The sequence below is a fragment of the Bubalus bubalis genome, chromosome 12 (genome assembly GCF_019923935.1).
Source record: "Bubalus bubalis isolate 160015118507 breed Murrah chromosome 12, NDDB_SH_1, whole genome shotgun sequence".
NCBI lineage: Eukaryota > Metazoa > Chordata > Mammalia > Artiodactyla > Bovidae > Bubalus > Bubalus bubalis.
In genome coordinates this window covers 88,215,519-88,287,607 of record NC_059168.1, presented here as the reverse complement: position 1 = coordinate 88,287,607, position 72,089 = coordinate 88,215,519, and the positions used below count along the sequence as shown (strand labels likewise).

At 45.7% G+C, this 72,089-nt stretch overlaps 1 long non-coding RNA gene across 1 annotated transcript; it reads right to left on the bottom strand.

Moving 5' to 3' along the window:
- Positions 1–42,133: 42,133 nt before the first annotated feature.
- On the bottom strand, positions 42,134–53,826 carry LOC112578126. The gene is made up of 4 exons (XR_006543594.2): positions 53,281–53,826; positions 46,623–47,382; positions 43,096–43,211; positions 42,134–42,878 (listed from the first exon to the last, which is right to left on the bottom strand). It is a non-coding gene; the product is annotated as an uncharacterized LOC112578126 (long non-coding RNA).
- Between the last annotated feature and the right edge of the window lie 18,263 nt (positions 53,827–72,089).

The following is a 72,089-nucleotide window of genomic DNA, read 5'->3' as shown; positions in this document are numbered from 1 at the left end:
AGCAACTGAACAACAACCACCATCAGCTACCACACATCAGCTACTTACACACTGTATTTCTGGAGTTCAGCAGTTAATCTGACACAACTTCTTATGGTTTCTTTTAAAAGAAAGGAAATACCGGAATAGCTGGCTGCAAAAATGGACCTCAAGTGCCCATTAAAGGATGTCTGTTAAGCCAGAGCAAAGTCTTCTCTAAAGGGCAAGAAGTCTGTCTTCAGCACACCCTGCCTCCAGAACTTGGTCAGTAACCCAGATAGGCATAAATATGGCCACAGTTTGTGCCTATGGGTGTAAGAATGGGCAGGAGAATGTGCAACACATCAGGAAGCTGGGCTGGATAGAAACCAGCCTTGACTTTGACGCCAGCTCTGCCGAGGACATCCCCACCTGCACTGCCCTGTTTAAGTCCATGAGATAAAAAATGGAGGGTACAGTGTAAGAGCCAGACCAGAGCCCTGCAGGCAGGTGAGAGATCAGGGTGAGGGGAGTCACTCTGTCTCTGGAGGAAAGTCCAGGAGGTCAGTTCCCTGCAAATGTAGGCTGCCAGGAGCAGAGTCCGTCCCTCCAGGAGACAGCAAACCTCAGACAGTCTCTTATCCTGACGTGGCCCTGAAGCTGGGAGCGGTAGCCGGGAGATTCACTCAGAAGATCCAAAGGTCGGGGCCTCCCTAGTGACCTTCTGCCTGAAAGTCGGCCCCTTTGTTCCCCGAGGATCCAGGGCCAGGAGCAGGCAAGACCGAGGACACAGGACGGAGGCAGTGGCCAGCTCCCGGGGCCGCAGGCACCCCCTAGGGTAAGGGGATGGTGACAGTGGCAGATAGATGGACGAGGGTTCGGTTGAACCGTGCCGGCGTAAGCGTGGGAAATGAATGGGAAGTAGGCAGAATTGAAGGCAGAGAGTTGATTACGTAATTTGAATAAGAAATCCAAACAAGAAGCAAGTCAAGAGGTCTGAAATATGTGAAATGGGTTAGACATGGTGGTTGATTGGTTAGAGCACCAACCATTCAATAGAGGAGGACAGAAAGGACAAGTCCCAGGTATTGACTTGGGAGACCGACTGATAATAAAAATTTGCTTCTGCTCAACCTGAAAAGCTGAGAGATAATTGTATGAGCCTCCTTGTAAGACCCTATTTTATGTTTCTGATGATAACTTGATGTAGGGGGTATCTGAGGGCTTCCCTGGTGGTTCAGCAGTAAAGCATTCACTGGCAATGCAGGAGCCACAGAAGATGTGGGTTCAATCCCTGAGTTGGGAAGATCCCCTGGAGAAGGGAATGGCAACCCACTCCAGTATTCTTGCCTAGAGAATTCCATGGACAGAGGAGCCAGTCACAAAGCATCAGACATGACTGAAGCGACTCAGCACTCACATGCACAAGGGATAGTCACACTTTGAGGCATCTCTCTTTTAATTTCTGTATATCACATAGTATTCTCATTCAAAATACTTTCAGAAGAAAAAAAAGTGTAGGCAGGAGATGGAGAAGAGTGGTGTCTATGTGATAACCCCAAATAGGGCAGCTGTGCAAGTTCACTAGGAGAAAGACCAGCTGCCTGCCGAGGGCTGGATCCTGATCACCTCAGTGGAGAACAGCCAGCCTGCAGGACCAGGCAGGGCCATGTCACCCACAGAGCCCAGCTTATGACCTGAGCCCCAGATATCAAGAGTCAGATCTTCTCGATGTCCACTGACAGGTGTATGGATAAAGAAACTGTGGTACAGATATGTAGCAGAATATTACTCAGCCATAAAAAGGAACAAATCGGATTCAGTTGAACTGAAATGGATGAACCTAGAGCCTGCTATACAGAGTGAAGAAAGTCAGAAAGAGAAAAACAAATATTGTATATTAACATGTATGTGTGGAATCTAGAAAAACGGTACAGATGAACCTATTTGCTATTTGCAGGGCAGCAAAGGAGATGCAGACATAGAGAAGAGACATGCGGACACAGTGTGGGAAGGAGAGGGTGAGATGAATTTAGAGAATAGCATGGAAACATATACGTTACCATACACAAAATAGACAGCCAGTGGGAACTTGCTGTATGACACAGGGAGCTCAAACCAGGGCTCTGTGACAACCTAGAGGGGTGGGATGGGGTGGGAGGTGGGAGGGAGGCTCTAGAGGGAGGGGACCTGTGTATGCTTATGTCTGATTCATGTTAATGTATGGCAGAAACCAACACAATATTGTAAAGCAAATATCCTCCAATTAAAAAAAATTCAGTTCAGTTCAGTCAGTCAGTCGTGTCCAACTCTTTGTGGCCTCATGGACTGCAGCACACCAGGCCTCCCTGTCCATCACCAACTCCCAGAGTTTACTCAAACACATATCCATTGAGTCAGTGATGCCATCCAACCATCTCATCCTCTGTCATCCCCTTCTCCTCCCGCCTTCAATCCTTCCCAGCATCAGGGTCTTTTCAAATGAGTCAGCTCTTCATATCAGGTGGCCAAAGTACTGGAGTTTCAGCTTCAGCATCAATGCTTCCAATGAACACCCAGGACTGATTTCCTTTAGGATGGACTGGCTTGATCTCCTTGCAGTCCAAGGGACTGTCAAGAGTCTTCTCCAACACCACAGTTCAAAAGCATCAATTCTTCGGTGCTCAGCTTTCTTTATAGTCCAACTCTCACATCCATATATTACTACTGGAAAAACCATGGCTTTGACTAGACAGGCATTTGTTGGCAAAGTAATGTCTCTGCCTTTTAATATGCTGTCTAGGTTGGTCATAACTTTCCTTCCAAGGAGTAAGCGTCTTTTAAAAGAACTTAAGTTAATTTTTAAAAAGTCAGATCCTAATGGTGAGGGTCGGGGCTGCAGCTGACACACGCACCAGGGGCCAGAGAACCCCCCAGGCAGGGGCCTATGAGCCATTCAAGCAGCACACGTTTCTGGAGTCTCCATTAAGCTTCATCTTCCCAAACTCAGAGCCTGGATTCTAACACTGAAAGGGCAAGCCCATCCCAACCACAGAGGTGGGGGCATGGACCAAGCTTTCTCTCCCCTTCAGGATTTGAACATCCTCACTTGTCCCTGCCAAAGGCCAGAGCACACTCCTGGTCTCAGGTATCCAGGGACAAGAAAGGTCCAGTAGCTTCAGCCTTAAGTGGACACTGCACATGGTCAACAAAAAGAAAAAAGGGCTGCGGTCTGTTGTAAGCGGACCAGACTGAGCACTTGGGGAGTCACATGGGTCAGTGCTTCTCAGAGCCCGTGCTTGGGGCTCCTCTGGGGCCACAGGTGAGAGGGTTTCATACTCACAGAAGCCAGAGGCACTTTCCCCTCTAGCCTGTGTCCTTGGCTTTCCTCAAATGCATCATCAATCCTCCATGGAGTCCCTCAGTCTCTCATTTTTTTAGGTATAATTGATCTAATGCACTTTGCTGACAGGTAGCATTTCTGACTCACCCCAGCTCCAGGAGCAAGCAAGGTGTCCAGGCTCAGACACAGTGCATTGCTTGGTGCAGAGGCAATCAGAGAAGACAGAATTAAGCCTGGACATTTGCTGGAGTCTGACCTGAAAAGAGTCCGACCTTAAGCCAGATCCATAGGGATATAAGTGCAGAGGTGGGTGGTGCTGGCCTGGAGGGAAGGCTCAGGCGAAACTGGAGCCAGAACACAGAGCATAGGGTCCCTCAGTGACATCTGGCCAGCACCAGGCTCTCCAGGCCTGAGCTCCTAGCTGATTTCCATTAGTTGAGCTAATAAAGCTCTTCCCGTCCTTTCTCTTATTCCAAGCCTGCTTTGATTAGCTGTTCTGTCACTGCCCGGGAAGAACCCTGACTAACAGATCACCTTCGAAGCTCAGTTCACTGCCCCTGTCTCCTCAAGGGGCTTCCCAGGTGGCGCTAGAGGTAAAGAATCTGCAGGCCAATGCAGGAGACACAAGAGACTCAGGTTCAATCCCTGGGTGGGGAAGGTTCCCTGGAGTAGGAAATGGCAAGCCACTCCAGTATTCTTACCTGGAAAATCCCATGGACAGAGGAGCCTGGCAGGTAACAGCCTGTAGGGTAGCAAAGAATTGCACACAACTGAGTGACTGAGCACCCATCTCCACAAATCCTATCACCTGGACAGGGTGATGAGAACTCACCAGCATCACTTGTGTGGGGAAGTGCAGATGCTGCTTTGCATTTTTTCTCTAATGCCTCCTTGAATACATCCCAAGCACCCCAACCAGACAAGTGTCTGATTCCACGTTCCCCTGTGGCTCCCACAGCCTGACTTGGTGCCGAGTAATAAATGCTCAGTAAGTAGATCCTTCTGTGTTTACAGTCCAGCCTCACCTTAGATGCTCTGCCTTCTTTTCCAAAAGAATTTTTCTGTCAAACAACCCCTATTCATCCCTGCCTTTGAAAGGCTGCTGCTGCTGCTAAGTTGCTTCAGTCGTGTCCGACTCTATGCGACCCCATAGACGGCAGCCCACCAGGCTCCCCCATCCCTGGGATTCTCCAGGCAAGAACACTGGAATGGGTTGCCATTGCCTTCTCCAGCCTTTAAAAGGCAATATTCCTCCAAACTGCCCCTTTTTCTTTCACTGCATATTTTCTTGCGCACTTCCTATGTGCTGGGCATCAGTGCTGTGTTCAGGTGGCCCTGACAGCAGAGTGACAGGGCTCTTGCCTAGCTGGAGAGGGGTCAGTCTAGGTAACAGACACATGCTATGCAGTGTTAGAAAGATGAAAGCCAACGATGAAAGGAGGCGCCCCAAAGGGGAAGCCCCACCTCTGCAACTTTGGACCACCTGCCCCTTGGCTTCCCATGCAGAGCTCAAGGGTGAAGATGTGTGTACAGACAGGGATGTGTCAGAATTGCTTGTGTCAGGGAACAAACACTGAAATCCACCTCTCCTGGCCTCCAAAGAAGCCCTGCAATGTGAAATGTCTAAACGTGCAAGAAAAGGGAAGCATGCCCATCACATCATAAATAAATAAATTAGTTTGACAAATGTCCATAGGACTGTCAGCTTGCTGTTAGAGGCCACAACTCAGTTTCAACTCACACTTTCATTAGAAATCTTATAAATGCAGGGGAAAATGGCAGCATTATATCTTCTGAAGAAAACAGCTGTGACCCCAAAAGTTTATCATCTCAGCTTTCCAGTTAACCAAGTTAAAGCAATCAGTCTTGAGAGGCTCTCTGCCCTCCTGGAAATCCTAGAGCGAAGTCACTCAACACATACTTCAGGAACACCTGTACATGCCAATTTATCTTCTTGGTGATAATGATACAGGGGTGTTTGTTGCCAGAACTCTGATCTGGTGGCAGATCCAATCAGAAAGCATGTATTGCTCACTTGCTAACAACTGTGACGGAATGTATCATTTATGTAGAATGCTTCTGTGCCAACAGTATAGTTCTAATATATGTACATCCTGCATCGTTTTGTTGTGTGTTTACACTGTTTGCCTACTAAACATACACAGGACTAGGCTGCTTCTTAGGGGTCCCCCCATCCCCCATCAGGCCAGATGGCAGAGGCTGGACTGACAAGCAGCCCAACTCCCAGGGTGGACAGAGTGCTCAGGCCAGGGCTATAGGACCATTCTGTCACTCTGGCACAGCGAGTGGATTGAGAGGCAACGTGACCCAATGCAGGTCAATTAGGACAGGAACGTCAGCCTCTAGCATGCTGGAGGAGACTAGGACACTGAAATTTCTTTTCTCTGGCTTATCAGATCTGGGGGTGAAAGGCTGAAGTCACCTGGATTCACCGTGTGGAGAACATGCAGCAAAGCATGAAGCCACAGGCTGGGAGCCACAGGCAAGGTCCCCCAGGTTTCATTATCCCTTTCTCCAGTTCCAATCATGTGAGCCAAATGGTCCAACCCTAAACTTTTCAACTGCATGAATCAGTACATTTCCTTCTTTGGCTTAAGCTACAGAAGAGAATTTCTGCCTTGCAATCAAAGCATCTGCAGACTTCTCTGGAGGCACAGTGGATAAGAATCCGCCTGCTGATGCAGGGGATGATCCCTGGTCTGGGAAGATCCCACATGCCACTGAGCAGCTAAGCCCATGAGCCACAATGACTGAAGCCTGCACACCCTAGAAACTGTGCTCCTCAGCAAAAGAAATCACTGCAATGAGAAGTCCAAGCACTGCAAGGAAGAGTAGCCTCTGCTCACTGCAACTAGAGAAAGCCCAAGCATAGCAACAAAGACAAAACACAGCCAAAAATTAATTAATATATTTTTTAAAAAACATCTACATTAACAATGTGTTCAACTTGCTTGATTCTGGGATCACTGGTTAGGGCAAGAGCCCTGTATCTTCTTCTGTATCCTCCACTGGACCCAGCACAGTGCTCCCTGGAGGACCTGCTAGGTCCACACTCACAGAGAGGATGGACAGCACAGGTCATGACACTGAGGAGTCACTCACATGCTATTCACCAGGCAGGATCCACGCCTCTGCTCAAGGTGCTCCAGTAGAGGTGTCAGCAACGGGGCCAGGAGAGTCCTGATTGGAGCTGGTCCTCAGCCTGGTGCGTTCTCCCCAGCATGGGTGGGCTCTAGGGAACTAAACTCAGATAAGACTCATAAGAGAAGGATTAAAGCAGATGGCAATTTACTAATAACCATAATAGCTGCCAGTCACTGAGCAGTTACCATGAGACAGAAACTCAGCTATACATTGTCACATCTTATAGCTCATCCATATTATGAGCTTGTGCTAAGTCATTTCAGTCATGTCTGACTCTGAAATCTTATGGACTTTAGCCCTCCAGGCTCCTCTGTCCATGGGATGCTCCAGGCAAAAATGCCAGAGTAGGTTGCCATGCCCTCCTCCAGGGGATCTTCCTCACCCAGAAACTGAACCCGTGTCTCTTATGTCTCTTGCATTGGAAAGCAGATTCTTTACCACGAGCTCTACCTGGGAAGCCCATTATGAGCCCAGGAAAGAAAAAAAAAAAAAAAAAAAAAACTCCTGCATCCATCTCCGCTTTCAGGGAGGGTAGTGACAGGCAAGGACAGCTCCCCAAGCAGACACTGCCATCTGCTTATGCAGCCCGAGATTTAGGACCCGGCACATGCAAGTGCTCTTCCAAGGCCCTGAACACCCTCCTCCCGAACTGGGGATGAAGCAGCCTCTCCAGCCCCTCTCTAGAAGCAGGCAGGTCTCCCTCTCTGCCCTGGAGAGGGTTGTGGGGGTGGACAGAGGCTTCAGGCTGCAGCCCTGTGGCCACACTGGCCAGCTCACTACAGCAAGCTGGCCCCGAGTGTGCATCCAGGCCTCGGGTCTTACTGTCAATCAGGAAGGATCTGAACAGCAGCTGTCTGTCCTGCTGGCCTTTCTCTGTGCTTGGGACTATCCCAGCGCACTTTTAAGGGCCAGCTGACCACCAACAATGCTTGAGCCTGGGGACCAGGGGTGCAGGAACTTGGCTGCACTGGACCAGCTGGTAAGATGTGTGTGTGTGTGCGTGTGTGCATGTGTGTGTGTTAGTCGTTCAGTTGTGTCCAACTCTGCAACCCCATGGGCTGTATCCTGCCAGTTTCCTCTGTCCATGGAATTCTCCAGGCAAGAATACTTGAGTAGGTTGCCATTTCCTTCTCCAGCTGGTAAGATAGTCTGGTGCTAGTCCAGGCCTGGAGAGGCGAGCTGCGACTCTCCCAGGCCAGCCCTGGAAGCAGTGCGAGAGAGACGTCAACACCAGTTCGGAGTCTCCCAGTGGAAAGAGCCCTCCCTAAACTGCCAACAATCTGAGACAAGTGTCCCTCGGCCACACCAGGAGGAAGACGGCACTCTTTTTCTACTCACTCAGTAGAAATCAATTTTATAAATTGTTTGTCCTGTGAAGAGGCAGTCAAGGGATACACAACCGAACACTCGAGGGGAGAAAAGGTGTCACAGAGGTGGGTCAGGCAGCTGACTAATATAGTAGGCTATTCTGGATCTTGTCTTGACTGTGATCATCAGGATAAAAAGTGTGGCCCAGGGAGTGAAAGCCAAGATGGAGATGTCCCTGATGGTCCAGTGGTTAAGACACAGCACTCCCAACCGGAGGGGACACAAGTTCGATCCTAGTTAGGGAACTAAGATCCTGCATGCTGTGTAGTATAGCCAAAGAAATGAAAAATAAAATAAATGGCCAGGCAGTTGTTAAAACACCATTTAAAAAAAAAAAAAAAAAAGCCAAGATAAACCTCATCCCGTCCTCACTGTGGGTGAGCTGTCTGTGCATAAGAGGCAAGACCAACCACCCTGTTTTTCTGCCTACTCTCGCCCCTAAACCAGCTTTTACCTGGCTCAGGTAAACACATCACTGCACTTGTACTTTCCACACGCAGCTCTCCACTGCCAAGCCTGATGATGGTTAAACAGTGACGCTATGAAAGTTTTTAACGATTTAAAAGATTCTAAATATGAGATAATGGAGAATCACCAGATATTTGCATTCACAGTGGTACTGAAGTTTTGAAATACAAGAAGTGAATATTTATTTTAAGCAGAAAGTTTGTTCTTAAAAAAGAAAAAAATACAGCATTGAATAACTGCAAGCACTCCCCAGGGATTTCAAACTCAGTAACATATGACCTTTCTTTCTCTTTTCTTTCCCTTGCTAAAGAAATATAGTAATTATGTTGCTGCTAAATATAAACTATTCAGTATATTGTCTGGCCTCTGAAATTCAATCAGAAGTCACTAAAAGTCACCTGCTCCCCTCTGGAAGGTCTATTACGTTTCTACCTCCATAATGAGCAGACGTGTAAATGGAAAAAGAAAAAATGTGATAAGGTCACAGTTATGCAGAGTTCCTCCTCCAGGTTCTGTACTTAAGTAAATTATGGAAACGATTTTTCATCCCAGGGTCAAGATTAATGCAATAAACCCCAATCAAATATGATGTGGAGAAATCAGATATGCTGATGTTAGACAAATAAACTAAGCAAACTTTCCCTTAGCAAAGAACAAAGGGGTGAAATGGCATTGAAGGATGATTATATAACTTCTCTGTGAAACATGAATAAGATACACCCAAGCCATTCCTCCCCAAAGGCCACGAATTCACTTTCACATGTGATGATATTCACGTTGAAACATTAAAAATGCTGTTGACACTTAGCATCCTCTATAGTTTATGTAATTATGTTAAACTGTTGTACTTTCTAATCATGCTATTTTTCATTTTGATGCAATAATCACGTCAATCTACCCAAGGATCCTAACTTCACTAACTATACACAGAGAATATTCCTGAAAATTGTATCCTTAGAAGATGACATATTTAGCACCACCTGATGGTACAAAAGAGAGATGAGAAAGGGCCTTAATATTTGAATCATGCAAAAGGAAATTGTGATTTTTGTATATAAATGTATATATTTTACAACAGACAGCATTTTGAGAATTTCAGCATGTGGCATCAATTTTCTTTGATATAGAAACATTTTAAGAGATTTTCATGCAAAATCTACCTAAATTGTATTTATATAGAATATAAACTTTGACTCTATGAGTAAAACAATTCATAAATCACATCACTATTTCTTCATATCAAAACATTTTATTTGATAATCTGTTAAATTTATAAGCTCTATAAAATTATGTATTTAACAAAATCTTGAATTGCTAGGAAGTATCTGCCAAGAGAAAATTTGAAAATATTACACATGTTGCAGTAGGAAATGCTTTCCAAAATTTGAATTTCTCTGTATGTAAAACACAAATATTTTTAAAACATGATGGAGACCTCCAGTTTTAATACAGAAGAGTAAAGAAGATATTTCAACCTCCTTGCAAAATGAACTTGCAAGTTAAAAAGAAAAAAACCCAGAGGCATAAGCAACCCCAAACCATGTTGTATAAGGAATGGAGGTGAAATGCAGAGGTGGTCAAACAGGAGAGGGGACCTTGAGGCTTCAGACTGTGAACAAGGCTGAGAAGGTGAAGGGCCCAAAGAAAGTGGCAGGTCTAAGGGTCAAACCAAGCTTTTTTCTTGGGGGCGGGCAGAGGTGGGAAGTGGGACATTCCCATGAACGGAGTTTGGTATGAAACTCAAAAGGAAACCAGGATGTGGTGGGCCAGCTGGGAAACCAGTCAGGCCCACCATAGCTGCAGGAAGCAGTCTGTCCGTGAGGCAGGAAGCAGAAGAGAAACTTGGCATTCAGAGTTGCCTCTGAATATGTCAGGTGATTTTGAAAGTGAAGTCTGAAAAGAAGGCTTTTAAACCCCAAGCCCTATGTCTCTGAAGAACTCTTGCTAAATGTCCATGGTCCCGCTTCCCATTGTGACATTTTGAAATTAGCTGGACCAGAAAGAATTCACCTATTTCAAATATAAGTAATGACCAAAAAGGATCCAGCATCCAGATCAATGTTTTAAAATACTGCATAAAAAGAAAGCAAATATCCAATAAAATGAAGAAAATACTGACCAGGAAACTGTTACTCAGAAGGAGCTTACCTTGTGATCTACAGCATATCAACTTGTGTGTTAAAAAATGGAAAAAACAATCACCTTGACAAAGCATGATTTCAAAGCAGATACAAGAGTTCAGGAAATCCATAGTTTTCTAACAGCAGGAGATAAAACAAGTTAATAGAGCTCAGAAAAGATGTGGGAGAGAGAAATGAAGCATCACAGAGATGAGGCCCACGTTGACAACAGCTCTGAAAAGTAAAGAAACAACTGGAAATCTAGCAAAAGACATGACAATCAAGAGGCTGAGGAGTACAATCAAAATAAAATTAAAATAACCAAGGAATTAGAAAGGGTCAGGGAGAAAATGAAAGACAAATAAGACAAATCAAGAAACCCAACATATGGCCAATTGGTGTCCCCAGGACTGAACAAGGTTAATACATATTTTTAAATGATACATAAAAAAAAAAAAAAACCTAGAAATCAAAGGTTCTAACATGCAGGCTCAAAAGACATCCAAGGAAAAATTGTCAGAGTCAGGAGATACATTGAAGAAAGAGAGGAGTATGTATATTCTATAAAGTAATATAAAGGACACAAGCATAAAAATGTACACCTTGGAAATTATTGAAAAAAATATGTTTATGCATACCAAGATAATTAGGCCACCAAAAACACCAACAAGTAATTTCCAAAAGTAGAAATAATGAAACTAAAAGCCCTGACCACAACGAACAAGCTAAAAATTAACAATGAAACTAAAATACACACACACACACACACACACAAATCCTTACCATTTGGAAAGTTAACACTTTCCATTCATTTCCATTTCCATTTGTTAAAACTAGAAAACAGCCATAATTTTAAAAGCTTTACAGCAGAACCTATGGTTTACATTTTCAGCAGGGCTCAAAAAAATGCACAGAATTTTTCATATATGTTAATACACAGAAAAAAAAACAAAAATAGATAGATAAATCATCCAATGAAAGGTGAACGAACATGGATAAAGTCAGGAATAAAAAAGAGAAGAAATTAGTAAGCATAAAATGTGAAATAGTTAGAAAACTGAAAAATAATAGTAATGATAAATCCAAGAGCTCAAATAAGTAAATAAGTAAGTTAACAGTTAATCTGCTTAATTTTAACAAATAAGAAAACACAAACACTATATAAATGTTTTATGTATATATATGCAATTTGCTTCAGTCATGTCTGACTCTGTGTGACCCCATAGACGGCAGCCCACCAGGCTCCCCCGTCCCTGGGATTCTCCAGGCAAGAATACTGGAGTGGGTTGCCATTTCCTTCTCCAATGCATGAAAATGAAAAATGAAAGTGAAGTCGCTCAGTCGTGTCCAACTCTCAGCAACCCTATGGACTGCAGCCTACCAGGCTCCTCCGTCCACGGGATTTTCCAGGCAAGAGTACTGGAGTGGATGTAAATATATACATATATATATGAATGATTTTAGGAATCATGCAAGATCACTTCTCTATGTGGCTTTAATGATGAATTTGAGTTGAAATATTTTCTGGAATATATAAATCACTAAAATTCACATCGAAGAAATTAAGAATTCAGAGTAAAATCACTCAAGAAGAAATGGAAAAAATTATTGAAGTGCTAACATCCCCCAAAAGCAGTGACCTTAGATGATTTGGTAATAGGTACCTACCAATATTTTGCTATTATTGTTTAGTCGCTAAGTCATGTCCAACTCTTTTGACTGCATGGACTGTAGCCCGCCAGGCTCCTCTGTCCATGGGATTTCCCAGGCAAGGATACTGGAGTGGGTGGCATTTCCTTCTCCAGGGGATCTTCCTGACATAGGGATTGAACCCATGTCTCCTGCTTGGTAGGCAGATTCTTTACCTCTGAGCCAACCAGGAACCCCCATCAAACCCTTAAGAAACAGATTAACTCCAGTTCTTTCAAACTATTCTAGATCATGGAAAAAACAGTGGAGGCTGGTAATGCTTTTTTTTTCCTCCTTCAGGCTAGCAGAGCATTGAGAACAATAAGAACAAAGAGGACATGAAAAAGAGTTCTAAAAAGCAATTCAAAATTCAAAGAAAAATATACAACAACCAAGTAACATCAATCTCAAAATGCAAGAAGAGTTAAAATTCATCACTGATTTTTACAACTATCATATGAATATATGAAAAGAAAACAACTCAAATGACCATCTCCATGTATTATAAAGAAGCATTTTACATATGTTAACATCTCTTTTTAATAAATATTCTTAAATATAGTGAAGGGCTTCCCAGTGGCTCAGTGGTAAGGAATCCAATGCCAAGCAGGAGACTTGGGTTCAATCCCTGGGTTGGGAAGATCCTCTGGAGTAGGAAATGGCAACTTGCTCCAGTATTCTTGCCTGGAGAATTCCATGGACAGAGGAGGCTGCTGGGCTACAGTCCGTGGGGTCGCAAAAGAGTCAGACACTACTTAGCAACTAAAAGCAAATATAGGAAAAGGTGGATGATTTCTCAGTATGATATAAAGATACAACATCTATTGAAAGGGTGTTATTAAGTATGTGTGTTTGTGTATTTAGTTTGTGTCAATCCAAGTTAGTAATATGTTTAATGGCGGAAACTAGTAACTTCCAATTCAGTCAAGAAAAAGAAAAGAATGCCCATGACTCCAACTATCAGCCTTTTTCTGGCAGTAGTTGTCCATCCAATTGGATGAAAGAAATACAAATGAAGTATAAAAACGAAAAAGAGGAATTCAAATTTCATGACCTTTAAGCTGGAAAATAAAATAGAATCATTGAAAAGCTATCACAAACAATAATTTTGTAAGATACAAATTTTATGTAGACATCATTGCTTTTATAAGTGATGACTAGCTTGATGAGATTCTATATAGTACTTTGGGCCAAATTCATAATAAACTTCAGCTTACAGTCAAGTAAAAATAGCCAAGTCTACAGTCTTGAATAAAAATAGCAAAGTCCTGAACTACTTACCCATAGTAAGTTACCATTTGTGTCTCACTCCCTCCCAAAAATAAAGTACATGGACACATAGGCTAATATACACGTAGACTATCTCTAGAAGGTTACACAGGACCTACCGCCATCGTGTCTGAGGGAGGGAGTTTGATGACTGGGAATCGGGAATGAAAGAGAAACTCACTTTTCACCATATTCTACTCGTAGTTTTGTATGTTGTGTCACGGGCATATAACTATCCACAATATAAATAAAATCTATTTTAATCAATATGAAAAGAATGTCTTCTTACTGGCAGTGCATTTCATTTCGTGGTTAGTTCTTAAGAATTCTTATCTTTGAAGCCTTAAAAAAGCTCATAAAAATTCTGTCTCAAAACTCACATCTCATAACTGTTGAGAAAGAACAATAACTGTTCTTCTGTTTTTAACATTTAGAGTTGTTTTAAACAGAAACACAGAGTGCCGTCTATTTCTGTGTTCTTTTTGACCACAAAGCACTTTAGCATCATTATCGTGTGATGGTCTTATCCATTTTGGAGCATTTTGCCTTGTTTGGGAAAGGAGATTGGTAGTCTGCACATCACCCAGCAGCCAGGCTGCCAGGACTCAAAGCCCAGCCCTGGCATTTACCAGCAGGAGACCCTGAGCATGTCTATAACCTTCTCTTGCCTCAGATTCCCCACCCGTAAAATGAAGAACTCTCTTCTGAGAATTACATGAGTTCATTCTTGGGCTTCCCTGGTTGCTCAGACAGTAAAGAATCTGCCTGCTATGTAGGACACCCAGGTCCGAGCCCTGGGTTGGGAAGATCTCCTGGAGAAGGAAATGGCTACCCACTCCGGTATTCTTGCCTAGAGAATCCCATGGGCAGAGGAGCCTGGCAGGCTACAGTCCATGGGGTCACAAAGAGTCGGACACGCCTGAGCAGCTAACACTTTCATTCTTGTAGAACACTAACAGTGACTAGCCCACTAATGATCACTAGTGGGCTAGAAGTAATCGATTATTTTGCAGATCTGGGGACTCAGTTCAGTTGCTCTGAGAAAGCAAGTGCCTTTTTAGGCTGTGGGTGGAGGATGCGTTAGCCCAGGTGTGCCCGTAATGCTCGACTCTCTGGGCTCTGAGTCCCTATTTGTGGTTTCTTCATGTGGGAAGAAAAACCAGAAACCTGTGCTCTCCTTCTGAGCTTGGCACACAGGGAACCCACAGCTTACAAACTTCTCTTATTTTTAAAATTTTCACTCACAAAAATAAAAACCACTGCTTTCTTCCATTGGGCCCAGGAGGGAATAGATCACTTAGCAAAAGCATTCATCACCTTGGAAGAACCACCCTGATTTATACAGAAATAATGTGGCTACTACAAGCAGAGTAAACTGTCTTAGCAATTAAAAATCTCATCCTTATCTCCAAGATAACCATTGAATTACCAACTACAGTGATATTTTATCCTTACTACTACTCATTGCTCACTGTTAAAAGAAGATGCGGGCTTCCCAGGTGGCACAGTGGTTAAGAATCCACCTGCGTATGCCGGAGACTTGGGTTCGAACCTTGGGTCAGGAAGATCCCCTGGAGAAGGAAATGGCTACCCACTCCAGTATTCTTGCCTGGAGAATTCCGCGGACAGAGAAGCCTAGCAGGTTATATACTCCATGGGATCACAAAGAGGTGGACACAACTGAGCAATTATGCATTCATGCACAAAAGAAGACATAGGAATACACATTTCAGAGGCAGATTGATTCTTCCATAAACATAAACGGAGCCCCTATTCTACGCCAGGAGGTGGTGCTTATTGTTGAGCATACAGAAAATATGCCAGAGGGTATCCTTTTGAGGAATTCACAGTCCAGGGCCTTCTCTAATGTGCCAATAGCCAAGGTTTTAAGATGAACGGATTTGATTTTGTATCATATTTGTGTTTTGTAAAATGTGCCTTACCCAGATATTTTCTGTACTAACCCTGGCATCTGTCAGCATAGCTGAAACACCCTTCCCTACTTCTTTGTTTAAAGAGCCCATCTCTCAAAAGCGGGTCAAGTGTCCTGCCCTGCACACCCCCTTCATCCACCCCTTCGTCTCCTTTCTGTGGCCCCGGGCCGCTTATCACCACAGCTCCTCTCCTCTGAGAGGCCCAAGCCCTCTTCACTGTGTTCTCAGTGAGTGCAGGGCACTTTGTAAATGATTTCTGAAGCAAGTTCCAGAAACTTTCTGGCTTCCCTTTTATCCAATTCAACCTAAGTTCTCCTCTGGGATTTGACCTACATGGTCTCTGTCTCAGCTGGAGTCGACTGAGGCTACTCTCTGGTATCGTGGCCTGGTTTTCCTGCCAGCAATGACTATCTAGAAAACACGAATCACCGGTAGGTCATCTCTATCAGATGCCTGAAAGTGAAAGTGAAGGATAAGTCACTCAGTTGTGTCTGACTGTGACCCTATAGACTGTAGCCCTCCAGGCTCCTCTGTCCATGGGCTTCTCCAAGCAAGAATACTGGAGTGGGTTGCCACTCCCTTCTCCAGGGCATCTTCCCAACCCAGGGATCAAACCTGGGTCTCCTGTAGGGGAGGCGGATTCTTTACCTTTACCATCTGAGCCATGAGGAAAGCCTAGGATGCTCCAAAATGTTATTAAAAGCAGAGCATTTGTATTCAGCAAGAAGATTTTCTTTTAGAGTGAAATGGAGCACAATTTCCAAGAACATCCAAATCTACAGCCCGCGTATGCAGATTAAGTGCTTTTTCACAAACTTTACTGTCAGTGAACTCTTAGGAATTCCCTTCTGTCCTTGAAAGAATGAGCTTCAAAGTCAACCTGAAACCCCACTGTGAAAACAGATGCAAATGTGTACGAAGGAACTCGGCCCCACTGGGAAAGCCACCGCCACACCAAAATGAAGCTCTGTTATTTGTGGACTTTGAGACATGATAGTTTCGAAAGAAACAGGCAGGTGTTTCAAAAGTGCCAGTCAGGCAGCGCCAGCCTCCTCTCTGAGGTTCCTTAAGTCCTTTGTGTATCTTTCCTTCTATCTGGTTTTGGCCACTTTTCTACTTTCTCGATCATTTCAATACCAGCAGGAGGCTAGGAGAAGCTAAGAGAGATGATATCATAATCTTCCTTTATTTTTTTTTCCTGGTGGTGTTTATGATAAAAGGCTGGAGGGGAAAGAGTGTGAAATTTCAGAGCTCAAATGCGGGCTCTGATTCTCCCCTGGGTTTTGATGATTCACGCACTGGCTCTGCCCTGTTTCCACAGATATTTGTCTCAAGCCCAGAATCTCTTATTTCCCAAACAAAGTGCTAGGCATTTTGAGAAATGCAAGAGGACCAAAGTCTGAGCCCTGCTCTCTGGAGTTCATCTCTCAAAGGAAACAAGTGAAATCATTATGAATGATTTCATGATGGGAAAGAGTATCCAACCTCCAATCAGTAGAACAAATGTATCATAGAAACGCCAAGAGCTGGTTGCATGTTCTTGAGCCAGACCTTCTTTCTCATCCCCAGATACGTGGAGCTAGTGAGAATCAGCCTGGAGCCTTATCTTTACTCCTTCCTGACGCAGTGAGTGTGGAAGCAGCAACTCAGCAGGCAGCAAAGATGGTGATGATGACCATGGTGGCCGAAGGTCTGTCTCTAGTGAGGATGCTTGGAGAGCCCTGGGCATCATCAGGTCAGCTCTGGAAGGAGTGAATCCCTTGGGGGTTTCATTCTGAATCCCCTCCCTTGGGGCTCATCAAGTCACCCCCCTCTGACCCCCAACAATCACTCTCTGGTCTCTGCAGCTCCCCCCGCCAAAAAAAAAAAAAAAAAAAAAAACTCCATGGAGGTGCTTGGTCAGAGAGTGGAAACTTGGTTCGCGCTTGAAATTGCATTCTACAATATTTGTAGATTACAGCATGGTACAGGTTTTCCTCATTCCCTTTTGCATATGAATTGATCGGCTGCACTGAAACTACCGCTTAAGACAAAGGGGTTTGATTTATAGCCAGTCTCTTCCTCATGAATCATACCTGCAGTGTGGCACTCGGGGTCCCCCAGCGAAGCGGCACCTGCCTTTTATAAATGACTGGGGGGACCTCCAATGGTGAGGTCCACCCCCATCACTCTGCCTTTGCTCATGATTACCCACAGGGACTTCAGACCCAGTTTTTGCCAGCCTGCCAGGTGTGTTCTGTGTTGCTTTTGTTTTAAATTAAGGAATGTCAGAATGAACATCTATGGCTCTGTGCCCTGCACTATGCTGGCTGTAGAGATCCAGCCCCACCACATGTCCCCCACCTGCAAGGACAGCTCCTTACCTGGGATTCTCACCTGGGGAGCGGAGACAGCAGCCTGGCCTTTGCAGGAGTGACAGCACTGAGCACAGGTGGCTTTCTCATTCGGTGGAGGAAGCTGGCTGATACCCACCCAAGTTTCCCACAGAGTGTCCTACTGGGACTTGGGTGACAGCCGTCCAGTCAGTCACTTCCTGTGCCCCACCCCTTCCACCCACCACCTGCAAGGTCTCCGGGAAGCCAGGCGGAAAGCGTGTCAAGGAAGTAAGGATACGAGCTCACAGCTGTAACGCCCAGGAGCCGGCTCAGAGGCAGGGAGGCCCTGCCAGCCCCTCCTGATAGAGGATGCTGTGTCAGGAGAGACAAGACAATGTGTTCTCATTGCCCAGCACAGTGACAGCATGTCCATGTGCCCAGATCTGAAAACATATTTATCTCTGAGGAAAGCCTACATGCGCTGGTGCAAAGCACACAGCAAGCCGGAGGCCTGCATTCCCAGTACCCCCTCTGCTTGCACTGACCTGTTGCTGATGCCTTGGAGGGAGTGGGTTATGGAGATCCATTCCCCAGCCCTGCTACCACTGAGCCATGTCACCTTAGGCAAGAGCTCTAATCTCCAGTTGTTGCTGTTGTTCCGTTGCTCAGTCATGTCGCACTCTTTGTGAGCCCAAGGACTGCAGGACAACAGGATTCCCTGTCCTTCACTGTCTCCCAGAATTTGCTCAGATTCATGTCCCTTGACTTCCCCTGTGGCTCAGACAGTAAAGGCTCCGCCTGCAATACAGAGACCTGAGTTCGATCCCTGGGTCAGGAAGATCCCCTGGAGAAGGGAATGGCTACTAAATCCAGTTTTCTGGTCTGGAGAATTTCATGGACAGAGGAGCCTGGCAGGCTACAGTCCATGGGGTGGCAAAGAGTTGGACATGACTAAGCAACTTTCACTTTCACACTTTCATTTTCATGTCCATTGAGTCAGTGATGCTATCTAACCATTTCATCCTTGATGGCCACCTTCTCCTCCTGCCTTCAATCTTTCCCAGCATCAGGGTCTTTTCCAATGAGTCAGTTCTTCGCATCAGGTGGCCAAAGTATTGGAGCTTCAATTTCAGCATCAGTCCATCCATTGAATATTCAGGGTTGATTTCCTTTAGGATTGATTGGTTTTATCTCCTTGCAGTCCAAGGGACTCTCAAGAGTCTTCTCCAGCACCACAGTTTGAAAATATCAATTGTTTGATGCTCAGCCTTCATTATGGTCCAGTTCTCACAACCATACATGAGTACTGGAAAGACCACAGCTTTGACTATATGGGCCTTTGTCAGCAAAGTGATATCTCTGCTCTTTAATATGCTGTCCAGGTTTGCCATAGCTTTCCTTCGACTTCCCTGGTGGCTCACACGGTAAAGCATCTGCCTACAATGCAGGAGACCCGGGTTCAATCCCTGGATCAAAAAGATCTTTTGGAGAAGGAAATGGCAACCCACTCCAGTATTCTTGCCTGGAGAATCCCATGGATGGAGAAGCCTGGTAGGCTACAGTGCATGGGGTAGCAAAGGGTCAGACACGACTGAGCAACTTCACTTCACTTCCTTCCAAGGAGCAAGCGTCTTTTAATTTCATAGCTGCATTCACTGACCACAGTGATTCTGGAGTCCAAGAAAAGAAAATCTGTCCCTGCTTCCATTTTTTCCCCCTTCCTATTTGCCATGAAATGTTGGGACCAGATGCCATGATCTGAGGCCTCATTTTATGAGGCATACGTTTATATTTTAACTTTCTTCTGACTCTAAAGTTGAATTATTCTAAGATTTATGCAAAGAAGATGGATGTTCTTTAGCAGTACTGCCCAGAGAATGTTCAAGAGAACCAGCTAAAGGTGGCATGACCACAAACATTTGAAAAGTGTGAGGTTTCCTTATGACAGGACTTCTCAGAAAGTTTTTCAGGTCTCCTCCTATGATTATTATTTATTTTATAGATTTTGTTTGTTTGTTTGTTTTTGCTACTTACCAGAAAATGACATGGTCCTTGTAAACATACAATACGGAGATTTATAAAATCTCACCTTCTCTACCTCCACCGCAGGTAAGGACACTAGAGTTTGGTAGGTCTATGCATCTTCTCAAATTAGTATGTAGATCATCATTCTCTAGGAGGGGATGGAGCAAGCAAAGTGTTCCCAAATTGTCAGCCCCCAGCAACACGGGACACTATAGAGCACAGCCCAGGTTGGGGTTTTGCAGAAATGCTGTCCTGCTTTAGGTACTAAGGGAGATCAGCTTTGGATGGAATAGAATTCTTTTACCTAATTTACAAGCTGGTCATATATGATACCATTAGGCTGCCAGACCTCCTCAGGATTCTTTTATTCTTAATAAGAAATATCTACTTACAGAAATATGCATCAAGAACTATGTTGTGGTCGTTCAGTCGCTAAGTCGTGTCTGACTCTGTGATCCCATGGACTATAGCACACCAGGCTATTCGGTCTTCCACTATCTCCCAGAGTTTGCTCACATTCATGTCCATCAAGTCAGTGGTGCTATCTAACCATCTCATCCTCTGCAGCCCCTTTCTCTTTTTGCCTTCAATCTCTCCCAGCATCAAGGCCTTTTCAAATGAGTCAGCTCTTCACATCAAGTGGCCAAAGTATTGAAGCATCAGGTTCAGCATCATTCCTTCCAATGAATATTCAGGGTTGATTTCCTTTAGGATTGACTGGTTAAGAGCTATAAACACGTTAAAATCCATATGTTTTGGTTGAGTTGCAGAGAGCATTTAAAGATCAAAAATATGAATAATTTGACTCACTGGCTTTACAATTAACAGTGGAACACACAAAATGATTTCAGGAAAAGGCACCAACAATAGCCAAGCCCAGTGTATGCCAAGTCAGGTCTTATCTATGAAAAGGCAAAAAAAGGGGGGAAGACAAATGAAAAGGCAATGGGAGGCGAGGAGGAGGGAAAGAATCAGGAAAAAGAGGGAGAAAACACAAAATCAGAGGCCAGACAAAAATAAGAACACATCCTACAAAGATGAGGAAGGAAGGCCTCCTTGAGAAAGTGACCTTTGCCCTGAGGCTGGGCTTAAAAAGGAATGCTCTCAGCTGAGGGCTCAGTAAACCAGAGGTCTTCGCAGCAGGAATGAGCCCAGCCTGGAGCAGGAAAACCAGCGTGACTGGAACATAAAGATAAAAAGTCAGAGAATCAGACAGCAGGCAGATCACGTAGACCTTTTGAGATGTGGGGTGCTGGGGATGGAGGGGGATGACTTTAGATTTTATTGTAAGTGCCAGAAAAATCTATCCGATTTTAAGCAGAGGGGTGGTATGCTCTACTGTACGGTTTTTAAAAGGTCATCAGATTACCTTAGGAGAAAGGAATTTGGATGAGAAAGACTGGGTGTAGAAAGATCAACTCAAGATTAAGACACAAAAACTGTAACCCAGAAAAGAGCTGATGTTGCTTTGGTCCAGGCTAGCAATGCTGAAAATTATGAGGAGTGGTTAGATTGGAAAAACACCTTGGAAGTAAAGCTAACAATGTTAGAAGTAAAGGAAACAGACAATCCAAGAAGAATCCTGAGTTTTTTTATCATACAATTGGGTGGGTTCATGATCTAAGCCACAGTCAGCTCCCAGTCTTGTTTTTGCTGACTGTGTAGAGCTTCTCCATTTTGGCTGCAAAGAATATAATCAAGCTGATTTCGGTGTTGACCATCTGGTAATGTCCATGTGTAGAGTCTTCTCTTGTGTTGTTGGAAGAGGGAGTTTGTTATGACCAGTGCATTTTCTCGGCAAAACTCTATTAACATTTGCCCTGCTTCATTCTGTACTCCAAGGCCAAATTTGCCTGTTACTCCAGGTAACTCTTCACTTTCTACTTTTGCATTCCAGTCCCCTATAATGAAAAGGACATCTTTTTGGGGTGTTAATTCTAGAAGGTCTTGTAGGTCTTCATAGAACCATTCAACTTCAGCTTCTTCAGCATTACTGGTTGGGACATAGACTTGGATTACTGTGATATTGAATGGCTTGCCTTAGAAATGAACAGAAACCCTTCTGTCATTTTTGAGATTGCATTCAAGTACTGCATTTCAGACTCTTTTGTTGACTATGATGGCTACTCCATTTCTTCTAAGGGATTCTTGTCCATGGTAGTAGATATAATGGTCATCTTAGTTAAATTCACCCATTCCAGTAAATTTTAGTTCACTGATTCCTAAAATGTCAATGTTCACTCTTGCCATCTCCTGTTTGACCACTTCTAGTTTGCCTTGATTCATGGACCTAACATTCCAGGTTCCTATGCAATATTGCTCTTTACAGCATTGGACTTTACTTCCATCACCAGTCACATCCACAACTGGGTGTTTTTGCTTTGGCTCAGTCTCTTCATTCTTTCTGAAGTTATTTCTCCCCTGATCTCCAATAGCATATTGGGCACCTACTGACCTAGGGAGTTCATCTTTCAGTGTCCTATCTTTTTGCCTTTTCATACTGTTCATGGGGTTCTCCAGGCAAGAATGCTGAAGTGGTTTGTCATTCCCTTCTCCAGAGGACCACGTTTTGTCAGAACTCTCCACCATGACCCATCTGTCTTGGGTGGCTCTACAAGGCATGGCTCATAGTTTCATTAAACTAAAGAGCCTCTTGATGAAAGTGAAAGAGGAGAGTGAAAAAGTTGTCTTAAAACTCAACATTCAGAAAACTAAGATCTTGGCATCTCGTGCCATCACTTCATGGCAAATAGATGGGCAAACAGTGGAAACAGTGACAGACTTTAAATTTTTGGGCTCCAGACTCACTGCAGATGGGGACTGCAGACATGAAATTAAAAGATGCTTGCTCCTTGGAAGAAAAGCTATGACCAACCTAGATAGCATATTAAAAGCAGAGATATTACTTTGCCAACAAAGGTCCATCTAGTCAAGGCTATGGTTTTTCCAGTAGTCATGTATGGATGTGAGAGTTGGAGTATAAAGAAAGCTGAGTGCCAAAGAATTGATGTTTTTGAACTGTGGTGCTGGAGAAGACTCTTGAGAGTCCCTTGAACTGCAAGGAGATCCAACCAGTCCATCCTAAAGGAAATCAGTCCTGAATATTCATTGGAAGAACTGATGCTGAAGCTGAAACTCCAATACTTTGGCCACCTGATGCAAAGAACTGATTCATTGGAAAAGACTCAGATGCTGGGAAAGATTGAAGGTGGGAGGAAAAGGGGACGACAGAGAATGAGATGGTTGGATGGCATCACTGACTCAATGGACATGAGTTTGAGCAAGCTCCAGGAGTTGGTGATGGACAGGGAAGCCTGGTACGCTGCCATCCATGGGTTCGCAAAGAGTCAGGTATGACTGAGGGACTGAACTGAACTGAATTGGGTGGGTGGTGGTGCCATTAATTAAAACAAGTAAAATAAGAGGTGAGAGGCTTCCCAGGTGGGGCTTTGGTGAGATGTAGGAGATGCAAGTTCGATCCCTATGTTGGGGAAGATTACCTGGAGGAGGAAATGACAACCCACTCCAGTATTCTTGCCTAGCAAATCTCATGGACAGAGGAGCCTAGCAGCCTACAGTCCACGGGATCACAGAGTCAATACGACTGAGCACATTTATAAGAGGACAGGGTTGAAGAGAGGAAATGGCAATCAAGAGTTGAGTTTTGGCCTTATTAAAATGATGATAAGACATCCAAGAGCTATAGCATAGATCATCAGATCCATGAACCTGAAACTCCTTGGCATCTGATCTAAAAAGGGGTACATCTTTGTACTTCATCACCATACATCATTTCATTTAATCTGTTAGTGGTAAGGTACACAGAGTAAATATTATGCCCATTTTTCAGGAAGAACACTGAGCCTCAGAGACTGAGTTAGTGCTCCTAAAGGCTCAGCAACAGGTAAAGCACTGGGAATAAAAGCACCTCCTCAAAACTTAGTGCCCTTTCCACCATTCTATACAGAAACTAAGGAACCTACAGATTGACCAGTGACCACAGAACTTGGAACAAAATGTAAGTTATGGAATGTGGTGGTTGAAGATGTCTTTGCTCCTGATGACAGGAGATCTTACGGGGACAAAAAAGTGAGACTACAACAAACGTTTCTGAGGTCTGTGAAGAAAGGTCCTAAGTCCACAGAAGCCAGCCCTTCAGATAGGTGAGTGTCCCGAAATAGACCCTGGGGTTGGGGGCTCCCACTGCAGTTTTCACTTCCACGAGCCCCCAAGTTGCACTTCCCCACAGACCTGGTGGTTACAGAAAGTGCCCCAAGGTGGGAGGGCTGTCGGTCAAGTCTCTCCATCAGCTCTGCCTGCCTGCAAACATACGTTAGCACAGGAACTTCGAGTGCAGACCTCACCAGAAGGCAACTGGCTTACAGCAAGAGATTTGTATTAGCTCCATCACCTGCTTCGCAGAGTCGGGGTCCAGGTCTGGACCAAAGCACCCTGTGTTTCCTCTGGGTCTTCCCAGCAACCTAACCAAAAGGACTAGGTGGACTGTGCACTTCACTTAAGCTTCTTAAGTTTTCTTAAAAAAAAAAAAAAAAATCTAGACTTTTAGAGGAATCTAGAACTCAAAGCTGAATGACTTTGTTATGATTTAAACAAGTCAAATGCCATTAGTTAACCATCTTCCTTGGGTTTCTGTCTAGATTAAAGGGAATGTAAGCTGTTTTTAGCCTTTGTATCTGTCCTAAATCTATGCAAACAGATACGATGGGGAGCAGCAGATACAAGCACTTAATTGTGAGACACGCCCTTGACAAAGAGAGACCATAATAGGAGTTACACAGGAGAAGAGAGGGCAAGAGAGGAAGATAAGACGGCAGAAGGAAATGAATTACTTTCTCCTTGGCCAATCGTTTAAAATTCCATCCTGGCTAGTAGTGAAGGAAAGTCATTGCAGTGCTATAAATAGAAACTGAGCAGTCAGAAAATCCGTAATTTTATCCTTTTACATTTTCAAATTCCAACCAGGGTCCACATCCCACATCTTCCTCGCAATGTTCATAGAAAAAAAGTGATACGAAATACATTCTTCTAAATATTTCTGAGACAGTGTCAGTTGTAAGATTGCTTAAAATTTTAAAAAATCAATTACTGCATGATAGAGAATCATAAACCCCAACCAGAAAAGGAGAAGACAGCTGGGTATATTAATCAGTTTGAAAATCTTGGGTCAAGTATCGCAAGCACAGAATTATTCATTTATTCCCTCCTTCCTTCCTTTATTCTGCTCTCAGTAGCTGACGCCCTAGGGGGAGAGAGGCATGTGGTACAAATAGCTGTGTGACAATGTGGACAGTGATAACAACCACACAGCCCATGGGTAAGCGTCCTCCACCCCCAGCTCCTTCAAAAGGGGCAGAAACAGTTGAAGCAGCTGAGAAGCTATAAATAGTATTTAACTTCTATTTTTTTCTAACTCAGTTTTTTTTTCAATCATCTCTCCTGAAGCCCAGGTAGAATACAACATTGAATCTGGCTGGGGAAATGTGAGAAGGCTCCGGGACATGGCCTGGACCTTGACAACTGGGCTAGACTCACACCTGGTGGAAAAGCCAGGTTCTGTTTGTGCATGGATGGGGCAACAAAGGAGGAGTTGCTGTCATTCACCAGGCTCCTGGCAAGTCCTCACTTGCCAAAGAGGGTTGCTTGTAACTTTCCCTTGTACAGATGGGAAAATTGAGGCTGTGGGAGGTTAAACAGCAGCCCAGGGACACACAGCTAGTGAGCAGTGGGTGTGGACAATGGAGCCAGGCCCAAGCAGAAGATGTTTAATAAAGGCAGAGAGGGTAGGGTGTGTGCAGCCCCTCTTCAAGCAAATTCCCAGAGCCCAGGAGAATACTCCTGTAGGCGTTGGACAAGGAGCACATGGCCTGTGCCAACCTGGGTTTCCAGACCCGAGTGTATTCACTGCTAGTGGAAAAGTGGATCACCAGGACTCACTTGGATTGAACCTAATTCTTTCAAGCCCAAACAGAGTTCAAGCTCCAGTGCCAGGTCTGGGGAGACAGGACCTGTCCAGGAGGCCCTTAGATCCCAGCACACCGGTAGCACAAGGTCCTGCTAGCCAGCCAGGCTCTGAAACAAAGTGGGGGCCCCAGGCCAACCCCACCTTGCCTGGCTCCCCTCAGGGTCTCAGCCCCAAGGCTCCTGCTCCACTGTCCACTGGTCTTTGCTGGATCCAGGGGATCCCTCGGTCAGCCCCCATCCTCATCCACTTTAATCCTGCCTTGGGCAGGGCCCAGGCCTGGAGTGCCTTGGGGGATCCTCCAAGCCTTCTTATCCACCACCTCTCAGTAAGCCCACTAAAAGCCCAGTGAAGTCACCCTGGGGTGATGGTTCTGGGAAAAAAGGTATGAGCGGATTCCGCAGCTATTTGGCATAAACAGAGAACAGGGAGAAGGAGGAGACCCCCAGTCTCCAGCCTGGGTCCTGGGGACACAGAGGTGCCCTTGAGAAGGGTGGGCAGAGGCCCAGGCTGGAGGAGACATTTATGCTAGGAAATAGACATTAGCATCATGGCTCCAGAAGCAGGTTAGATCCAAAGCAGCTGATGCTCACATTTGGGGTGGGGGTGAGGGGGTCTTTTCAAACTTTGGTTTGTTTACTGCTCAGATTGTTTTATCTGCCACTTAACCATGACACAATGCCTCAGTCACAGTAAGGCTGTTAGCTGATTGTTGCTCAGCTTTTTTTTTTTTTTTTTTTTAATTTTTATTGGAGTATAGTTGATTAAAGATGTTATGTTAGTTTTAGGTGTAGAGCAAAGTGAATCAGTTATACATATAACTACTATTTTTTAGATTCTATTCTCATATTCATCTACTCAATGGACACGAGTTTGAGCAAACCCAGGAGAATAGTGAAGGACAGGGAAGCCTGGCGTGCTGCAGTCCATGGGGTCGCAAAGAGTCAGACACAACTTGGTGATTGAACAAGAGCAAAATTCTCATATGGGTCATTACAGAGCATGAGTGGAGTCCCTGGGCCGCACAGTAGGCTGTTTCTCACTTTTGAGGGAACCAGTTCCTTCCCAAACGACCATCTGTCCTTGTGATTCACTCTCATTCCCTGGGCTTCACTGCTTCAGAACACTTCTGCAATAAAGACATTCCAGTAGGTTGTAAGGTATACTTGGGGAAGAAAACAAAGATGGATTTTTTTTCTCCTTTTTCTTTTCTTTTTTTAGTGTTTACAAGAAAAAGCACTATCTTGATCTAAAGGGGAAAAAAATAAACGAAGAAAGAAACTTCTGGATGAATTGAGTTCAGCTCTGAAAGCCTCCATAGCTTCTTTATCTCCTCACGCGGGCTTTGTGCTCAGTCTTCAAATGGGGCATTTTACAACCTGAAAATCAATGGGACGGTTATCAGCGCTTGCCTCCTCCAAGGCAGAGATGAGGGGTTCAGGTGGGTGGTGGCCACACAATAGGGGACGGTAGGGGCAGTCTTGGACCCCGACTTCCTCCTAGGTGACACAGTGGCAAAGGTCCCTGTCTCGCAGGGAGGTCCTTCTGGGGCTGCAAGGCAGAGATGACCATGACGCTGGCTCTGCTCAGCCTTCCCGCGTGGCAGGTGCCGCTCCCGCAGCTGCTGTCCCCATACAGAGATCTCAGCCGTCAGCATGCCCAGCCCACAGTTCCTAGGTTCCTGTAACGTCCTGAGAAGGAAGGGAATCTGTCTCCTAGAAAGCTCGGCTTTGAGGCTGAAAACCAATATTGAGCAAATTTTTTTAAATGAGGAAAAGCACATCCCTGCCACCATAGGCACAACTGCAGGAGAACTTTCTGTGCTTCTCCCACTAAGCAGCCAACCCAGACCTGGAGACCCAGACAGACACCTCTTGCCTTGGAACCAGAGCGTGTTGGACCTCAGGCCCTTTGACTGCTCTGGGAAATCCTTATCATTTAAAAACTGGCTGTTTTATTGTCAGGTGACTCATCCTGGCTTCAGCTTCTCTTTCCTTCTAGATTAGGAGCCCATGAAAACAAGACTGTGTCATACCTTCCTTGGAATCTCTAACATAGGTAGCCTGTATTCCACACTCAGTAAATGTCTGCTGGTTGTCAACATTTTACTTGAGTATACCAAAGAGCCTCAGAATACAGGAAACTAACAAACTGGAAACTTCTCTGCGAGAAATTCACATTTGCAAAACAAAGAGGGTCTGCCCTTAAATACATTAGAAGTTCTAAACATGGACACGCAAAACGAACGCTCTGTTTGAAAAAAATCATTGTCCAGGCAAACCTCAAAGATATCACAGGCTCAGTTCCAGCCCATTGTGATACAGCAGACGCTGCAATAAAGTGAGTCACATGAATTTTACAGATTCCCAGTGCATATAAAAGTTATGCTTCTTCTCGGAGCCTTACCTAGTGAGAGAAAGATGGTCTGAAGCATTACCATGCTTGATGGTTAAAGGAAAACTGTACATGTGGTGAACACAGTTGTTGAAAAATTAAAACTCTACTTAAAAATAGTCACGTTGACACTCTAGTCTATTAAATATGCAATAGTACTATGTCTAAAAAATAATGTAAATACCTTAATGAAAAAACACTTTCTTGCTAAAAAATGTTAGCCATCATCTCAGATTTCAGACAGTCCTAGTAGAAACATCAGAGATCACAGATCTGAGATCTTCCTAACAAATACAACAATCATTTTAAAGCACTGGAAACATTGTGAGAATTAACAAAATGAGACACAAAATGAGCAAGTGCTGCTGGGAAAATGGTGACAGTAGGCACTCAAGGCAGGGTTGCCACAAACTTTCCATTTGTTAAAAAACAAACAACAAAAACGCAGGATCCCGAGGTGCAGAGAAGGAGAGGTGCCTGCGGGTGTTTCCAGCATCCTCTGTGCGCTTGCTCTAGCTGCTCAGCTAGGGCAAAAGCAACACAGGCGACTTCTTGTTCCTGGAGGACACACCCCGGACGGGGGCCCCACGAGCCATTTCAGGGTCATTTGCAGAAGCTCCTGAGGGCCACCATCTTCCAGAACCAAAAACAGGAAGGCTGCCTCCCCCTGCAGCCAGGAGCTCGGACTGCAAGCTTCCCCAGGTTTCTAGCAGGTGGCTTGGGTTGAGGGGAATTTGCGAGGGCCACAGAGTCAGAGCCCCTCTTTCCCCATGACCCCCAATCTGCGGCGGGTCTCAGCACAGAGAACCTCATCCCACGGCTTGGCAGGAGCCTCTGCTCAAGTCAGCGCTGGAATCCAATGAGCAAATCCCTGGGAACGGTCACTAACTTAATTCCTGAGACGTGAATGGCAGACAATGAGAAAAGGAGAGAAAGAGTGTGTCTCAGTGGAGACACAAAGAAGGCAACATTACCACGTCCCCGTTCAGACACTGGCCACTGGAGACTGCCCTCCATTGGCCACGCTGAAACAGGCCTGCCCAGCTAGCCCAGAACTCCTGCGCCATTTTTGCCTTTCATCTTTTGGGGAGTCAGGCCCAGGAATCAACCCAAGGTGCTAGTGTGATGTGTACACTCTTTGGGGTTCCAAAGACTGAGGTTCTCATCCCACTCTGTCTCACTCAGCCTGAGGCTCAGGGCAACCCACATCGTGGCTCTGAGCCTCACTCTGAACCTCGGTCTCCCCTCTTGCCCCCTGAGCTCGTTGCCTCTGGAGCTCTGTAGGTTTCCCTTCAGTAATAAAACCCTCTTTTTGTGAGAGAAACCTGCATCATTCGAATGAGAACAGCTTTCCCCAAAGACCCGTTGTGGTGGTTCATGTTAACAGTCAGCTTGCCTGGACCCTAGGGGCCCAGATATTCCGCTGAAGACTCTCTGTGTGTGTGTCTCTGAGGGCGCCTCCAGGTGAAATCAGCATTCGAATGGGTGGACTCTCCATAAAGCAGGTTGCCCTCCCGAGTGTTGGGAGGGGCAGGGCATTCAATCCGCTGAGAGTCCGGAGGAAGGGAGATCTGGGCCCTTTTTCCCTGAGGGCAGAGCGGGGACCTTGATCCCTGTCTGTCCGTGGTCCTGACAGCTCTCAGGCCTTCAGACTCAGATTGAATCACGCCTCCAGCTTCCCCGGGTGTCCAGCCTTCACACGGCAGGCCTGGGACTCTAATTGCACAAGGCAATTCCTTATAATCAATCAATCATCAATCAATCAATATTTTTTAAACTAATTTGGAGCAGAAGAAAAATAAGGCAAAGGCTGGGATCCCTCACCCCAGGACTCAGGAGCCTTGTTCTGTGGACTGCCTGATCTCAATAGATTAACACACCCTTTCCAGGGGGAATGGCTTCTCCAGGAAAACAGAGTGCATCCCACCCTGTTGGGAAGCTTTGCTCTTTGTCACAGCATCAAAGCCCACTTTCTGTTATGGTTAATTTCTGTCATGGTTCATTTAGGGTTAAAAAAAAAATCATTAAACACATGTCCTGAAATGCTGCAATAGAGCAGGAAATTGAAATGCCTTTTGTTCCAGCACTGAAGATTGACCAGCAAAGGGGGCCCTGGACTCCAGAAGCCAGCCATCCTGGGCTGCCTCGGGGTCGGCGTTGTGCGCCCGTGTTCTGGGGTGATCTACATTATACAAGCAACTACGGGACTTTCATTGTCTGCCTGTCTAAATCTGCCCTGCTGGAACTTAAAAAAGAAGTTACAGCATCTCTATAAAACTATTTGGTTTTAACTGGGTTGTTAAATTTGTTTGCTGAAGTCAGCTCGAAGGCATTAAGAACCTCAATGGCTCAGGGTGTCGGAGATAAATCCTGCAGTCATGTGTGGTGCTGGGGAAGAGGCATTTTGCAAACTTTGCCAACTCCCCAAAAAGGAGATTATATGTTTTGGGAGATAGGGCTCCTTCCTATGAGTGATGGTCATTTAGATTTTTTTTTTTAACACTGAAGGGCATGAAGTGTCTTCATAAACATTAACAAAAGTTTGTTGCAAAGCATGAGCCCCAAAGTGGGGGGTCAGCTGGCAGACTGGAACCCCAGGTGTGCACTGTGCCTTCTCCAGGGAGAGCAAGCTTGTCTCTCCCACAGGACACAAACTGTCTGCTTTCATGATTCGCAAAGAATTAGAAGCATTTGGAGTTAGCCCATCCATATTTTTAATTTTCTCTTGCACAGTAGCTGCATATTTGATGGCAACTAAGATAAGTCAAATACTAAATCAGTGATTTCTTGTCCTTTCCCGTGACTTATATTTGTGACATCATATCCGTTTCAAGGTAGCCAAACCCCTACAGCTGTTTGTTTCCAAAAGTAAGAAGAAATATGAGCCTATTAAATGCATTTCTAAAATTGATTTTATTTCCACTAGGGGCAGTTTTGCCCTCTGGCCCCTGGAGACACTTGATAATGTCGCCCTGTGTTGTCACTCCTGTGGAGAAGGGTACACACCAGCTCCTGGCAGAAGGCAGGGATGCTCCCAAACATCCTATGAGGCAGAGGACAGTCCACAGCCAGGATTCACCCTGCCCAGAAAGTCAACGGTCCCAAGGGCGATGCAGCTGATATCTCAACAGGAACTCCTCTTCTTACAGAAAATAGGAGAGAGCATTCCCCGTGCTCTTAAGGACTGGCTGCCCCATACCGTGGACGTGCAGTGCAAGATGTGTGAATCTCTGGATTTTGGTTTTATGGCACCTCAGTAACAGCTCTTTTAAATAGAAGACATGCATTAACAAATGACTGTGTTCACCATTTGCCCTCCTCAGAAACCTGGTCTGCATGTACAATGCTCAACATTTAAAAGCGGCTGCCTAGAGAGAAACACACACTTACTCTGACAGTTTCCCTTCTGACGAAGGGTCGGGTTCCCACTTTCAGCACACATTGTTTCTTGAGCATCCGCCACTCTCCAGGTGGGAGCCAGAGGCCCCCTTTGCGTCCCTTCCTCTCTGCAGGGCTCAATATGGCTTTGGAAAGAAGGAAGCCACTCGGTCCTCAGAGCAGGCACATGGATTGTTTGGTGATGGTGAAGGTTTAGTTGCTAAGTCGTGTCCAGTCTTGCGACCCCATGGACTGTAGCCTGCCAGGCTCCTCTGTGGGATGCTCCAGGCAAGAATACTGCAGTGGGTTGCCATTTCCTTCTCCAGGGGATCTTCCGAACTCAGGAATCGAACCCAGGTCTCCTGCACTGCAGGCAGATTCTTTACCAACTGAGCTACAAGGGAAGCCCCCATCTCTTGTTTAGTCCTGACCATCACAGAGGCCTTTTTGTTGTGTCAGTTTTATGAGAAGAAACACTTTTTAAATAACTTTTAGTGTGTGTGTGCTCAGTAGCTTCAGTGTGTTTGACTCTTTGTGACCCCATGGACTACAGCCTGCCAGGCTCCTCTGTCCATGGGATTCTCCAGGCAAGAATACTGGAATGGGTTGTCATGCCCTCCTCCAGGGGATCTTCCCCACCCAGGGATCCAACCTAACATGTACCTTGCGTCACCTGCATTGGCAGGCCGATTCTTTACCCCTGAGCCACTGGAGAAGCCTAAACCTTAGAGTATCCCTTAATAAAAGAGTAATTGGCAGCCAATAATAACATTAGACTTGAAGACACAGAAAGAACCATGGTGAAATCAAATTGTTTGCATGAAGGAAAAGTGCAAAACCTTAGAAAATAGATCTTTAGTAAAGAAATAGGATGAAAAGGAAGCCTAGCTCTGCAAATAGAGCATAAGGAAAGCTAATCAAAGGCAAGATGCTCCAGGAAATGTAAATTTTACGGTTTCCATAAGGAAGGTGATATGCTTCCGGTATCCAGAGAGCTAGCCCAAATACGACAAGGGTTCATGGTCAAGAGGCGAGCTGGTAAATAGGAAGCTTTGTTCTAATTTTCCATCTCTAAATTTAGCTTCATGGCAGCACACAACTCAGTGTTTTAAATGTATGTCAGAGGAGCTTTATTAAAGTCTAAGCTGACTTGATTCATTTTGTTCTACGCTGTAAAATATGAGAGAGATGTTGCGTAGCTCATGATTTACCTGTTCAGTTGGTAATTGATCTCACATTATTTGTTTCTGGGAGCACAATTGGATCACTTTTAAATGTTTTGAAAACAGTGTAGAAAGCCTCACGGGGAAGTGCGTGGGGCTCCAGGTAACAGATGCCGGGCCCCAGAAGACGGTGGCTGACGGGTCTGCGTCAGCACCGGGGTGAGATGGCGCTGCAGGGCTAGAATCAGAAGATGCTCTGAAAATAAAGCCAGCTGGCCCTTAGTTGTGCTCACTGCCCCACAGCTCTCTCCCCTGCCCCCTTGCTTGACGCACAGGAGGGGGCTGGCCACAGTCCTTTCAAACAGACTCAGCTAGACCCAGGAGGAGGCTCGCACTGCCCCTGAGCCTCAGAGTGATGGGCTGATCTTCCTTGAGTGCTGTTTTTTCATCAGTAAGATGGAATTCTAGCGCCGGCCTCACGAGCCTCCTGGGAGGATGTAAGGAGACCCAAGAGCATCTCCTGGTGTGGTGACTGTCACAGTCCACCAGCCACTGCCCGTGGTCACTTCCCTCATTCCTGATGACATTAGCTGAACCACCACCTCCTTGGAGGAAAGCTGTCCTCTCACCCCTCCCCTCCACGTCCCCAAGAGTGACTCACAAACGCATGGCTTCTGTAACCTTTGGGGTCTGATTTGGCTTTTAATGCCCCAGGACCAGACTCACAGCTAGATTGCCATCCTAGACCATAAAGAACAGAAGTCACCCGAATCAGCACCTCCCATGTCAGGAAGCAGCTCTGCTCCCCCAGAAAATAAAAGGCTCATCACAAAATAATACCCAAAGCAATGCTCCCCGAGTGCCATTTGGGTGTACAATCTCCTACCAGGCCCTGCACCCAAATTAAAATGTTTGAAAAAGGCAGCGTTTCTGCTACTAACTAATTTGGTTATCTCAGGCAATCCGAGAAAAGGTCAAGGTAAGTATGTCATGTCTGAGCTTCATCCAAACTCCTGAGGGTGGATCCAGGGAGGAGGGGAGAGAAGGAGCCCCAGCACCCACAAACCCACCTAAGACCCCTCCTATTACACAGCCTGGATCTCCAGGTGCACAGGTGAAGACCAAAAGCTGGAGCAGGAAGAAATGGAGAGAAGACCAGGAGCTCAGGTCTGCCATGCAGGAGGGGAAAAGAGGTCAGAGGAAAACTCATCAAACACACTCCCGGACCCCAGGTTTCTTGCATGACTGTACTTTCTAGCAGGAGATGCCTAACACTACTGGCAGCCTAATTAGGTGTGAGGACACGAGAGACACCCTGATTTTTCCACTTCCTATGACGTGACGTTTAATTTTTCCATTCCCTTTTTAGAACTCTGAATGATGCTCTGAATGAAACGTCCATTGATGGGCCCTTCCCAGGCCTCACACACACTGTCCTGGGGACCTGAGTGACTCACAGCTCACTCATGCAGGAGCAAGCCGTTCACTCGCTATCCTCGCTGGGTTGCAAAGATTCCCAGCCCTATAGACTGGACCTGGAATCCAAACTTGCAAGATGACCCAAACTTGCAAAATTTGATCAGCACCAAGATGGCAACGATGTAAATTGTTGATGCCGAGGGAGAAAACGAGCTGAGAAGTAGAGAGTAGGTGTCTTACTTAAGGGGGTGGGCTAAGGTACATGGCTCCTTTTCCAACTTCTATAATGTTTTTGAGGTGGTCCCCCAAAAAAAACCTGTTCTAAAAGTGCGTTTTCTGTTGTTTTGCTGCTAAGTCACATCTGACTCTTTTTTTCCAGGCCAGCTCACAAATGCCCATGTGCTCTGATGACTGTGACTTCACACTCCTGTGGACCCTGGAGGGGCTTTTCATTCCTGCTTCTAGAAGGGGAAAGTCATTCTCCAGTCCAGAGCCTCTCAGCTCCCTTCTTCTGCAGATATAAGAGGCACCCAGAGCTTGAGGGAAGCCCTGGGAGTGGTTTCCTGGAGCCCTGGCTGAGAAGGGGAGTGTCCCTAACAAGCAGGTTGCCAAGCTGGAAGGCAGAGAGACCCAGACATCCCATGCACCAGCAAGAACTGATTTTGGCCAAGAATGTGCTTTGAGACCAGAGCATCCAGCTGTGGGGAGGCGGGGGCGGGGGGCAGTAATCTGGCCCCCTTGGCTGCCCTTCTAGCAAAACCCCCAGCATGTTCATCTGTGCCTGTGGCCCCAAGGATGGTGGAGCACCCCCACCCTGAATCTGGGCCCCTTCTCCTGCTGTGGGGCCGGGAGTGGGCAGCCCCTTTCCTGACCTGGGCTTCCAGCACAGTTGACCCCTCACTGCTCGGGCAAAACTCCAGGCCCACACTGCAACCAGGGCCCTTAGCATACCTCGGGCCTGGCTGTCCACGGAGGGGACTCAGGGACTCTGGTCCTCACCCCACCCACCTGTGGAATTCAGTCATCCTGCAGAAAACAGCTGGCCCACCAGGTATGCATAGCAGGAGGAGACTTCATCTTTCTCATCCACGTTGTCACCATTAGTGCCAGGACCCCTGCAGCCAGTGGTCCAGGCGGGCAGCACCGGGCTGGAGGAGAGAGGTGACCTCGGCCCCACCATGGGGCCTGGCTTCCCTTTAACAACTGCAGACTCACGTTAACCACAGGCTTCTCCTTCATCCGTGACTCTCACAAGCCTGTTTCAGTATGTTTTTCAGATACCGTTTAGTGAGATTTTCAACTCATGAAAGCAAATCACCTCTCACCTGTTCGCTCCACCCAGATGCCTGGTGGTGTGCCGACTGACAACTGTAAATCATCGTTCCACCCGCTGACTTTTGTCCTGCCAGATCTCTGTGTCTTTCATCACTTGCCATGGAGGTCAACGGCACCACTGCCTGTAAGTCCCTCGATACTCAGCATCTTCTGAAAAGGGCCATCTCTCTTTCTGAGTCAGCTAATAACGAAGTTCCAGAATGTGGGATGGATAGCCAGGGTCTCTGCTCTGTATCTACTGGTTGGAAACTCAATCTCACCCTCCCTTTCTAACATAGCTTCAGTTCAGTTCAGTTCAGTTCAGTTGCTCAGTTGTGTCCGACTCTTTGCGGCCCCATGGACTGCAGCATGCCAGGCCTCCCTGTCCATCACCAACTCCCAGAGTTAACTCAAACTCATGTCCATCAAGTTGGTGATGCCATCCAACCATCACATCCTCTGTCAGCCCCTTTTCCTCCTGCCTTCAATCTTTCCCAGCATCATGGTCTTTTCAAATGAGTCAGTTTTTCGCATCAGGTGGCCGAAGTACTGGAGTTTTAGCTTCAGCATCAGTCCTTCCAATGAATATTCAGGACTTATTTCCTTTAGGAAGGACCGGTTGGATCTCCTTGCAGTCCAAGGGACTCTCAAGAGTCTTCTCTTTGGTTCAGAAGTCATCTACTTGGAGAAGATGGGGAGACATTAAATGATGGATGACAGTTGACTTGACACTGGGCACCTGATGCTCTTCCCACCCTGGGTTGGTCACTCTAGAAGCATCTTCAGCTCATTTACTTACCTTAACCCCAAAACCCGGCACTGATGATGGGAATTGAGAGGGAAAAGGAAAATCTCGGGGAATGGTCAAGAGGGAAAGCGACTAGAGTGCTAACAGTTAAGCAAGAAATGATCTTGTGACTGTTTTCAGTAAAACAACTCAGAGGGTTCAGGGTATTCTTTTTGCTGGAGAGTGTGTTCACACGCCCAGCAAGCCCAGGTTCTCCCTACACTAAAGTCACAGTTTGGACAACAATGCCTAAAGGCCAGCCTTAGAGAAGAAAAAGGAGATCCCGCCCCACAGTGAATTCCTACAGTGGAAACCTTTCAGGTGGCTTTCTTCCCAATCACACGTTGTTCTGAGGCCACAGCTCTTATCCCTGTGTTTTGTTTTTTTTCATTTCCTCTTATTTCACCCACTTTCTTTTTTTTTTTTTGTATTTCCATCTTCTGCTTTCAATCCCAACCCTCCGCTCTGTGATGGGAAATGGCAGCCGCAGAGACTAGCAAGTCCCTTGAGCACTTGGGGCTCCCCAAAATATCATCATTTATTTGGAGTGGACTTGAGCCCCAAACCTATGTTTGAGCCAAAGTTCTTGCCATGAATGGCCCCAGTTTCTGAAGCTGTCCTTCCTGTGAGACTGGCTCTCCACCTGCTTCCAGACTCATGAACCACAGCTCGCTGTCTCCGAGGGGCTCTGGGCACCCTGGAGAACCTCCCAGGTACTTCCCAGGCTCATCCCTGTCACACAACGGCCCTGACAAGCCAGCCGGCTTCCGCTCCCTGTCCCCAGGCCACGCTCACATCCAGTGGGGGTCAAGGCTCCAAGCTGCTCCTCAGGTGACATTCTAGGACTTCCCATGGCCACTTCCGTGTGGTCACGGCTCTCCACCATCCTCTCCACCTGCATCCATATGCTGCCTCTTCCTTCCGATGCCCACCATCTTCCCCACGGTGTGACACCATGGTCTGACACCGACCAGATGAACAAATGTGCCCGCCAATCACCCCACTACCCACTCCTTGTGCAGCACCTAAAGTGTGCTGGAGAAATCAGTAGCGCGTGTTCACTGTCAGAGAAGGTAAACACCGAGGTCTGTCCTGGTCCCCCTGGGTCATCACGAGGTAAGTGGGAATGAAGTGGCCTTTGTCTCCAGTTCACCACTGAGGACGTCGCACCTCCAAGGCATTGGAGTGACTTGACAAGGACCACACAGCTAGTGATCAATTGTTCCTGTGCTCAAACCCAGGATCTCAGCTTTCAAATCCTCTAGTTCTTTGACATTACCCTGCCCCCACTGGCTGCTGGAAAGTGAGGAGATCAAGAACTAATATGGTCTTGACCTTCAAAACTGTAAGCTCACCTCAGGGCCAAAAGCAAGACAGGTGGGATAAATAGCAAGAACACAGACTGTGATCAGGGTCCGAGGAGTGGGTCCCTTACAGTGTCCAAGGATGGGAGGGGTCAAAGGCTGGAAAGAGCAAAATCAGACCTGGGTCTTAAAGGACACCCCCCAATTCATTCTTCTCTTCCATCATATTCATCACACTTATAATTGATAATGCTTATTGTTGGTTATATGCAAATTTTGATTATGAGCTATCATTGTAATTTACAATCACAAACTATAATCCCCATGTGTCCTGTGTACTACACGCCACTCCCCAGTACACTTTAAGCTCCATTACCATGTCCGGCACTTAGTAAGTGTTCAGTAAACATTTGCAAAATTAATGGATGGTTGCATCAAAGTCACATTCTTTCCTACTCCACACTTGAATGGAAGGCAGTCATCGTCACTGCAGAGTGACGCCCCTATGGGGAGGGGTTAGCTAACAGGCTGCCCAGGGTCGGGTTCAGGGAGACAGAGAGAACTCAGTACTGCAAGGCCCTCAGTGGGCAATTTCCATCTGCAGAAATGATTCAAAGAGAAGAGATTAAGACCCAGGAAGAAAAGCTAAAGGAACTATGATCATTGGAGCATAAAAAGGAAGAAAATCAACTGAGTAATTTAATAAAGAGCTTTAAGAATAACTCATTAGGCTTATTGCTCCTTCACTAAAGGAGGAAGATAAATTGCTTTTAAATGTCATTAAGGTAGACACAAACAAGGATTCGCTCTAATAAGGAAGAAAAAAAAAGAGGAACCCATTTCCTGAGAAGGTGTTTTTTCACAGCTTGCAGGCGTCTCGTGGTCCGAGACAAGGGCCAGGCATCATAAGAGCCCTTCAAATGTGGTTCGCCTGGATGTCATCAGGGAATTTAGGACTTACCAATAAGATCCTGAAATGAAAATCTTCTAATAAAAATATTGTTGTTCCAAATTAGAAAGTATTTTGTTTAAAAGTTATCCTTAAAGAAATTCCAATTCAAATGGTGCCATAACTACTACCCACTCCTCGGAAACTTGGGAGACAAACCACGTCAGTGTAGACACACTTGGGGAACTAGCGAGACAACACACACACACACACACACTTCCTGGTGTGAAAATAAAGTTTGCGCCGTCATTCTTCTACAGACAAAGGAACCACTTTAAAAAATGGCATCTAATGGTCACAGCCTTGTGACACAGATGAAAGAGCCCCCAGCTTCAGGATTTGCCTGCCCTGGGACCCAAGGAGGACACAGGGGCCTCAGACCCAGCTCTCAGGTAACAAGACAACATGGAAAGACTGAGCCAGCCTGTCCTTCATCCTGGATTCCATGCTCATTCAGTATCTTGGACAAAACCACCAATGTTGCTATTCAGTAACCAAGCTGTGTGCAACTCTTTGCGACCCCTGGACTGCAGCAAGCCAGGCATCCCTGTCCCTCACCACCTCCTGACGTCTGGGAGAAGCTGAACTCCAGCATAGACTTTGTTAAAGTTGCACAGAAGACTGCAGAGCCAGTCCACTTCCCAGGTGGACCCAGCATGGATAAGGTTCCTTTCAAACGCATCACTTCCCTCTCTAGCTTTCCTCAAAACCAGCAATTCCCTGATAGTACTTTCTGAGCTTCAAGATAGGAACATTTTCTGTGAGTTTCCCTGGTGGTTCAGATGGTAAAGAATCTGCCCGCGATGCAGGACATTGATCAAACCCAGGGGATTTGATCCCTGGGTAGGGAAGATCCCAAGGAAAAGGAAAGAAATGTCTACCCGCTCCAGTATTCTCGCTTGGAGAATTCCATGGAGGAGGAGCCTGGTGGGCTACAGTTCACAGGGTCAAAAATAGTCAGACTTAACTGAGCTACTAACCCTTTCACTTTCAGATTTTGCCACCTCTGATGCTGGGAGGGATTGTGGGCAGGAGGAGAAGGGGACGACGGAGGATGAGATGGCTGGATGGCATCACTGACTCCATGGACATGAGTCTGAGTGAACTCTGTGAGTTGGTGATGGACAGGGAGGCCTGGTGTGCTGCGATTCATGGGGTCGCAAAGAGTTGGACACGACTGAGCGACTGAACTGAACTGAACTTCACCAAAGTGAAACATATGATTACCAAGGCGGAAAGGGAAGGAGGGATAAACTGAAAGATTGAGATTGACACACACATACTACTATGTATAAAATAGATGACTGATAAGAACCTACTGTAGCTCACAGGGAACTCTACTTAATTCTCTATAGTGACCTATATGGAAGGAGAATCTAAAACAGAGCGGGTACGTGTACATGTATAACTGATTCAGTTTGCTGTGTAGCAGAAACTAGCACAACATTGTAAATCAACTCTATGCCAACAAAAGTTAATTTAAAGAAAAAAAGTGAATTTCTCAATCCCTCACTTCAATCATCAAAGGAAAGTTAAATCTGGTTTGTACAGTTTTACTCTGACAATCCTAGTAACAATGCCAATGCAGGTGACTGGGGAAGAGGTAAAATTAAGTCAAAGTTCTATAGATGTAATGCTGAAAACTGCGAAAGAAAGCTCTTTTGCAATGAAGTTATTCTCACTCTGCTACTCAATCCTACCACCTACCTGTCTGTGATGTGTCCACAACAAAGCCTATGAAACATGAGACCTCATGTTTCTATCCTGACAGTAATGCCCAAGGGGTAATGACTTACCCTCAATAAGCCATTCATTCAGTTAATGGGAATATTGGGGGAGCTTTTCCAACAGATTTTTGATGTGTGTGAACGGAATTGTTGGTTCATTTCAAACGGACTCCAAGAATTGAGCAGATGTTTCCCTGCTGGATGTCATGACGGCAGAAAGTCACCTAAAAAGAATCCTCAACATGCAAATTCATTTTAAATTGAGCAGCGTAGTTTTACATTTTGAAGATAATCAGATTAACCAAAAGGAACTGAGAGAGAAAACCAATATCAGGCTGGAGTGGAAAAAAAGCTCGAAAAATAAAACCATGAGAAAGCTGAGTCATTTTTGACCTAATTTCAAGGCCCTGTGGAAGTCCCCAGCATGAGCATGGGGTGGGCTGGGGGCATCGCACAGTTCTCTTTTTCTCAGAGCCAACCACTCGCATCCAGCCCTGTAGTGACGGGCTTCCCTGAGCTGAGCTGATGGCCCTGTGACTCGAAATGGAAGACATGGCCTTTCTTTGATGTCTGTGGCATGCGGTATGGGAGCTGCATTAAACTGACCAGAAATCACATCGGATCAAGGGAGAGACACAAGCACAGCTCTTGACCCGGGATGCAGAGACCCGTGGTTGAGACTTCAGCAAAAACGCTACAAAGATGCATGAGTTTCATATTCAAGATCATCTTTCTGTTCTGAAAACCCAAACATCGACGTCCTCAGCCCAGAAAGTAAAACTGACAATGAATAGGATGTGAAACTAGCCCAACAGACTGCTCGTATTTCGCCATGATGCTAAATGAAAGTGCAGAAAAGTCCAACAGCAAAATGAATGTTTCGGGTTTCTTAGACGAGATCTCTGAGGTTTCTCTAATTATCATACTCCAGGGTTAACAACAATAGAAAGCCCAGTTTAAATATGTGATTCAGTGATTTAAAAAAAAAAAAAAAACAGCATTTGGGGTTCTTTGGAGAGTTCTGAAATTTCCATAGCAGCTGCAGACTTTGGTCCTGGTGGCATTTGGGGAAACTTGTCATATCCATGTTTGGAGCCAAAACTGCCTGTGTGAAAACAATTTTTTTCCCTATTGTTGAGTGAAAATTCCATGAGCAAAAAATTCTTGCACTGTGTCCAGTGGAAATACGTATTTCCACTGAAAATATTACCCTCATGAGCTTGCTTGTAATGTTTACATTGGAAATAAGCAACAGCAGCATGCACCCTCTTTTCTTTACTTTTGCTCTTTATCAAGGGAGTGGGAGGGACCTGGCAGAAAATCAGCACGACAAATGCAGCCGCTTGCCTCTCAGTCACCCAGCCCTTAGCCGTCATCCTACCTGAGCGATGCACCTGTTCCCCCCTCCCACGGCGTGTCGCTCTTTGAGGAATGGCTTAGAGATTCTGACTTGTAGCCGTGGCAGAGACACTTGGCACCGCTCTCTACAGACTCTGGCCCAACTGGCTGAAGTAAGTCTTTGCTCATTTATCAACCAATTCAGGTCTCAGCTGCAGTTTTCAGCTTTGATCAAAGCCGAAGCCCATATCGTCATAACATCATGTGTGAGCCTGGGTCTGGGAAGACCAACAAGAAGCTCCAAGGGGACACGGAGCAGGGCTGGGCCACCTGCTCCCCCCATTAGTGTGGGGGGAGAGGACACAGCTGATCTGCCCAGGGAGAGTGGGGTGTGCGGGCGAGACGGGCAAGGAAGATTGCAGAGGGGGCTTCGGGGGACCTCGAATTCCACCCCACTTTGCTGCCGCTGACTTGGCACTTCAGGGAGATTAAGAATGCAGCCCCCAAGGACTTAGAGTCTAGGGGCTTCCCAGACACACAGAGACACAGCTTATTCTGATATACGTCAGGCCAATGAAAGCACAAATGAGGGAATAATCCAGAACCCTGGGAATATCAAGAGAGGAAACAAACAAAAATCATCAGAAGGACAATCTGCAAAGAGAGCACACAGCTGGGTGTACAATAAGCTAGAAAACAGAAAGTTAAGGAAGAAAAAAAAAAAGCTTCTCAGACGTTTCTCCTTCCATTCAAACCCATTTATTAAGCACCTACTAGTACAAGCATTTACTGAACACCTACTACAAGCAAGGCACACAAATAAACAAAGTATAGTTTCTCCGCTTTGGAACTTAAAGACAGGGACACAAATGATTCTGCAGTAAGTTATTTGCTCGTGCAAAGCACCAGGGGAATGTGGAGGCCAAAAAAGTCCTGTTTGACTGTGAGAATCTGAAGGGCTTCCCAGAGGTGTGGCCACCTGCAGTGAGCCTCCAGGAAAGAGTGGGGTTTCAGCTGGCCTACATGCAAGGGTTGTTGTTGTTGTTCAGTCACTCAGTTGTGTTCAACTGTTTGCAACCCCATGGACTGCAGCACGCCAGGCTTCCCTGTCCTTCACCATCTCCCAGAGTTCACTCACACTCACGTCCGTTGAGCCAATGATGCCATCCAACCATTTTATCCTCTGTGGCTCCCTTCTCCCTCTGCCTTCAATCTTTTCCAGCATCTTTAGTTTGGGCTGAAGTTCTTAGGAGACTTGGGAGGTCACAAAGCCACAGAAGTTCAGTTCAGTCGCTCAGTCGTGTCCGACTCTTTGCAACCCGTGGACTGAAGCATGCCAGGCCTCCCTGTCCATCACCAACTCCCGGAGCTTGTTCAAACTCATGTCCATCTAGTCGGTGATGCCATCCAACCATCTCATCTTCTGTTGTCCCCTTCTTCTCCCACCTTAGCCTGAGCTCATAAGCTATGCTCTCTGAATACCGGCATATGCCTACAAGGAGGGCATTGACATTCAGCAGTTACTGGGGCAATTATCAGACCAGGAACCCAGGAGAGTCAGGGTGAAGGGAGAGCCGCCCTGCCCACCGGTTTGCTCAGCTCCCTGTCCGGACTCTCCACTTCCTCCTCAGCAGCCTGCAGGACTCCTCTCCACCCCACCCCACCCCCACTTCCTCACACCCTGTGCAACCTCGGGCAAGCTACTCAACTGCTCTCTGCCTCAAACTCCTCCTCTGTAAATGGGGAGGGTTAGAAATAGCATCTCAGAGTGTGGTGAAGTCCCCTTGTTGTCCGCCTCAAACTGCAGCAGCACGGTTCATCGGCCCTATTCCAACACAAAAGAAAAAGTTTAAAAAATAAAAAAATAGTATCCCAGAGGATTCTATAGCAGATAAAATGGGTTGGTGCCTCCCAGGACACTTAGCACAGAGTGAAAGTCGCTCAGTCGTGTCCGATTTTTTGTGATCCCATGGACTCCATGGAATTCCCCAGGCCAGAATACTGGAGTGGGTAGCCTTTCCCTTCTCCAGGGCATCTTCCCAACCCAAGGATCAAACCCAGGTCTCCCGCCTTGCAGGCGGATTCTTTACCAGCTGAGCCACAGGGGAAGCCCAGCACAGAGTGAGTGCTCATAAAGTTCAGTTCTTATTAGTTATGCTTTTCTTCCGACCACCTGCTAATTTGTAAGCTGACAGTCCCCCCATCTGTATCCGAGGTTCATCTCTCTTTCCTAACAGTCAGCCCTGTGAATCCAGCAGTCTTGTGGACGTCACTTGTAATTCTCTCCATTCAGACAGACCCATCTAAAACTGAAGTCATCATCTGTCTTCAGCCTCTTCTCTTTCCTCTCTGATCCAGGTGAGGGGCCTCACTGTCCAGCAGTTACCCAGGACAGAATTCAGACAGTCGTCCTAGACCTGCCCTTCGTTTTCTGACCCTAAACAGTCCTGGTGTACAATAAAAATGCCATCACTGGATGAACCTCCTCCCACTCCCGTTCGCTTCCCATTTCTCTTCTGTCCAGGCTGCCCCCTCATATGTGACTCCCCCACAACAGCCAACACTCAGGTCCAGCCAGGCTAGTGTGGTTAGGCCCTCCCAAGGCTCTCCACGGCTGATGTCTATACTCAAATCTCCTAGGATCTCTCCTGCCTTTTAGTCTCATCTTCATAAATGTCAGCTTCCCACACTGAGCACAGAGCAGGCTCTCCACTCTTATTCAGTCGCTGAGTTGTGTCCTACTCTTTGTGAACCAATGAACTGCAGGCTTCCCTGTCCTTCCCTATCTCCTGCAGTTTGCTCAAAAGGCTATCACAAATGAATCAATGAGGGAGTGAATGAATCTTCCACAGGTTCCCCATGAGAACTTTCCTGTGGCCCTTCGGAACTCTTGCTGATACTTAGATATGTCACCCAGGAAGACAGCCTTCTGCCCACCCTCACCCAACTCCAACAGGCTCCCTACTAGCCCATCAGTTGTCAGATCCTCCAGGTCTATCTCTCCTTTCAGAGACTATTCCCTAAGAATCCTTTTATTGCTGGTCACCCCGCTAAGCTCAGAGTTCCCTGAAGTCCACAATTATTCATGCTTATCTAGAAGTCTCTGCAGTAAAGCCCAGGCACTGCCTGGTCTACAGCAGGCATTGCATTAATGATTTATTAACCCAGCAGTGAATGGATCAGATGCCAACTGTGTCACAAAAACAGTACCAGTGAAGGGAGAAATCAGTGTGGCATCTCTTGTTCTTTACTTTTGGCTTTCTTTCCATAGACCGTGCATGCCACATTCTGTCTCAGGGGAACAGAACTGACCTTCGTTTCTACCGCCTCTCTATTTCTGCCAAACTCGGTTCCTGCTGCTGCATTGACCGACTTTTGGAAGGTTCACCTTTCCCTTGAATTTCTCATGATGATTAAGAACTATAATTGCCACTGAACAGTCCAGTTTAGCCCAGACAAAGCCAACCAACATTCACCAGTGGACTTTAAATGCTGACAGTTTAAACAGCCAAGAAAAGTTCATTAAGCGCTGGGCAATAAAAAGCGCAGGGGAAAATAGAGACAGAATAACTCCCCTGGGCATCTCGAGAGCAGGCCTTTGTGATGAAACATTCCTCAAGGAATCTGGGGAAATTACATTATAAAAACTGCAACAGATGGCAGGCTAGAGTAACAAGCTTCATTAGAGCATCGTGGCCACACAGCCCCTTTCCTGGGGAGGGAAGGGCACCACGCAGCCTCCTGTCAGGCAGACTGTCCAAAGGGGCCCCAGACCCCTGTGAATGTGGCTGCAAAGACAGCTTTTATCCGCATCACATAGGAGTTTGAGGGCATGAGAAATTTGGAATACATACTTTCCTACTCTGCACTTGAAAGCTGGTCCAAAGGCATCAAGTACATTTTGACATTTTTTTGTTTGTTTTTCTAAAGTAGCCAGGCATCAGCAAAATAATTGGTCACTATGAATCAAATAGTGGAAACAGTGGCAGATTTTCTTTTTGGGGGTTCCAAAATCATTGTGGATGGTGAGTGTAGCATGAAATTAAAAGACACTTGCTCCGTGGAATAAAAGCTATGACAAACCTAGACAGAATATTAAAAAGCAGAGACATCACTTTGCCAACAAAGGTCCATATTGTCAAAGCTATCGTTTTTCCAGTAGTCATGTATGGACATGAGAGTTAGACCATAAAGAAGGTGGAGCACCAAAGAATTGATGTTTTCAAACTTTGGTGCTGGAGAAGACTCTTGAGAGTCCCTTGGATTGCAAGGAGATCCAACCAGTCCATCCTAAAGGAAATCAACCCTGAATATCCACTGGAAGGACTGATGCTGAAGCTGAAGCTCCAGTACTTTGGCCACTTGATGTGAAGTGCCAACTCGTTGGAAAAGACCTTGATGCTGGGAAAGACTGAAGGCAGAAGGAGAAGGGGATGACAGAGGATAAGACAATTGAATGGCATTACTGACTCATGAGCTTAAGAAAACTCGGGAGATAGTGAAGGACACGGAAGCCTGGTGTGCTGCAGTCCATGGGGTTGCAAAGAGTTGGACACGACTTAGCAACTGAACAATAATACTATAAATGACTTTGAAATAAAAGGGATTGTTTCCCTACACAAGACTGGCTATAAAAGGCAACTTTGAGAATGCAGAGTAAAAGCCCGGGGCAGAAACCGAGAGAAATCTGGAGTGTTTCAGAATATCTGTGAGCCAGAGATGCAACAGAGTGAACTCTGACTGTGATGCCCGCATTACACACATATTGTCAAAGGAGGACATTTTTGAGAGCAGTGAGCAAGCGTGGTCTCCTGGCTCTGAGTGGTGCCTCGTGAATTAAACCGTCTGGTGGAGGACAAAGTACACCTAGATTATAAAAGCCAAAACATACTTTTTTAAAAAGGTCTCTCTGGACTTAGTCCTTGAACTCTTCCCCAATGTAGTTTCAACCCAAATTGCACAGGCATTTCTTATCAGCAAAAGCAGACAATAAAATATGGGAAGAACTGTAAGAGAAACAGGCCAGGGCTCTTGTGAAATTCTTTCGCCACACAGCGGGCTTCTGCAAACAGAAAAAAAAAACATTTAGCAAGAGGTGCACAAGCTAGTTAGAGATGCAAACAGATGATCCCAAGGTGACTGTCAGCTGGTGCTCAGTTTCTCCCCTTTAAAAATAAGCCATCAAAGTGAAGCCTTGCCTCACAAGTCCAAGTGTTTCTGCATAACGAAAACTAACCATCAGGCGATGCTGGAAAAGAGGTGAGGATCAGATCCGGAACACGCAGGCAGGTGACTCCAAGACTTCCTTTAAAACTTCAGAACCCACCAGCTGATTCAGACACACTGCCCTTGTCTGTTACTTCAAGGTCAAGTAATTAAGAGACAAGCTTTCTTCCAGCACCTCCCCCCGACCCTCCACCAAATAAAATCATCCAAAATAGTTGAAATCAAGGTGACCATGAGTTTAAAAACTGGAGGGGGGTTGTCTTGCCACATTGTCTTCTATTCACTAGTACATTTCTTACCCCTGGATCCTGGATCTTTTCATTAAAAAAAAAAAAAAAGATCTGAGTCTTCTTCACCCACAGTCAATGCAAATCTAAAGGAGAGAGGGTCTCCAGCCTCTCACACCTCTCCCTTAGTGTGATCATCATGACAAGGCTCTTGGTGGCAGAGCTTAATGTGGTTAATGAGGAAAGTATTGTCAAGATGTTCACAGGAGGGGGAAAGAGCTGTTCATCTCCAGTGCAGCGCGGTCATTGCCAGGCTGAGCCAGGGCAGTCTGCACAGTGCTTGTGGCAGAAGTGGGCAGGTTCCCCTTCTGGGCTCAGCACACCCACGGTGGAGTCTTGAGAAAGTCCTGTGTCTCCTGAGGCCAGGCTCTGACTCGGCTGCTCCTTAGATGCAGACACTGTGCAAAAAGCAGGCAGCTGAGCGCTCAGCTCCTCCAAGCTCCTGCCGCCCACCCCGTGTAATACACAAGGTCTGGGAGAACCCTGCAAAAGAAACAGAACTTCCATGAATTCTGATTTCCATTGACTGGCCTCATCAATCCTCCAAAAGGTTGCCTCCACCGCATCCCCTTCCCCAAGCACATTTCACATTTTGACAGAGCAAAACCTATTACTATGACCTTTGGTAAAAATTTAATTAACCTAGTCTTCACTGATTTGAAATCAGTCACGCCGGGCTGAGGTTTAACTCTGACCAGCAATCCTACTTTTCTTTTCGCACAGCAATTCAAGTTTATAAACAGTAAATGGAGGAGACAGTATCAAAATGTGTCAAGGAGGACATTGTTTCAACACATCGAAAGCACTTGCTCACAAATAATTGTAATAATATGGTTAAATATTCAGTATCACAGCTCCCTGAAGACTTCGTGAAAGGCAACATTTCTATCTTAGTTGTGTCACTGTGACTCTCTCACACAGTCTAAAATTCTGACTGCTTGCTCCCTGAATTACTGCAAATGAATGCCAGCCTGTTTAATCTGAAACAAAAAGGGTCCTGTGTTTAGTAAACATTAACAACTGAATTTTACAACATTTGATACTAGTCTCCCAGCAGAAGGTGGTATTGACGGAGCTGCTTTTTAGAGTCAAAAGTGAAGAGCCACACTGCTCCAGTTGCTCCCCTAATGAGCACTCTCTATGTGCCCGATCTCATGCCCTGAGCCCTAGAGAGGAAGTGAGTCTATTGGCGGTGGGGGTGAGATTAGAGAATAACTGGATTCCAAATTCTATGGTACAGAGCCCAAGCAAAATAGAAAACCTCAGCAAGAAAAATGATTGAACAGAATATTCAGGAGGCAGGGCCGTGTGGGAGCGCCTTTCCACATCACTTCTGGTCACCTGTGTGTCTGCGAAACTCAGCTCAGGAACTCCTCCAGGGGGCCCTTTCCCTCCGATGAGTGCATCAGCCCCCCATTTGTACTGCAGTGTGCATGGCACCGTGTGCCCAGTCATCTTTCTCCACGCCTAGCAGTGGACCGAGCCTGTGCCTCTGGGCGTTTTCAGCATCTTACCAGGAACCTTGCTCCTTGGAAGAAAAGCTATGACAAACCTAGACCGGGTATTAGAAAGCAGATACATCACTTTGCCAACAAAGGTCCACACCGTGAAAGCTATGGTTCATCCAGTAGTCCGGTACAGATGTGACAGTAGGACCATAAGGAAGGCTGAGAAACAAAGGACTGATGCTTTCGAACTGTGGTGCTAGAGAAGGCTCTTGAGCATCCCTTGGACAGGAAGGAGATCAAACCAGTCCATCCTAAAGGAAATCAACCCTGATATTCATTAGAAGGACTGTTGCTGGAGTTTAACTTCTAATACTTTGGCCACCTAATGCAAAGAGCTGACTCATTAGAAAAGACCCTGATGCTGGGAAAGATTGAAGGCAAGAGGAGAAGGGGATGGCTGGATGGCATCACCGACTCAATGGACATGAGTTTGAGCAAGCTCCAGGAGACGGTGAAGGACAGGGAAGCCTGGAGTGCTGCGGTCCATGAGGTAGCAAAGAGTCGGACACGACTGAGTGACCGAACAACAACAACCAGGAACCAGGCATGAGTTCAACTCTCAATAGCGCTTTGATGAAGAAATGAATAAATTAATGAACAAATGTACATTTTCCTGTACATTCCTTCTTATGGAAACTTTGCCCAGCGTTTAGAAATTCAGCAGTAACTCAGGCTGCCAAGTTTTTGCCCTGCAGTCCTCCTGAGTCAGTTTTTGATGCCCCGTTGGAATGTAGACATCATTGTTAAATGTCAGCTTTATCAGGCGGTTGCAAAGGTGCTTATTATTCCCCTAGAGTGGAAAGCCCCTCAGCTGAGTGGACAAGGAGCTTCCGGTTTCTGTGACCCGCATCTGCAACTTCTCAGGCGTCTTCACCTCATGCCAGATTGTGCCCCACATTCACTTGGCCTCTTTCAACTGCCACCTCGTCATCAGCATCTGTAATCACCTCCATGACAACAGCACCTCTTAGGTGACACTACCTGTTTGTAACGATGAGCTGGTCTTCTAGAAAAAGGAAATCCAATACTATCAATAAGCCAATCAGAAGAACAAAGTCCTGGTATTCTCAAGGTGGGCTTACGTCAAGGCCCTCTTAAATACAGCATGAATTATTTAGCCCATGAATGCAAACAATGCGTGACTCCATAAGGAAAGCATTTCTAGCTGCCTTCTTTTCAGATATAGTTTAGTGTTTTCACTTATCTGAAACAAGCAGCTGGACTTAATTCCCTTCTGACCTCAGTTTTTTTATTGTTACCCGCCCCCCAACCACCACCAACACATCTGTTGCCAAAGAACGTATCTTGACTCCAAAATGTTATTTTAATTGAAAACGAACCAGAAGGTAACCTTCCATAACTTCATGCAGTTGTTTCCAAAGTTTGAACCACTCCTTTACCCTTGACCAGGTTCTAACTTTCAATATTCTGATTAAACTTAATTCTAACCTGCACTTCAGGTTTCCAAATGTCCTCTAAAACCCCTTGCCCTGCCAACCACATGGTCACGTTCAATAACCAGATTGGGGAAACTCAGGCAGCCTGTGCCTAAGTGTCTCCACATGCCAGGGCCGCATCCTGGTACCGCCACCAGGAAGAAGGGGTCTGTCTACCCTCACCTACTTCCTCATCTCTCTCCTGGGCACATCCTCCTGGGCCAATGGCAGAGATGAGCAAGCAAAAAGGAAAGTGTCCACCTGGCACCTGGGGGAACCATACCGACTTTGTGGTCATCAGATCTGTCAGATGCTGGCTCTCCTGCTTTTTAGCTGTGTGCACCTTCTCACGTTTTGCACTTTCTATGCCTCGGTTACTTAGATACGAGTAACAGTAGCATTACCTACTGCACTGAAGGGTCTTAAAGACTCGTTGTGAAGCTGTGATTAAGTCATCAGAGCCCGACATACAATAAACACTCAATTAAATATACACTGGATTCATCTACTCTCTGTTTATCTATCTCTATATATCTGCATCTATGTGTATTTTTTTTCTTTCATTAACTATCAGCTTTTGGGGAGCAGGCACCATTTCTGATTCATCTTTGCACCCATCAGAAAAGGCTGTCGCCAAGGGCTAATTGATTTAATGTTATTAAATTTACACTCTAACCCAACTTACTATCATGTTAGAAATATTTTAATTACTACAAGGCATTGCTAAACAGAAATATGGGCTTCTCTTTTCTCTTTCCATATCAGGCTTCCAGGATTTTGTTAACCTCTGTAAATCATCTCACTTCTTATAACATCTGCAACCCAGAGCAGCAAAAGGCTTGGGGACGAACCTAGCAGACAGCTGCCACGTAGTACATGCCATGCCGTGTGCATGTCGGCTGTCAGTCTGCACACAACACACACCACAGGCATGCACATACATGCACACACACAAAGGAGGGGGCGGCCTAAGCGAACTTTAGAATTACAATTGTTTGCAAATCTTATGTTGTGTGTTTCACATGGTAGCACTCCCAGGCTACATTCTACCTGGAAAGACCAATGACATGTTTATCGGGAAGCAGAAGGTAGTTATCTCTACGTTTCAGGTCAAAAATAAGTTTTGCCCTAAACACAGAGACAGCTGAAGTCAAGGTGAATTTCTTGGTTTGAAATAGCTGAATGATTGAAACATCTACTTCCCACCAGATATGAAAAATACATTTTAAAAGAATCTTCAGCATTGGAGTCACTTTCAGCAAAATACCTGTGAGAGCGGACTATGTGCCGGGTGTGGGTGGCAAAAATATGCCCCCGTCTTGGTGCCATGTAAAAGGGACATCAAAGTGAACCCTGTGTATTGATGCTATGGTAGAGGCTTATTCTGGGGGGACCATGGGCATGGAATGGTCAATTTCAGCTTAGAAATGAACTCTACAACACAGGGCCTATTTTAAAAAGTAGAAAAAGTAAAAAGTCAAGCTTATTCAAGACCACACTTGGAACAGTGTCCCAGTGTTCCAGAAGACAGTTGATGGAAAATGCCTAGACATCCCCATCATCCCTCTTCTATTGCTATCATCACTGGGGGGCCGCAGCCCCAGAGGCACATGTTTGGCCTGGAAGATGAAATGCCTTGTCTCTCATCTCTTGGTCTCAAGAGGGTTGAGTCTGCCAGGGCAAAAAGACTCCCACAGCAGGAAATTCCCCAAACCTCCAGCACCATTGAGGGGGACGTAAGGGTTTCTCCTCTCTGGGACCCCAGCCCTGTCTCATTTGAGTCGCGGAGGGGAGCTCTTCCATCCAATCAGCAAACACTCCTGGGTGGCTGCCATGTGCAAAGCATCAGGCTTCATGCAGAGACAAAGAGAATAAAGACCCCACCCCCAATGGCGCAGTCACTTGCGTCTTGATACTGAGTTTAAATAACAACTCACTCAAAGGTGAGTGAACCACGGGGATAAAGATGAAATCAAAAATCCATAGATTGGGGCCTCCCTGGTGGTACAGCAGTAAAGAATCTGCCTGCCAATTGCAGGGGACACAGGTTGGATCCCTGGTCTGGGATGATTCCACATGCCTCAGGGTGCCACATGCCTGAGCCTAAGGGCACTAAAGCGCATGCTTGGAAAAAAGAGAAGCTGCTGCAACGAGAAGCCCACGCACCACAGCTAGCGAGGAGCCCCAACTCTGCGTAACTAAAGCCCTCACTCAGCAATGAAGACCCAACAAGGCCAAATATAAATAGATAGAGAGATAGATAACTTCTTTAAAAACCCATAGACTTGGCTCTTCTTCTAGTTCTGACCCTTTTCCTAGACCAGTAAAGTGTTGGTTTGCTTTTGGGATTTTTTTTTTTTTTTTTTTTTTTTTGCTTTTGTTTGGAGCTCTCTGCAGGTCATGGCAGCATGGTTCTTGGTGCCCAAGCCATGTTGCTGTTGCCATGTGCCCTCAGGAAGCACCCCCTTCCCCAGCATCCCTTCAGCAAGGCTCTTCCCTGGACAGAGCAGCTTGACCGGCTTCCAGGGCCTCTGATCCCCCAAGCCCAACCAGAGCCCCTGAATAGCTCTCTGGCTGGAATCCCTTCCCAGCTTGCTTTCCTGGTGTGTACCCCCAGACCCTCGGCCACCCAGGTTGTCTCCCGCCAGTTGCCACCTTCAGTCTCCAAGGCCATCATCTTCTACCCCATGGTCTCTTTGCCTCCTGTCAATCAATTTATGGCTCACTATAAAATTAGCATCCTCACAGTTGCCACAACCTACAGAAGACTGTTTTCGTCTGGAGCCTTTTAAAAAGCAGATTCATCAGGATCTATTCTAGATAAACAAATGTCACTCTTGTATATAACCAGGACTTTGAGGAGGGTTATGCATTTTACCATCTGATAAAAATGTCCCTCTTCCACCACTGGCCAGCCCCACCAAGTCTCTCCTGGTACCTGAAATTCTATTCATACTTTTGAGTTAGAACTCACGTGATGTCCAGGAAACAGAATTCATCTCACCTCTGTGAACTGGAAGGCAACTTTAGTGATTGGCTCAGTTGCCAACAGTTGGTGATGGGCAGGACCCAGTTGGAGGGAGGGACAGGGGAGGCCGGAGGGACCACAGGGCAGGACAGTGCCACAGGATCAAAGAGAAAGGGGCCCTGAATGAGCAGCCCCCGGACCCCCGTGCCTGCATCACAGCATCTCAGCATGGTTGAGAAGTAGACACACGACAACCCTCCCTCCCTCTGACAGGTTTAATCTACTTGGTAGGCACCGCCCTCAAAAAATCACAGTTCATGACTTACTCTGTCTCTGAAATGCTTTACCCTCCAATTTTACAGAAGTTACCGTTCATCTCGTCCACAAGCTCTCATAGGGGTAGGGTTTGAAGAATTTCTTATAACAAGATCATATGTTGGCATCTAATGATGCTCTCCATGAAGCCTACCTCGCCCCTCCTTTGCAGATATCCACTCTATGGAAACGTATCTTTTCCCAATCAAGGGTCACCATGCATTTCCAGAAGCAGGGGCTCCAGCTGAAGCCTGAGCAAAGTCTGCAACCATAACTGATGCCTCTGGGCAGAGCCGGCTAAAGGGTGGGATGGACCTTCCAGGGTTCCCGGGCGTCAGAACCAGGGTGACTCATCCTGAGTGAGTCCAGAGAAGGCCAGGAACCCGGCTGCATCAGGTCACAGGGGCAACCCTCCGAGCACCAGGCAGGCCGGGCGTCCTGTCTGTCTATCCCCCCAGGCATCCTCCGCGGCAGCTCCCTGGATCACAGGAGCTGGCGGTGTACCAGAGAGGAAGGCTTTTGGCTGAAAGTGACAGCAAACCTGACCACAGTGGCTTAAACAAATCAGGGGGCTCGCCCTTCTGGTTCGGTGGCCCCGTTCTGAGACTGCCACAGCCTCTCCGTTGAGGCTCCGTTTGGTGAGACCTGCCCCACCCAGCACTTCGTGTGGGCGCCATCAGAGAGAAAAAGGAAGTCAGCCCCGCAGCCCAAGTTTTCAGGAACTCTCAACAAACTCTGCTTCCTCTCTCCCTCTGGCCAGCACTAGACCCGGTGCCACCCCTAGCCGGCGGGTAGCAAAGGTCATGGGGGTTGGACCGACCTGGGGAATGGGACCACCAGCCAATGGTATCTGCCACCAAGGGGAGTCCCACAACACCGGATTCAGTTTTAGGGTGGGCAGGTGGACCTCAGTCCCAAGCCTGGAAAACAGCTTCCCCTGATGCCTGCAAAAAAGCACAGAGTGACTCGGGCACCCCGAGGACCACCCCACATGCCACACGCAACAGGACCTTCCCACACAGTGACAGGGCCTCCCTCACTGGTGTGTTCCTCCCCCCGTAGCAGCAGGCTGTCCCACAGAACCATCATGAGGTCTGGAAGAAGCCTCTGTGACATGCAAAGTTCTCCCCCAAGAGCTGGAGAGGGAAAGGAGGAGGAAGGGAGATGATACAGGGAAAAGAGCCCTGTATTCCCCTTGGAATGGCTGGGGGAGGGGGAGGGGATACATAAGTCCCACATCTCACGAAGCAGTATTGGGATCTTGGGGCTTGGGGCCTCAGGAAACACAGCAGCTAGAATCTAGTAACTGTGTGACTGAATAAACAAAAGATCAAATGTCCATTTGCTGGGACTGGAATTCAGAAATCATTTGTGAACACAGAGCATTTTTTTTCAAATGAAGAGGGAAACTAGAAAGTTGTCAAGCCTAATGTATGCAAGATTCTTTTGCCCAGATTGTTTTACTGAGTCTGGAAAACAACCCCATTTTGTTGTTGTTATTGTCGTTGTTTAGTCACCAAGTCTTGTCCAACTCTTTTGCGACCCCATGGACTGTAGCCAGCCAGGCTCCTCTGTCCATGGGATTTTGATCTGGAGAATGATTTTTATCATTCCTAATACCCGAACTATTTCTAAAGAGATTTAAAACAGCTACCTCTATTTTAAAAAAAAAGAAAAAAGTCTATAAAACACAGCTGAATGAACTGCCCTTCATTTTCAAAGACAACGAAAATGCTGGGATCTTCCCCAAATGTCTAAGAAGGTGGGAGGTCCAGGAAAGACCCAGAACACCCTATTTCTCTGGCAATCCTTCTTCTAAGCCAGGGTTGTCACCCCTGATACTGAATCAACGGCCCTTTCAACTTTGTGCCAGGACTGGGGTGTGGCAAGGGAGGCACCGTGGAAGAATAAGCCAGAATCTCAGTCATCAAGATAAATAATTTTTAATGCAATAATTTTAAAAACAAAAATCAATGCCAAAATCCATTGTGAACAAAACGTCCAAAATTTTAAGCAGAGACAGGCTGTTGTGTGTTTGATTCTGTGGTTTCTGAGACCGCAGTTTCTGACCTGCCGTGGTTGCCACACTTCTCCCCCCGCCATCACTTCTGTGGCCTGGGCACCCCCTGAGCTCCACGAGGGGTACAAACAGACTGGGAAATGCAGGGCTATCTATAGTCATGGTTTTATGATGGCAGAGCTTCTGTTTATTTTTTCTGCTTGATTAAAAACATGGGAGGAGGTTTTACTAAGTATATACGGGGCATCTTATTTCTATTTTTGCCTCAGGCCCCAGTGCGGCCCCCTCCCTCCAACTGCTCAGCTTTTCCTGCACCCAGAAAGCAGAGAGGAAATGGACAAGGAGGGGGACCTCCAATAGCCTTAGCCAGCTCCCAGGCTCCTGGGGTCACTGATGCCACTCTCTCAGGGCCAGCTGGCTAATCCTGTCCATGCAAATCCTACACTAAAGTCACTGCAGCACACCCTTTCAAACACCCCTCCCCTTGGCAGAGACTGTAACTTTCAAATGACCCTAACAGGCTTAGAACAATCTTATTCCCCCCCACCCCCCAAAGGTGTGCCCAGTGTGTAGTGAGCTGCCGTGCAAGATGCTACTTATTCACAGGCTCCCCAGTGATGACTGACAGCAACGGACAGGCTAGAAGATATTACACTGCGGACATGACCGTGCAAACAGCACTGGATGAATCTGCATCACAAGGATTGCAAGAGCAATTAGCGCCTCATTAATATGATATAAATGCTAATTATACAGGCCCTAAGGGACCCCCAAATTCCTTTCTCGCCACCAGTGTCAACGTTGTTTTAGAGAACATGATGCCTGGATTCCCAGGAAGGCAGAAGTGACTCCCCCTTTGGGCCTCTTTGAGGGGAGCACAGACCACAGGCATCCTGACTACTCTGGGGGGTATCTGTCATGGCCACATTCTCAGATGTGGGAATGCCAGGCAGCCCGCAGTGCTCTGGGTTCCCAGGGGCACCTGGTGACTGATTTCAAACCTGCTGATAACAGCAGGACGCCTGACAATTAGGAGTCCCTGAGAAAGGGCAGGGCGGCATGGCACGCTGGCAGGGGACAGTGCTTCCCAAGAGCAGCTAAGCTTCTCCACTGCAAACCTGAAGCTCATGGTGATCAAAGTGATCACCTAAATAATTGATTTATTTATACCAGTTTAAAAAAAAAAAAAAACCACCCTGGAGGGTTATGAATAGCCTGAGATATAATCGCATCCTTTGGGAATAAGAGATGCTCAGAAGTGCCCTGTGTCTGGCAGTACCCCGAGGGTGTGATTAGGATACCACACATCAAAGGAAGGTGATGCAAGTGTTCATGCGGTAAATCATTTCACACAGTCCATTTGAAACACGGCCAATAAGAAAAGTTCCTTAAGAGCATTGCACTGCCTCTCTAGTTCATCACTCATCTTACGGGAGGAAGGAGGAGATAGGAAGGGGAAGGGATGGAAGGCGACACTGGAAAGGGCACCTCCCTGGGTGCTGCCATCACCTCCATTTGCAGGTACGCTGACCTCCAGGATACAAAAGTATTAGCTGCTCGGTCATGTCCGATTCTTTGGGACCCCTTGGACTGTAGTCCGCCAGGCTCCTCTGTCCATGGGATTTGCCAGGCAAGAATACTGGAGTGGGTAGCCATTCCCTTCTCCAAGGGATCTTCCCAATCCAGGGATCAAATCCACCTCTCCTGCATCTTCCGCATTGGCAGGCAGATTCTTTACAATCTGAGCCACCAGGGAAGCCCTCCAGGATACAAACACACATACAAATGCACACTCACATGCAGACACACACAGCTGCCTCCTGATCTGCCCCTTTGCAGAAATCTTCTGGGTCTTCCTCACAGGGCGGTGTTGCAAAGTTACATGAAAGTCATTCTAGGGACAAGGCATCAGCAACCCCTGTGCCCAGAGCATTATATCACTTGTTCCCTGGTGGATCTGGGGCTTCCCAGGTGGCTCAGCAGAAAAGAATCCATCTGCAATGAAGGAGATGCAGGCTCAATCCTGGGCCAGGAAGATCCCCTGGAGTAAGAAATGGCTACCCACTCCAGTATTCTTGCCTGGAGAATCCCATGGACAGAAGCCAGGTGGGCTACAGTCCATAGGATTGCAAAGAGTCACTGAGCACACACGCACACACATCACACTGGTGGATCCCTGACGTGGAAGAGGAAGCCAATCCAGTCCAAATCCAGTTGGATTCCGAAGGCGCACTGAGCGCCTGGTGGTGCAGATGCTCGGCCGGGCACTGAGGGGTGAAGACGGGACCCAGAGCAGGAGACAGGCAGATCACACTCAGCGGTTTAAAGTCAGTGCTGGGATGGGAAAGAACCAAGCCCTCAACAGCCCGGAGGGCATCCTGGAGGAAGTGCAATCTGTGCTGGTCTCCCTGAAGGAAGAGAAAGTTTCAACAAGGGTAAAGAGACAGAAGCCTTCCGGGGTGAAGGGAGGCATGAGCAAAGGTCCAAAACGGTGACTCAGGACTGGTGGTCAGAGCACAAGTCTGGGGCCATAGTTCTTCAAACCAAAACAAGCAGGGGTAACAAACAGATGAGGAAGCAGTGCGTTTAAAATGGGAGTGACCTGAAAACCTTGACCTGGGCTTTCCAGATTGATATTTTGCAGACTCCGACTCCAAAATATATTCTTTTCTTAGAAACAGTTACATTTTTCTGTCTTCCTTGTGATCCTCATCTTAAAAGAAGATGATGCTCTTTGTCTATTCCATGTCACCTGGTGAACCTCCTAACGACCAGGCCGTCTGGGCACCTGGACCGCCTCTGTGTTCACAGCGGAGTAGGCAGGCCAAGCTCTACTCTCACCAATACAGGCAGACCTGACACACAAGTAGTGAAGCCGAGCTGAGCGAAAGGTCAAATGACATCACCAAGCCCAGCATGAACGAAAGTGTCTCAGCAGTTCACACAGAGGCCTCCAGTGGGAGGGCTGAGTCACCCCAAGCCGGACAGCAAGACCGCTAAACTCACCAGGGCTTGGCCCTCCTGCCGGCACCAGGACCTGTGTGCGTCAGCAGAGCATCATCACACACACTTGAACTTTAGTGAATTTCAGTTGGGTTCACACCTAATTCGAAAAACTGTTTTGTTTCATAGAAATGTGGGAGCCACAGCATAAAAGGGTCGACTCCTAGTTATCTTTGTACTAACAGAACTTGTTATTGGTTATTGGTCCTTTAAAAGGAGTCATTATATTTCTGGAGTTTGAGAAACGCTGCACCAAACCAGGCACTCCCTGGAGCTCTTTGAACTTCTGTTTCCAGCATGATGCTTGGCGTGAGGTAGGGATTTGATGTGAACTGATTAAATCAGGCTGTGGCATCTGTTGAAAACAGGGAAGGAAACTGCCCAAGCACCACAGCCACACACAGCCTGTGTGGCAGGTGTGGTGGACAGCAGCAACTCCTGTACTTTAGATGACACAGAATCACCCAGAGGGATGGACTGTCCAGGCCAGAAGGTAGTGGCTGGAGCCAACAGGATGGAGATCAGGGAACTGGGGACACCAGTTATCCAAAAACAGGACACCTCTCCATCTCTCGAGGGATGTTTTTTCTTACATTATGAGCTCTATGGTGCCATACAGGAAGGCAGTTCAAAGGAAAGTAGGATTGATTTTTCTTGCACAGAAGCGAAGAAGTTAGAGCTGGTTCTTTGGGGGAAGATGTTCTGTGTTCTGTTCAATCGCTCAGTCGTGTCTGACTTTTTGCAACCACATGGACTGCAGCACACCAGGCTTCCCTGTCCTTCATCTCCCGGAGCTTGTTCACACTCATGTCCATTGAATCAGTGATGCCATCCAACCATCTCATCCTCTATCGCCCCCTTCTCCTCCCACCTTGAATCTTTCCCAGCATCAGGGTCTTTTCCAGTGCATCGGCTCTTTCCATCAAACCCTGATAATTCAAAGATGAGGATGCCAGCATCCCTTTCTCCCACGGGTCGAATGCTGGAGCAGGCAACCCGTAGCCTGTTCACTCCATGACTTTCCCAAGAGCATGAACCCGAGATTATTACCTAGGGTGACCCAACTTAATGAAAGCAACATGACTGAGAGGAAATCAGCTGGAAACACGTGAAAACAAAGGGAAGTGAACATCAGGTATCCTCTTGTAATTACAAGCTGTGTGGCCTGACAGCTTCTCCCAGGGGAGGCTTATTATAAATTCTTTTTATTATTAAAAAAAAAAAAAAGTCTGGCTTGAAAGGATTGATTACAAAAAAGCAGATCCTTGCCAGTAGGCATCTTGAGTAAACTGTATCTGTACTGTGTGTGTTACTCACTCAGTCGTATCCAACTCTTTATGACCCCATAGACTGTAGCCCGCCAGCCTCCTCTGTCCATGGAATTCTCCAGGCAAGAATACTGGAGTGGGTTGCCATTCCCTTCGCCAGGGGATCGTCACAACCCAAGGATTGAACCCAGGTCTCCTGTATTTCAGGAAGATTCTCTGCTGTCTGAGAATCTGTGTCACCAAGGAAGCCCTACAGTAGTTCAAACATGGAAACGAGAGCCCAAAACCAAACAGAGCACTCTACACAATAGGAAATTCAAACTGGAGAAAATAAGAATTCTGTTTTCAAAAGCATTTACTAAAAGAAAAGGAAAGGGTGGAGAAAAGTGTGTTCAAAAGTTGCAAGGAGGCTAATTAGAAATACACTACTCAGTGCACAAAAGAGCAGGGAGTTTGGATGTGAAAATTAAAGATTTGAATGTGAAAGTTTCAAGTAAATAAAAGATTAATTACTATATGCATTGGCTTTTGCCTTTTAAAGAGACAACTACCATGCCTGCAGGCTTCTCTGTGAGTCCCTGTATAAAGGATAACTCAAAAGTATGCATTTTCCTTAATGAGATTTTTTTCATATAAGGAAATGCGATTGGTAAAAATTTAACTTACGACACCTTTCTAGGCAGCACACTAGCCATTGCTGAAACTCAGTAAAATTGTGTTTGAATCTAAGTTCCCATTTGGTGCATTTATGCTTTGTATGTTTAACACACTTTATAAATAATGATTCATGCTCACTAAATTGATAGAAAATATTCTTCCATCCACTATATCAATAAGAGATCTAAATGCATTAGAGAAGGAATCTGTCAGAGCAGGGTCTGGAAATCTCAAATTCTCAGAAGCCATTCCCAAACCCATGAGGCCACCTACCCTGTACTTTGAAGACAAAGTAGACCTATCTAATTCTGTGATACCAGAACTGTAATGGTGCCTGGCATGGAACTGGCACTCAATAAATATATACTCAAGGAAGGATGGCAGACAGGAGGGTGGGTGGACTGAGGCAGAAGTGGAGCTGATGGATGCCCCAAATCCTGTCTCAACAAACAATTCCCAGGTCTTCCCAAAGGCAAATGACAGATAATAGTGTGGTTTTGTTGATTACTATGATGGTGGGAATCAAAGAATTTGTTGTATGTTTAAAAAGAAAAATCTTAATAAGTTCTGTGAAATACAAAGTTCCAGGGTGCTTCAATGCTTGTTTTTCTCTATCTTTAGCTATCAAGTCTTAGTCACTCTTTTTTGTTTTTAAGCTTAGTTGATTTACAAGATGGTACTAGTTTCAGATGTACAGTATAGTTATTCATATGCATATATTCTTTCTCCAATTTTTCCCATTTTATGTTATCACAAGGTATTGAATATGGTTCTCCATGCTATTCAGTAGGTCCTTGTTGTTCATCTATTTCACATAAAGTAGTGCATGACGGTTAACCCCATATTTCTAATTTACCTCTCCCCTCTTCTCCCTTTGGTAACCATGAATATGTTCTCTGTGTCTTTGAATCTGTTTCTGTCTTGTTTATATGTTGATTTGCAATATTTTTAGATTCCATGTATAGGTGATATCCTATTTGTCTTTCTGTCTGAATTACTTCACTTAATTGACAGTCTCTAGATCCATATATGTTGCTGCCAATGGCATTATTTAATTCTTTTTTATTCTGTTGTAGAAATGGTTCACATCTCCTTTAACCATTCATCTGTTGATGGACACTTAGGTTGCTTTCAAGTCTTGGCAATTGTAAACGTCATTTTGTCTTTTAAAATGAGTCCACTTGCCCTTCCACCCATGGGCTACAGCAGTAGCCAGTGGAAAAGTGCTGGGCCCGCCCTGGGAGGCAAGACTCTGCATGTACTTGTGTGGCCTTGGTAGGCGCCAGGGCACATGAGGAGCCAACGGAGAGGAGCAGAGTCTAAGTCTACAAAAGTGTTCATCCGTGTGGGCATACTCTCTCCTAATAGAGAGTTAAATTCCAGCAAGTTCCCCAGGAGTGCTACCAGGCTACTAGAACAGTTCCTGGTAACCTGGAGGAAGCAGTGGTCATACCAAGGAAGCAGAAACATCAGGAGCCATCCCAACAGCAGAGTAAGGGAGGAAGAGGGCCAGGAAAGGGGCATTCCAGAGCAGATGCATCATGTGAGGTTGGAAAAGCAACCATCCATGTTCATCAAGAGAGCCCAGCCAATTGTCAACTTGGTAAGACGTGCATTGCTGAGGCGCGCTGCTGAGGAGCTCAGACGTGACCGCCCTGTGGTCACAAAACCGACTCCCTAATGGAACCTTGAAATAATAGAAGTTGGTATGGTGTTTAATTAGCAGCAAAGGGGCACAATTACAATGCGGCATGTGACTGGAGAGGTGGCCAGAGGGCCCTGAACCAGACAGAATGAAGGTTGCCGAGGGGTGAGAGAGATGGATGGTCAAAAGGGTATCATTCAACATAGTTTTGGTAGTTTTGGCCACAGCAATCAGAGCAGAAAAAGAAATAAAAGGAATCCAAATTGGAAAAGAAGAAGTAAAGCTCTCACTGTTTGCAGATGACATGATCCTCTACATAGAAAACCCTAAAGACTCCACCAGAAAATTACTAGAACTAATCAATGACTATAGTAAAGTTGCAGGATATAAAATCAACACACAGAAATCCCTTGCATTCCTATACACTAATAATGAGAAAACAGAAAGAGAAATTAAGGAAACAATTCCATTCACCATTGCAACGGAAAGAATAAAATACTTAGGAATATATCTACCTAAAGAATCTAAAGACCTATATATAGAAAACTATAAAACACTGGTGAAAGAAATCAAAGAGGACACTAACAGATGGAGAAATATACCATGTTCATGGATTGGAAGAATCAATATAGTGAAAATGAGTATACTACCCAAAGCAATCTATAGATTCAATGCAATCCCTATCAAGCTACCAACAGCATTCTTCACAGAGGTAGAACAAATAATTTCACAATTTGTATGGAAAAACAAAAAACCTCAAATAGCCAAAGCGATCTTGAGAAAGAAGAATGGAACTGGAGGAATCAACCTACCTGACTTCAGGCTCTACTATAAAGCCACAGTTATCAAGACAGTATGGTACTGGCACAAAGACAGAAATATAGATCAATGGAACAAAATAGAAAGCCCAGAGATAAATCCACGCACATATGGACACCTTATCTTTGACAAAGGAGGCAAGAATATACAATGGATTAAAGACAATCTCTTTAACAAGTGGTGCTGGGAACTCTGGTCAACCACTTGTAAAAGAATGAAACTAGAACACTTTCTAACACCATACACAAAAATAAACTCAAATGGATTAAAGATCTCAATGTAAGACCAGAAACTATAAAACTCCTAGAGGAGAACATAGGCAAAACACTCTCCGACATACATCACAGCAGGATCCTCTATGACCCACCTCCCAGAATATTGGAAATAAAAGCAAAAATAAACAAATGGGACCTAATTAACCTTAAAAGCTTCTGCACATCAAAGGAAACTATTAGCAAGGTGAAAAGACAGCCTTCAGAATGGGAGAAGATAATAGCAAATGAAGCAACTGACAAACAACTAATCTCGAGAATATACAAGCAACTCCTACAGCTCAACTCCAGAAAAATAAATGACCCAATCAAAAGTGGGCCAAAGAACTAAATAGACATTTCTCCAAAGAAGACATACAGATGGCTAACAAACACATGAAAAGATGCTCAACATCACTCATTATCAGAGAAATGCAAATCAAAACCACTATGAGATACCATTTCACACCAGTCAGAATGGCTGCGATCCAAAAGTCTACAAGTAATAAATGCTGGAGAGGGTGTGGAGAAAAGGGAACCCTCTTACACTGTTGGTGGGAATGCAAACTAGTACAGCCACTATGGAGAATAGTGTGGAGATTCCTTAAAAAACTGGAAATAGACCTGCCTTATGATCCAGCAATCCCACTGCTGGGCATACACACTGAGGAAACCAGAAGGGAAAGAGACATGAGTACCCCAATGTTCATCACAGCACTGTTTATAATAGCCAGGACATGGAAGCAAACTAGATGTCCATCAGCAGATGAATGGATAAGAAAGCAGTGGTACATATACACAGTGGAGTATTATTCAGCCATTAAAAAGAATACATTTGAATCAGTTCTAATGAGGTGGATGAAACTGGAGCCTATTATACAGAGTGAAGTAAGCCAGAAAGAAAAACACCAATACAGTATACTAATGCATATATATGGAATTTAGAAAGATGGTAACAATAACCCTGTGTACGAGACAGCAAAAGAGACACTGATGTATAGAACAGTCTTATGGACTCTGTGGGAGAGGGAGAGGGTGGGAAGATTTGGGAGAATGGCATTGAAACATGTAAAATATCATGTATGAAATGAGTTGCCAGTCCAGGTTCGATGCACGATACTGGATGCTTGGGGCTGGTGCACTGGGACGACCCAGAGGGATGGAATGGGGAGGGAGGAGGGAGGAGGGTTCAGGATGGGGAACACATGTATACCTGTGGCGGATTCATTTTGATATTTGGCAAAACTAATACAGTTATGTAAAGTTTAAAAATAAAATAAAATTTAAAAAATAAATAAATAAAATAAAATTAAAAAAAAAAAAAGGGTATCATTCAATCTATACACTCAAAGCAGAAAGTTTCTGGGAAAGATGACCCAGAGACTGGAGGAACTACCCTAATAAAAGTCCAAATCTCAGCCTTGGACCTGGCGTCTGGACCTGAGCCAGCTTTCAGGCCTGGAACCCATTGATTGAAGGGCAGGTGGATCTGCAGGAGGAAGTACCTGCTGTGTCAGAGCAGGCGTACGTATGAATGACTTCCCCGGTTCTTTCCCCAAAGGATCCACACCGTGTACACAGGCAGCCACACACGTGAGGGCCGGGAATGCCCAGACACGCTGAGGACCATTTGAGCACAAGATCTGAGATGACTCTCGTAACTGGGAACCTGAGGCAGGATCCTGAGCCCCCGTGTTAGAGCAAAGGCATGTGCGGCCAGTTATAAAGGAAGACCTGTCTGGGTTTGGTTCCCACTGCCTCCCTTGGGTCCACAGACCCAACCATGGTCATTTCTCCAGCCCTCAAATATATAATTCAAGCAACCTTTGGAGATTGGAAGAACAACTATGTGGGTTTCTTAGAACAGGAGGTAAGACAGTAACCGCAGTGGGGAAAATTAGGTAAAGGCAACCGCCTCCCCCTACCCACACACACCAATATACATATGTACACATCAAGATAGAGATTTGAAAAAAATTATTAATACATCACATCCTGGGAGAGATGCCAGAGACGACAAGACAGTGCTATGGACTGAGTATTTGTGTCTACTCCACCCCCCCCAAAAAAATCTTATATGTTGAAACCTAATTCCTTTGTTGGAGAAAGTGGAGCCCTCATGGTGGCATTAGGAAGGATTATAATTATATTTTAAAAAAGAATTATAATTTCTTTATAAAAAGAAACTGGGTTTCTGTGGTGCTCAAACAGTAAAGAATCTGCATGCAATGCAAGAGACCCAATCCCTGGGTTGGGAAGATCCCCTGGAGAAGGGAATTGCAACTCACTCCAGTATCCTTGCCTGGAGAATCCCATGGACAGAGCAGCCTGGCGGGCTACAGTCCATGGGGTTGCACAGAGTCAGACATGACTGAGCTAACAAGAGGGATAATCTCTCTCTCTGCCATGCGGACACAGGAAGAAGGCCTTCAGCTGACCATGCAGCCACCCCAATCTCGGACATCCAGCCTCCAGAAGAGTGAGAAATCCTTAAACCTCTGTTGTTGAAGTCTGTCATATTTGTTATAGCAGCCCAAATTAGCTAAGAAAGACAGTACTGATTATGGAATTACTGAACTGGAGATAAAGAAAAGGTCCCTTATGTACGATCTTTCTTGCTTTCAGTCTTGGGCAACTAGACCGATAGGGGACCACAAAGCAACATAAAAATTTGAGAAGAAGAGAGCGGGAAGAATGCCCACCTCACCTTTGGAACTGTGGGTGTAAGAACCTTGTGGGGACCCCCAAGTGGAACATCAGAGAGAGACCTGGGAGGTGTATCAGCTCAGAGGGGATGGCTGACCCCTCAGGAGAGATGGGAGGAGTATGTGGACACTCAGGAGACTATCGCATGGACTCAGCCAAGAGGACCTGATAAGTGATGCTTCTAGGGATGAACGGAGGGATCTTGTGAAAGCCCACCACGTGTTCAGCTTCAATAATAGCAAAAAGATGAGTACACGAGAGGCAATCAGGAATGGAGATGCGCCCTGGGCTTCATCTCCGTGCACCTTTGTTTGTCGTTCAGTTGTTCAGTCGTGTCCGATTCTTTGTGACCCCGTGGGCTGCAGCATGCCAGGCTTCCCTATCTGGCATAAGAGCCTATACTTTTTTTTACATGCATACAAGCATATGCCTTTATGCTGATCTACAAATTCGCTATCTAATCTCTTATTACAAATCACTCCCCTGTAATGTGCCTTCTCGCTTCTATAATGAGAGAAGAGAAAATTCAGTTAACACAGGTTTGAGCCAGGAGAGAAATAATCACCCTAATTTTATTGATTTATTTTTTAACTCCAAAAGATTGAGATGCTTTGGGGAAGGTGCCAGTTACGGAGGGTCCCGAGCCTGCCTGCTCTCTGCTGTAACACTTCAGGAGAGGCACATCCGTCACCAGAAATGCCCTGTGCACAGAGGCTGAGGCAGCTTCCGGGTCAAGGGGCAGGTGGTTCTGCCTTAGAGACCCACACATTTGCAAAGGAAACCACATCAACTACCTTTGCTCACCAACACAGTTCTTCATTCATGAAGATTCAACCCCAACTCCCCAGGTACTTGAAAAAAATAAAAAATTCAAGAGAAAGAAATGGGCAAATGATCCCAGTGATTGGAGAGTTATCGGAAAAGAAAAAAAATCTGCACTGTGTGTGCGTCAGTCCCTCAGTCGAGTCCGACTCTTTGCAACTCCATGAACTCTAGCCCACCAGGCTCCTCTGTCCATGGAATTCGCCAGGCAAGAATACCGAAGTGGGTAGCCATTCCCTTCTCCAGGGGATTTTCCTGACCCAGGGATTGAACCCAGGTCTCCAGCATTGCAGGCAGATTCTTTACCATCTGACCCACCAGGGAATGTTTAGAAAGAGTTATTTTTATTTTGTATCCTCTCTGCTGCTCAGAATTTTTCTATAATGTGCATGCAGTGCTTTTGTAACATAAAAGCTGTTTTTAATCAATAATTTTCTGTTATGAAGAAAAGAGCTGAAGAATGAAGACTATGGAAATTTTTCTAAAAGCTTAATAATGTCAGTAACAAAGCATTGCTGAAAATAAAGAATTTTTTAAAATTTTAATGCCTTGGAGTTTTTCTCAAATTGTAAATATCCCTAAGGGTGTTCATCCAAGTCCTACTTATCAGACACACTACTAAGTTCAAATTATAAAAATCTTACCTGTAATTGAAGCCAGCTGCAACCTTTTTGACAAGAACTAATTGCCGATAATGATTTAAGTGCAGTAAATTCACATGCCACAATTGTTTTAAATAGGGGAACCTCTCACCGCTTTCTCTGAAAAGAACTGTTAATCTTTGCTGCTGACTTATCAAATCCTTCAGTCACCTGTTTGCCATCATTTTCATGAGCTGATAACGTGTTTATTAGACTCATAATGTGCAGGTGGAAGAATAAAGGTCTCATTTGATGGCACTGGAATTTCATCTGACATTTCTACACGAAAAAAGTTGGCATAAGCATCAGCCTTGGCTAGAGCAGAAAAAGACAATAAAGGCAATATTACTTTTTTAATTCAAGGCAATTAAAAGTCAGCATTTGTGGACTATCAGTATTTTTTAATTTTTAATTTTATATTGGATATAGTTGATTTACAATGTTGTGTTAGTTTCAAGTGTACAGCAAAGTGATTCAGTTATACATACACATTTATCTATTCTTTTTCAAAAATGTTTCCCATTTGGGCTTCCCTCGTAGCTCAGCTGGTAAAGAATCCGCCTGCAATGCAGGAGACCCCGGTTTGATTCCCGGGTCAGAAAGATTCCCTGGAAAAGAGATGGGCTACCTACCCACTCCAGTATTCTTGGACTTCCCTGGTGGCTCAGCTGGTAAAGAATCTGCCTGCAATGTGGGAGACCTAGCATTTGTGGAATATCAGTAACTATTTATTTTATATAGGATATAGTTGATTTACAATGTTGCATTTTTTTCAGGTGTAGAGCAAAGTGATTCAGTTATACATATCCATATATATATTCTTTTTCAAAAATGTTTCCCATTTAGGTTGTTACAAAATGTTGAACAGAGCTTCCTGTCCTATACTGTAGGTCCTCTTTGGTTAAATATAGTACTATGTATATGTCAATCCCAAACTCTCAACTTATCCCTCTCTCCCCCCAACCCTTCCCCTTTGGTAACCATAAGTTTCTTTTCTGTCTGTGAGTCTTTTTCTATTTTGTAAATAAGTTCATTTATATTATTTTTTTAGATTCCACATATAAGTGACATCATGATATTTGTCTTCCTCTGACTTACTTCGTTTAGTATGATAATCTCCAGGTCCATCCATGTTGCTGCAAATGGCATTATTTCATTCTTTGTAATGGCTGAGTAATATTCCATTTTTATATGTGTATCTATACCACATCTTCTATCTATTCATCTGTTGATGGACATGTTCCAACTGGGTAAAACCCATGACCTGTAAGGTGGTCCTTTTACCTGCTGCAAATTAGGGTCCCTGGCACCACGGAAACCAGGAGCTGCTGGTTTGGGGGTCAGTTGCTGCCCTCCATCCTCAGCATGCCTGTCTGTCTCCAAGTGTGTCTGAAATGTTCATCTCTCCTTCAGCATTCCATCAGCTCCCTCTGTGTTCATTGCCCTGCTTGGAGCCCGTCACTCCACTGGCGGAATGCGAACTCTGACACCTCTAGTGGAGAGAGGAGCAAATTGACCAGATATACTCAAGGCTTGACCTGGACTTCAGCTTCACAGTTCTTCAGGTAAGGATTTAGCTACAGAGAATAAGAACAGATCCTGTGCACATTTTTAACTGCAAGGATTTCATCACAGTATTGTGCATAACAGCAGGAAACAGGAAACTAAAGGGCTGACGATGGGGGACTGATCAGACGCCTTAGTGATCTGACCTGGAAAAGATGTTCAGTGACAGGTCATTGTGGAACCCGTGACTTCTGGGTTCCGCAGTCATGATGCTCACAAAGGTAAATCTTCATCATGTTGCAGAAGCACCGTCAGCCTCAACATTCTCATTTGTAAAATGGGAATAACCATACCTACCTCCTCTGGTCCTTGGGGCATTAAGGCACCTGGGATCTATAATATGCTCCACACAGTGCCCGGCATGTTGTAAATACTTGATAAATGCTACTTAGTAAGAAGAGTAACAGTAATATTGGCAGCAGTAGAAACAGTAAACCATAAAAATCACGTTGAAAGGGAAGACAGACAGATGGAAGAAGCCACACCTGTGGGAATTGATGGGGAAACAAAACAGGAGTTGTTCTTGACCTCGTTAGAGGAATACATGCATAATAAAAGTCTAATTACCAAAGTAGGCTGTTAATGGTGATTATCCATAAGGATTAGAATCGTAATGATTTCATTTTTCTTTTCCATTCTCTGTGCATATAAACTTTCTACATAGAAAGTATTTTACTTTAGGAATTCAGAGACAGAAGGAATCACATTTTTAAAAAGAATTCCTGATTTAGATTCTGATAATCCACAGACTTTCTGAGTTGGGAGAAAGTTTATCTCCTGCCACCCTCTCACTCTACTGTTGAAGGAATGAGAGCCTGGCAAGGACAGTGCCCGTCCCCCCCGCTGCCTCCCCTCCCCAGCTCCTCCCCCTCCCGCTTCCCCCTCCCCACCCTCCCACCCATCCCCACCCGGCGCTGTTCTCTGGGGAACCAGCCCCAGAACCAAGGCTTCCCTGCTGCCTGGAAAAGCGCATTGGAGTTGAATGCAGAGCACACTGATCTGACTCTCTGTCCAGGCTCTCTCTTCTGTCCCGTGTACACGGCATAGGGCCTGACCCATAGTGCATGCGTGCACGCTAAGTCGCTTTAATCGTGTCCAACTCCTTAGTCATGTCCAAGTCAGTATGGATGTGAGAGCTGGATTACAAAGAAAGCTGAGTGCCGAAGAATTGATGCTTTTGAACTGTGGTGCTGGAGAAGACTTTTGAGAGTCCCTTGAACTTGGAGATCCAACCAGTCCCTCCTAAAGGAAATCAATCCTGAATATTCATTGGAAGACTGATGCTGAAGCTGAAACTCCAATACTTTGGCCACCTGATGTGAAGAACTGACTCATTTAAAAAGACCCTGATGCTGGGAAAGATTGAAGGCAGGAAGAGAAGGGGACAAGGATGAGATGGTTGGATGGCATCACTGACTCAGTGGACATGGATTTGAGTAAACTCTGGACAGAGAGGCCTGGCGTGCTGCAGTCCATCAGGTCGCAAAGGGTCGGACATGACTGAGCTGAACTCTTTGCAACCCCATGGACTGTAACCCACCAGGCTGCTCTGTCAATGGGGATTCACCAGCCAAGAATACTGGAGTGGATTGCTAACGCCCTCGTGCAGGGGATCTTCCCGACCCAGGGACTGAACCCTCATCTCTTATGTCCCCTGCTTTGGCAGGCAGGTTCTTTACCACTAGTGCCACCTGGGAAGCCCAACCCATAGCGGGAACTCAACAACCACCTATTGAAGAAACCCCTGAATGAATGAATGAGTCAGCCGTCCTCTCAGGTGATCCTCTGCTGCTCTAAGTGATAGAGGGCCTACAAAGGGCTATAAAAGCAGCAGTTAATTCTCCGGGGTGAAGTGGGAGGAATTCAGAAAGGCTTCCTAGGGCATGGAGCCAGGTCCCAGAGAATGCAGCCAGGAGACCTCCAGCCCTAGGAAACGAACTTCGATTTGGGGAAGAGGCTGGTGTGTTAGTGGGACAAGGCTGAGAGTCTGCAGGAGATAACGTGTCAGGAAATGGGGAAACGACAAGTGACGTCACCCTTCTGTCCTTCCATGTCTTTCTAGGACATCTTAAAGAGGCCAGGTGACTATTGGGGAAAATAATTTAAGATAATAATTAGTTACTAGCTGGGGAGAATTTAATGGGTTTTTCTGTCCAGCTAACATTTGCCTTTTCACCGAGGGCCTCTGACTTCACCCCCAGGAACGTGAGAATTGTAAGGAATTGGGGCGGGGCGGCAGGAAGACTTTCTCTCCCCACCAGGAGTGCCTCGCACTCAGCCCGCAGTAAATCACTGCTCCCTGACAGGCCGCTTCCCCACCCAGGAATCCTGCCAGACTCCGCAAGAGATAACCACACACATCTTTCCGAGACCAGCCCAACCCTCAAACAAATGTGCTCCAGGGACACTTTTAAAATGGAATTGTTTTTTCATTTAAAGTTAATCATTGAACCTGTAGACTGCATCTCATACTGAGTGAAATAAGTCAGACAAAGACAAATATGATGTTGCTTATATGCAGAATCTTAAAAAAAAAAAAAGGATACAAATGAACTTATTTACAAAACAGAAATAGAGTCACAGATGCAGAAAAAAAAATTTATGCTTACCAGAGGGTAAGGAAGGGAGGGATAAATTGGGAGATTGGGACTGACATATACACACTATTATAAATAAAATAGATGAGTAGTAAGGACCTACTTTGAGCACAGGGAACTCTACTCAGTACTCTATAATGATCTATACGGGGAAGGAATCTTTAAAAAGAGGTGATTTATGCATATGCATAAATGATTCACTTTGCTGTACAACAGAAACTAACACAACATTGCAAATCAACTATACTCCAATAAAAATTTTTTTAGAAAAAAGTTAATCACATTAGCCTTTTCATCTGTATTTCCATATCTCTAACAGTTTAAGAGAGGTTGAAAGAAGTTCAAGCACACACATACACACACACACACACACAGAGTCACTGATTTCCCAAGACTTGATTTTTCATCACAAGTCCCTGGTTCATAAGTGCTAAAGATGTTCCACTTGGTATGTTGGAACCCATTATTTCCCAGTGAGACTTGCTGTCTGTTTTGATAGGAGCAATTTATCACCCTGGTGGAATCAGGCTGCCGTTTGGAAGGCAGGGCCAGGATTTATGAATCTCTCTTCACTGGGATGAATTTAATTCCCCAGAGTGGAAGTGGTATTAAAAGATTTGGGAATCTGCACCTGTGGCATTTGAGACGGTGGCTTCCAGAGTGAGTGGCAGCTTGGCCAGGAAACCCCTGCCCCCTCACACCCACATCAACACTGCACTAGAAACGTCTTCACCCTTCCAAGCACAGAGAAAGCCCCATCTAGGGCATGAAATCCAATTATGCTGGGTATAAAACAATAGTTTTAATTAACAATGATGGACATCCCAGGTGGCTCAGGGATAAAGAAATCTGCCTGCCAATGCAGGAGTGGCAGGAGATGCAGATTTGATCCCTGGGTCGGGAAGATCCCCTGGAGGAGGAAATAGCAATCCACTCCAGTATTCTTACTGGGATAATCCCATGGACAG